Source organism: Brassica napus, chromosome C2 (assembly GCF_020379485.1).
Source record: "Brassica napus cultivar Da-Ae chromosome C2, Da-Ae, whole genome shotgun sequence".
Classification (NCBI taxonomy): Eukaryota; Viridiplantae; Streptophyta; class Magnoliopsida; order Brassicales; family Brassicaceae; genus Brassica; species Brassica napus.
Window position 1 is genome coordinate 30,468,178 of NC_063445.1, and position 71,179 is coordinate 30,539,356.

The 71,179-nt window shown below is 36.4% G+C and overlaps 5 protein-coding genes, 1 long non-coding RNA gene, 1 other non-coding gene and 1 pseudogene across 20 annotated transcripts; 7 read left to right on the plus strand and 1 right to left on the minus strand.

The window, feature by feature from the left end:
• The first annotated feature begins 3,241 nt into the window (after positions 1–3,241).
• On the plus strand, positions 3,242–5,383 carry LOC125582331. Its single transcript, XM_048748971.1, has 2 exons — positions 3,242–4,373; positions 4,800–5,383. The coding sequence occupies exons 1-2, from the start codon at positions 3,242–3,244 to the stop codon at positions 5,381–5,383; spliced, it is 1,716 nt and encodes a 571-aa protein (XP_048604928.1).
• A 2,087-nt stretch (positions 5,384–7,470) lies between these two features.
• On the plus strand, positions 7,471–10,055 carry LOC106353526. Its single transcript, XM_048748137.1, has 5 exons — positions 7,471–8,141; positions 8,534–8,663; positions 8,862–9,149; positions 9,229–9,444; positions 9,565–10,055. Exons 3-5 carry the CDS (start codon positions 9,009–9,011, stop codon positions 9,880–9,882), a joined length of 675 nt encoding a protein of 224 aa, XP_048604094.1. The 5' UTR covers positions 7,471–8,141; positions 8,534–8,663; positions 8,862–9,008; the 3' UTR covers positions 9,883–10,055.
• A 616-nt stretch (positions 10,056–10,671) lies between these two features.
• LOC125581921 lies at positions 10,672–13,622 on the plus strand. 2 transcript variants are annotated; one of them, XM_048748138.1, is made up of 5 exons: positions 10,672–11,711; positions 12,102–12,231; positions 12,430–12,717; positions 12,797–13,012; positions 13,133–13,622. In XM_048748138.1, exons 3-5 carry the CDS (start codon positions 12,577–12,579, stop codon positions 13,448–13,450), a joined length of 675 nt encoding a protein of 224 aa, XP_048604095.1. In that variant the 5' UTR covers positions 10,672–11,711; positions 12,102–12,231; positions 12,430–12,576; the 3' UTR covers positions 13,451–13,622. Both variants share the same exon structure in this region; 1 of them encodes a protein (XP_048604095.1).
• A 5,429-nt stretch (positions 13,623–19,051) lies between these two features.
• On the minus strand, positions 19,052–21,278 carry LOC111202774. Of its 3 annotated transcripts, none has more exons than XR_007319703.1 (6): positions 20,625–21,104; positions 20,288–20,359; positions 20,164–20,215; positions 19,886–20,073; positions 19,647–19,799; positions 19,052–19,553 (listed from the first exon to the last, which is right to left on the minus strand). It is a non-coding gene; the product is annotated as an uncharacterized LOC111202774 (long non-coding RNA). The 3 variants fall into 3 exon arrangements; XR_007319701.1 differs by having other exon boundaries at positions 19,052–19,529; positions 20,625–21,090; XR_007319702.1 differs by lacking the exon at positions 19,052–19,553 and having other exon boundaries at positions 19,560–19,799; positions 20,625–20,742; positions 20,819–21,278.
• Positions 21,279–22,021: 743 nt separating this feature from the next.
• LOC106347485 lies at positions 22,022–24,423 on the plus strand. Of its 11 annotated transcripts, none has more exons than XR_007319692.1 (6): positions 22,022–22,945; positions 23,040–23,065; positions 23,136–23,220; positions 23,587–23,845; positions 23,913–24,014; positions 24,077–24,423. XR_007319692.1 is itself a non-coding variant. In XM_048748139.1 (6 exons), the coding sequence occupies exons 2-6, from the start codon at positions 22,907–22,909 to the stop codon at positions 24,209–24,211; spliced, it is 516 nt and encodes a 171-aa protein (XP_048604096.1). In that variant the 5' UTR covers positions 22,045–22,659; positions 22,753–22,906; the 3' UTR covers positions 24,212–24,423. The 11 variants fall into 11 exon arrangements, 1 of the variants encoding a protein (XP_048604096.1); XM_048748139.1 differs by lacking the exon at positions 23,913–24,014 and having other exon boundaries at positions 22,045–22,659; positions 22,753–22,945; positions 24,105–24,423; XR_007319691.1 differs by having other exon boundaries at positions 22,047–22,945; positions 24,105–24,423.
• A 2,619-nt stretch (positions 24,424–27,042) lies between these two features.
• Positions 27,043–30,763, plus strand: LOC106350150 (annotated as a pseudogene).
• Positions 30,764–38,959: 8,196 nt separating this feature from the next.
• LOC125582752 lies at positions 38,960–39,066 on the plus strand. Its single transcript, XR_007320206.1, has one exon. It is a non-coding gene; the product is annotated as a small nucleolar RNA R71 (small nucleolar RNA).
• Positions 39,067–49,665: 10,599 nt separating this feature from the next.
• On the plus strand, positions 49,666–51,757 carry LOC106347486 (F-box protein At4g00755). Its single transcript, XM_013787025.3, has 5 exons — positions 49,666–49,860; positions 50,084–50,217; positions 50,328–50,905; positions 50,997–51,115; positions 51,208–51,757. The coding sequence occupies exons 2-5, from the start codon at positions 50,103–50,105 to the stop codon at positions 51,479–51,481; spliced, it is 1,086 nt and encodes a 361-aa protein (XP_013642479.2). The 5' UTR covers positions 49,666–49,860; positions 50,084–50,102; the 3' UTR covers positions 51,482–51,757.
• The last annotated feature ends 19,422 nt before the right edge of the window (positions 51,758–71,179 follow it).

Consider the following 71,179-nt stretch of genomic DNA (forward strand, 5'->3'; position numbering starts at 1 on the left):
AACTCCAAAATAGAATAATAGTTAGGGTTACTCTATTTACGGAGTAATACTCCCGTTACTTCATTTTGGAGTTGGACTTTTTTATCTATGAAAAGATCCTTTTGATCTTGTGATAAGTGGCGTTTTTACCGGATGTTAGGTATAGATTATAGTCTTTTTGGTGCTCGAGTCTTGCATTTAGGTGAAGATTTGTCTATTTTGAATTCACAGGGACTAGAGTTCAAGATCATAAGTTCTGGGGCAAAAGTGGATAGAAATATTTTACCACAAAAAAAAAAAGTGGAGAGAAATATGCACAAAATAAGTCTTTGGGTTGAAGTCAAAGAGAAACAAACTACAGGGACCAATTGTGAAAAATCGCATAAGTTGGTTCATCAGTAGGAATGTTAAAATGGGTTTGAAACTCACGTGCCTAAATGGGTTTTGAAAAAAACAAATGCCCATTTAGACCCAATTAGCCATTCGGATTTTAAATGGGTAACACTTTTAAGATCCATTTATTAAATGAGTTCTACTAAAAATTAATTGTGACCCTTTTAACCCATTTAACTTAATATAATTAATTAATTATTTTTTGTGAAAAAATGTGATTGTGTGTTTTTGACGAAAAACTCGATTTTACGGTTTATACGGAAACACACATTTTACGGATTTGGCGGGAAAACTAGATTTTCGGTTTTGGCGGGAAAATTCATTTTATGGTTTTGGCGGGAAAACTCGTTTTCACGTTTTTGGCGGGAAGATTTGGTTTTACGGTTTTGGCTGGAAAACTCGATTTTACGATTTTGGCGGAAAAACTCGATTTTGTGATTTTGGCAGAAAGACTCGGTTTTATGGTTTTGGCGGAAAAACTCGATTTTCGGTTTTGGCGGGAAAATTCGATTTTACGGTTTTGGCGGGAAAACTTGATTTTGTGATTTTGGCGGAAAGACTCGATTTTACGGTTTTGGCTGGAAAAGTCGGTTTTCGGTTTTGGCGGAAAAATTCAATTTTACGGTTTTGGCGGGAAAACTCGATTTTACGGCTTTGGCGGGAAAACTCGATTTTGTGATTTTGGCAGGAAAAACTCAATTTTCGATTTTGGCGGGAAGACTCGGTTTTACGGTTTTGGCGGAAAACTTGATTTTCTGTTTTACAGTTTTGGAGGGAAAACTCGGTTTTACGGTTGGCGGAAAAACTTGGTTTTACGGTTGGCGGGAAAAGTTGATTTTACCAGGATAATTTGATTTACGTTTATATAATAAAAATTAGTTAATTTTTTCATTTGTTTCATATAATTTCTGCTAAGATAACATAAAGTTAAAAAAATTATAATTAAATCAACAATAGTTTAAAGGGTAAATCTCCAAAATAGCACATTTCTAAGTTTATATCACAAAAATAGCACTCATAAACTAAAATGACCAAAATAGCACCTTTCTAAGTTTATGCTTTGAAAATTTTAATTTTTTTATTTTTCAAAATTTGAAATCTTATCCCCAAAACCTCATTTCTCAACTATAAACTCTAAACCCTAAACCCTAAACCCTAAACCCTAAACTCTAAACCTTAAACCCTAAACCCTAAACCCTAAATTCTAAACTCTAAACCCTAAACTCTAAACCCTAAACCCTAAACCCTAAATCCTAAACCCCACCCTTTAACTCTAAACCCTAAGTTTGTGACTTTTGATAAAACATTAAGTGCTATTTTGTGACTTTTGACCTTGAGTGCTAGTTTGGGAACAAAAACTTGATTTAGTGCTATTTTTATCTTTTTCTCTAGTTTAAATGGGTCTAAATGAATTTAAATGGGTACATGTAAATTTCGCGGGTTTTAAATAGATATCCTAATAGACTTATTTTTAAATGGGTCAAAATGAATATGGGTTCTAAATGAAGTGGGCTTAAATGGGGTGGGTTTAAATGGGTTGGGTTTTACAGTCTTCACATCTCTATTCATGAGCGACGAAAGAGTACGTGACGAGCGATGGAGAAGAACTGGTTTGCTCGATTCAACATTCTCGGTCCCAAGCTTCAACCTTCCACTCAAAGCTTGACAAAACGACCGATGGTCTCGAGTAAGGCTGCTCAATTCAGTGTTCTCGGTCTGAACCTCGCTCCCGATGAAGACGAAGCGCTCGATGGATGAAGATTGATGCGTTCGATGTGAAGCTCTCGGTCCAGCCTGCAAATTCTCGAGCTCTGGTGAACACTGCGAGGGGAGTCGCGTCTGAAGAAGATGAGACGAATTCGAAGTTGCAGTAAAGCCGCCATTGATGGAGCTCGAGCTCGGATGGAGAAGAAGATGAGCCAAACGCTATTTCCCAAACCCAGGTTTCAAAACGCAGTCGCGGAAAATATCGTTTGGCGTTTAGCTTTTGACCTAATTTTTAAAGCACTATATATATGTTGTTAAGGAAAAAAAACCCAAGGGGATCTATCTTATCTTTTGTCTAACCTCTTACTTTTGGATCTCAGAAACTTTCGAGAGGAGATTTTATAATCTATCATGATCAGAGCCGGTCCTACATATTTAAAGGCTGCAAGCAAAAAATCTTTTTTTGGCCGATTTGCATATATTTTTATAGTAAAAAGTTTTAAAAATGCACATTTGACACTCGAACCCATGTTACGTAAAAAAGAGGAGAAGGTAATTTGCCACTACAACAAAGGAATTATTCGTAATTATGTGGCCGAATAAATACTATAAAATTTGCGGCTGGAAGCCATTGCTTGGTTGGCGTGGCCTCAAGGCCGGCACTGATCATGATGCATTCTTTATCTTCTTCTTCTGTTTTCATGTCTACAAGAAAACAGGGATTTCCCTACTGAATTTAGTGACTACAGCTGCAGTCGCTAAATATACTAACTGAATACCTACTATTTAGCTACTGATTTGCGACCAATACAAATCCGTTACTAGTTGGTCGCTAATTTACGACTACTAAATTTAGTCCTTATTCATTCGTTACTTTACGACTATTTAGCTACTTATACTAGGTCGCTATATTTTTGTCGGCCATCAGTCGCAAAATACCGTTACAAAACACGTGGAAATCGTTACTGAGTTTAGTATACCGGTTTTTGACGACTGATTGTAGTTGTCGCCAAATCAGTAGCAAAAGAGTGGCAAAATAGTAGCAAAACAGTCGGTAAATATTCTATATATAGATGAAAACTGACACATTTCTTATCTCATCACCCGTGTAATAAGAATCATATCCTTAAAAAAATTCGAGAAAAAAAAATCGTGAACAACAATGACGAGCAATTATAACAAGTATATAAATTTTCGTGCTTGGATGTACAAGAGGATTGATGAAGAAACGGGGAATTTCTCGAGAGAGTTTGTCGCGGGGGTAGAAGAATTCATGACGTTTGCAAATAGTCAGGAATTAACGCAGAGCAATGGTGGTAAGTTCTTTTGCCCTTGTAGTATTTGCAGAAACGAAAAATTTCTCTCGGGGCAAAAAATCTTGAAACATATATATAGTAGAGGATTTATGGAAGATTATTATGTTTGGTACAACCATGGAGAAGAAATCGACATGGGATTAGGAACGAGTTATGTTGATCCGACGCATTTAAGTGGTAGTGAAGAAGTTGGTAATTTAGTAGAAGATAGATATGTGGAAATGGTGAATGATGCATTTCGTGATAATTTGAATTATGATAATTATCAACAGGATGATAGTTATCAAAATGTTGTAGATCCGGTTTCGAACCATTCAAAAAAATTCTACGATTTGTTAGAAGGAGCAAAAAATCCTTTGTATGATGGTTGTCACGAAGGTCACTCGCAGTTATCCTTAGCTGCTCGAGTTTTGCAAAATAAAACAGATTATAATATGAGTGAAAAATGTGTGGATTCGGTATGCCAAATGTTATCAGACTATTTACCACCTGGAAACCAATCAACCGCTTCACATTACGAGACAGAAAGGTTGATGCGCAATTTGGGCCTCCCCTACCACACAATTGAGGTCTCTGTTAACAATTGTATGATCTTCTGGAAAGAAGATGAAAGATGGGATAAATGTCGATTTTGTGATGCACCAAGATGGAAGCCTAGAAATGAACGGCGTAGGACAAAAGTACCATATAGTCGTATGTGGTATCTACCTATTGATGACAGATTGAAGAGAATGTACCAGAGCAAGAAGACTGCATCAGCAATGAGATGGCATGCAGAGCACCAAGCAAAGGAGGGTGAAATGTGTCATCCGTTAGATGCGGCGGATTGGAAATACTTTCAAGATCAACATCCCCGTTTTGCAGAAGAACCTCGTAATGTTTATCTTGGCTTATGTACGGATGGCTTCAATCCATTTGGAATGTCTAATAATCATTCGTTGTGGCCAGTGATCATGACTCCATATAATCTACCCCCTGGTATGTGCATGAAGAAATAGTACTTGTTTCTCACAATTTTGAATTCTGGACCGAATCACCCGCGAGCTAGTCTAGATATTTTCCTCAAACCTTTGATTGAGGAGTTAAAAGAGTTATGGTCTACTGGAGTTGAAGCATATGATGTCTCCTTGAATCAAAATTTCAATCTTAGAGCAGTGCTTCTGTGGACGATAAGCGACTTTCCGGCATATGGCATGCTATCAGGATGGACGACCCATGGGAAGTTGTCTTGTCCAATTTGCATGGAAGATTGTAAGGCTTTTTATCTTACTAATGGAAGGAAGACCTGTTGGTTTGATTGTCATCGAAGATTTCTTCCTGATAACCATCCACTGAGGAAGAATAAAAAGGACTTCTTGAAAGGAAAACAAGCTTTGAATGATTTTCCACCTGAATCTTTGACAGGTGAACAAGTTTATTCGGAGCAGTTAAATGGTGTCAATCCACCAAAAACATCTAAGTGCGGTGGAAATGGTCATGACAAGAAGAAACCTGGATATGGGAAACACCATAATTGGCACAAGGAAAGCATATTCTGGGAGCTGCCGTACTGGAGGGACCTCAATCTTCGACATAATCTTGATGTGATGCATATTGAGAAGAATTTTTTTGACAACATCATGAATACTCTTATGAATGTGAAGGGTAAGTCGAAAGACACAATCAAGTCAAGATTGGATATATCACTTTTCTGTGATAGAGAACATTTACATGTTGATAGCAATGGGCAAGCTCCTTTCCCTCCCTACACATTGGATAAGAACGCAAGAACAAGTTTATTGGAATGTGTGAAACATTCGGTTAAATTCCCAGATGGTTATGCTTCAGACCTAGCTAGGTGTGTTGATCTTGAGAATGGCAAGTTTTCAGGCATGAAGAGTCATGACTGCCATGTTTTTATGGAGAGGCTACTTCCATTTATATTTGCAGAACTCCTAGACCAAAACGTCCATCTTGCGTTATCAGGTAGTAATTTTTTTGTTTTTTGAAATTTGATATATATATATATATATATATATATATATATATATATATGTTGATAATTAGTGTTGTACTCACAATGTGAAATTTGAATATATATTGTAGGTGTTGGTATATTTTTCCGTGACCTTTGCTCGAGGACTTTACAAAAAAGCCGGGTCAAAAAACTTAAACAAAACATAGTTTCGATAATCTGCAATTTGGAAAAGATCTTTCCACCATCATTTTTTTATGTGATGCAGCACTTGCCTATACATCTCCCATACGAAGCTGAACTAGGAGGCCCCGTGCAATATAGGTGGATGTATCTTTTTGAAAGAAATTTCAAAAAGTTGAAAGCAAATGCAAAGAACAAAAGATATGCGGCAGGATCGATAGTTGAAGCATATATCAACCAGGAGATAGCTTTTTTCTCGGAGCACTACTTTGCTGACAATATACAAACGAAATCAAGGTAAATACATAGATATGATTCATATGTTCACTTTTTCAGATATAAAATGTTATAATTTCATCATTTGGGCAGGTTCACGAGATTTGATGAAGGTGAAGTCCCCGTATATCATGTCGGAGGAGTACCTGATATATTTACTCACGTAGGTCGTCCAAGTGGAGAAATGCAAGAAATATGGCTATCCGAAAAAGATTATCAATGCGCACATTCATATGTTTTGCGAAATTGTGAATATTTTCAGCCATTTGAGAGGTATATAATTTGACAATTGTTAACCTTATGTTTTTTTTTATATATCCTACTTTGATTTCTCATATTTGTGTTGGTCTAATATAGGATGTTCGAAGATTATATCAGTGCAAAATATCCAGACATTTCCAAAGAAGAACTCTCCACGAAGAGAGCAGATGAATATCATATATGAGTGAAAGATTATGTATGTCTTAGTAATTATACATGTATTAAGTGTTTTTCGTTCTTTATATTGATATATATATATATATATATATATATATATATATATATATATGAAATTTATTGATACAGGTTAGCTACTGGAGCAACACACATCCTTTTCCTCTTTGGGTTAAAGATATGGCGAATGGACCCATGAATAAAGCTAAAGCATGGCCTATCTATTTCACAAGAGGTTTTTTGTTTCATACGCAGAAGCATGGTGACGGACGAAAGACTTGTAACTATGGAGTATGTGTTAAAGGAGAGAGTTATACAAATATAACTGATGAAGCACATTACTACGGGATCTTAACTGATATCATAGAAATAAAGTATGAGGGGGCAGTCGATTTGAGAATCACACTTTTTAAATGTTTAAGTGGTATGACCCTGTTCTTGGTAGAGGCACTCGGCGGAGCAATGGTGGTATCGTTGATGTTCTTTCATCGAGGAAATACTACAAATATGACCCATTTATTCTAGGTACATACATATATATATATATATATATATATATATATATATATATATATTTTTTTTTTTTTGACATCAGGTACGTATAATATGCGTAGATATATTGATATTTGATATTACACAGCTTCACAAGCAGAACAAGTTTGTTATATCCCGTATCCGTATGTAAAGAAACCAAAGCAGTTGTGGCTCAATGTTCTTAAAGTGAGTCTGAGGAGATTAATCGTTGCTGGAGAATATGAAGACGTAGCCTCGATTACGTTACAACAAGAAAACGATGATGCTGTTCTGATGACTACAGTTGAAGACCTACAATTTGAGCATTTGGTACATGCTCGAAAAGAATCAATAAATCTCGATTTCGAGGTGGCAGATGGAGAACCAAATGACGAATTCCGATGTAATTTATCGTCTTCTGATGATGATGTTTAAGTTATTTGAGGCAATATGTAATGATATATATTATTGAAACATTTATTTTATGGTGTGTTTTTTTATAAAAAAAAATTGTATTTAGCTAACTAATCCCACCTAAACCATAAGTAACCCGCCTATAAAGCCTGAATTTACTAAACCCAAAAATTTGATAATTAGAATCCCTCCTAAACCCAAAAATTTAACTAATCCCGCCTATAAACCCAAAATTCAGTAAACCCGCCACAAACCAATTATTTTTGGCCCATTTAATTAGATTTATTTACTAATCATCAGCAACCCTAGCTAATCAATCTCTAAATCTCTCGATCCCACACTCCTCTCTAACTTGCGATTTCACTCTCGATCTCGACCTCTCACTCCGGCGATTTCACCGAAGCTACTGCCGATCTATCTCCGGCGATGGGTGGAAAGAGGAAGCGCAATCTCGTGGCACCGGGTTCGTCGATTAATAAAACACCAAGACCATTACCGACTCAGTATGACTTCGTCTCTAATGCGAAGACGTCGAATCTTCCACCGGTGGTTCTCCCTAACAACAATCCGACGCCGTCGGTAAGGGATTATCCACCTCCGAGGCAACTCTTTCCGTGCTCCACGTTCCAACCTTCTGGATCTGCTCCGGTTCCTCAAACTCAGCCTCCAACTCGAGTACCTCAGTCTTCTGGCGGTGAAGGTAATTCATATCCTCAACCTGGGCAGAGACAATCTCAATCTCCTCCACTTGAAGAATCTCCATCGTCTCCACTTCATGCAGCTCCATCGCCTCACAGTTCTCAAGCACAAAACTCTCATGGAGACCCAGAAGATTTTGCTGAGTTCGAAGCTCCAGTTGAGCCTGATCTCTCGGAGGACGTGATGGATGTATTAAACCGCATGCTAGCCCAACCAGGCCGAGAGGAGTTCACAACGGTCCTGTCTCCCAAACTCGAGCCTGGTACAACATGGTATGGGTGCTCTACTTTGTGTCTGTTGTGTGAGGTTTCAGTTTGTCTCCATGAGAGTTTTAGTGTGTTTAAGTTTGAGTTCGAGTTTTAGCTGTTTGAGTCTAGTAAACAATTTTGAGTCACGAAGTTGAGCTAATTATATGTTTTATGTGTTTAAGTTTATGTCCGAGTTTTAGCTTTTCGTTTCAAAACCTTAGTTTTTTTTTTTTTTTTGGTGGTTCTGTTGTGAAGATTTTAATTATGTTTCGCTTTTGTTTGAGTTTCTCTTCTTTCTGTCTGTTGTGTGAGTATTATACTAGTGAGAGTCTCTGCCTGTTTAGTGTCTTCTCACTGCTTGTTTGAGTTTGAGTTTGCTGATTGAGAGTCTCTGTTTTTTTCCTCTTGTCTTGTAGGTTTGGTTATGACAAGTCCAGCTTGACCCGTAAGATAACCAAGATTATGAAAAAGAAGTTTAATAAGCCTTTCTATAGTTGGACCTGTGTGCCTAGAGACAGACAAGAAGGATACTTCGTTGAATTTGCGGTAACCTTCTTTATCTTTTACATTCAGTTTATAGTTCTTTCTGTTGTGAAAAGAAATATCGGCAAGTAAAGTATGCAATGAAACTAGGTGGAACAAAGAACACTGAAACATATATAATTATTTATTTGTATGTGAGAGATATGTAAAGTAGCTAGCAACCATGCACAATAAGCTTATATGTTATCTGTTGTTTTGTAGAAAAAACACACATGGAATCCCATGTTAACCGGTCTTGTTCAAGAACACTTTGAATCCATTTGTCAGCTTCGAATGAAAGGTATGGTCAGTGATGTAAGGACCTCTCGCGAGCAACCGAATTGGATAGGAGATACACTCTGGAAATAAATGACTGCTTATTGGGACACTGAGGCAGCAGTGGGAAAGAGCCGCAAGGCATCAGCAGCTCGTTTGTATGAACGTAATGGTCTTGGTATTCACAAGCATAACTCAGGACAGAAGTCCTATATGCAAATCGAACAGGAGCTGGTGAGTATCATTTTCTTTGTCTCGTTTTCTTTAACACTTGTCTCATTTTCATGTGTGACTTTCTTCCATTTCATTTCAGACAGTGGAGTTGGGAAGACCTGTGAGTTTTGGTGAAGTATTCATCAAGGCTCATACAAGAAAAGATGGAACCTATGTTGATTTCAAAGCAGAAAAAGTTGCTGAGGCTTACAAAAAGAAAAAGGAAGAGAAGTTGGCTAACCTTGAGAAGGATAACACTGAAATCTCAGAGGGGCTTTTGCTAGCAATAGAAGAGGACAACGAGCTGTTTATTCAGGTCTACTATTTTTTTTAAAAAATATTTTACAGTCATAAGTTTTTGCATTAAGAGTTTGGAGTTGTTTTCCAGCTTGGAAATTGATTGATAATGACTTACTCATTGTTTTCTTTGTTGTAGTCAACTTTCTGCAATGACAGAGGAGACCTTTTTGGTATTGGAAGCCTGAAGAAGAAGCTTAAGAGAAAACCAAATGACCCGATCAGCTCCTATTCTTTCATGCACATGCAACAAAAGCTTGAAGAAGCTGAACTCAAGATAAAAGAACAAGAAGCCCGTATTGCCAAGGCTGAGGCAGACCGTGCACTGGAACAAGCTACTAACCAGGCTAAGATGGCTGAGTTCTCCCTTATGCACAAGTACATGCGTTCAACTGACCAAAAATACCTTGATTTCATTGCCTCTGAAGCATCATCTCCAGCTCCTCCTGATCAGTAAAAGCTGTGTACTTAGGTTATCATATTTAACTATCTTTTGGTGTTTGGTATTTTGTACATATAACAACTCTGATAACTTTTTGGTATGTATCTGTATTTTGGTGTTTGATTTGGGATGTATCTTTTTGGTAATTAGGATTCTAAAAACTTTAATCTACCTCCAGTTTCTTCATTTAGCATGTGTCAAATGATTAATCCCACAAATAAAAATCAAAAGTGAACCAAAATAAATAAATACCAAATCCCAAATCAATGTTTGTATCGGTCAAAAAACAGTAGCTCCGTAGTCACTTATCAGTCGCTAAATACGTTGATAATCAGTCGTTAATCGTGGCAACCTCGGTCACTAATTAGTCACTATATATACCGACCGTTTAGCGACTGGTATATTAGTCATTAAATACGTCACTAAAGTAGTCGTAAAATCAGTCGTAATTTAGCGACTACTTTACGACTGTTAAACGACTGATATAATGGTTGGTAGTCAGTGGCTAAATACCGACCGATTAACGACCGATTTATTTAGCGACGCACACTATAACGACAGGCTTAATTAGTCGTAAATCAGTCGCTAATCTTGATTTAGCTACCGATTAGCTACTATTCTTCCAGTAGGTAAAAACCTGTTTTCTTGTGGCTCAATGTTCTTAAAGTGAGCCTGAGGAGATTAATCGTTGCTGGAGAATATGAAGACGTAGCCTCGATTACGTTACAACAAGAAAACGATGATGCTGTTCTGATGACTACAGTTGAAGACCTACAATTTGAGCATTTGGTACATGCTCGAAAAGAATCAATAAATCTCGATTTCGAGGTGGCAGATGGAGAACCAAATGACGAATTCCGATGTAATTTATCGTCTTCTGATGATGATGTTTAAGTTATTTGAGGCAATATGTAATGATATATATTATTGAAACATTTATTTTATGGTGTGTTTTTTTATAAAAAAAAATTGTATTTAGCTAACTAATCCCACCTAAACCATAAGTAACCCGCCTATAAAGCCTGAATTTACTAAACCCAAAAATTTGATAATTAGAATCCCTCCTAAACCCAAAAATTTAACTAATCCCGCCTATAAACCCAAAATTCAGTAAACCCGCCACAAACCAATTATTTTTGGCCCATTTAATTAGATTTATTTACTAATCATCAGCAACCCTAGCTAATCAATCTCTAAATCTCTCGATCCCACACTCCTCTCTAACTTGCGATTTCACTCTCGATCTCGACCTCTCACTCCGGCGATTTCACCGAAGCTACTGCCGATCTATCTCCGGCGATGGGTGGAAAGAGGAAGCGCAATCTCGTGGCACCGGGTTCGTCGATTAATAAAACACCAAGACCATTACCGACTCAGTATGACTTCGTCTCTAATGCGAAGACGTCGAATCTTCCACCGGTGGTTCTCCCTAACAACAATCCGACGCCGTCGGTAAGGGATTATCCACCTCCGAGGCAACTCTTTCCGTGCTCCACGTTCCAACCTTCTGGATCTGCTCCGGTTCCTCAAACTCAGCCTCCAACTCGAGTACCTCAGTCTTCTGGCGGTGAAGGTAATTCATATCCTCAACCTGGGCAGAGACAATCTCAATCTCCTCCACTTGAAGAATCTCCATCGTCTCCACTTCATGCAGCTCCATCGCCTCACAGTTCTCAAGCACAAAACTCTCATGGAGACCCAGAAGATTTTGCTGAGTTCGAAGCTCCAGTTGAGCCTGATCTCTCGGAGGACGTGATGGATGTATTAAACCGCATGCTAGCCCAACCAGGCCGAGAGGAGTTCACAACGGTCCTGTCTCCCAAACTCGAGCCTGGTACAACATGGTATGGGTGCTCTACTTTGTGTCTGTTGTGTGAGGTTTCAGTTTGTCTCCATGAGAGTTTTAGTGTGTTTAAGTTTGAGTTCGAGTTTTAGCTGTTTGAGTCTAGTAAACAATTTTGAGTCACGAAGTTGAGCTAATTATATGTTTTATGTGTTTAAGTTTATGTCCGAGTTTTAGCTTTTCGTTTCAAAACCTTAGTTTTTTTTTTTTTTTTTGGTTCTGTTGTGAAGATTTTAATTATGTTTCGCTTTTGTTTGAGTTTCTCTTCTTTCTGTCTGTTGTGTGAGTATTATACTAGTGAGAGTCTCTGCCTGTTTAGTGTCTTCTCACTGCTTGTTTGAGTTTGAGTTTGCTGATTGAGAGTCTCTGTTTTTTTCCTCTTGTCTTGTAGGTTTGGTTATGACAAGTCCAGCTTGACCCGTAAGATAACCAAGATTATGAAAAAGAAGTTTAATAAGCCTTTCTATAGTTGGACCTGTGTGCCTAGAGACAGACAAGAAGGATACTTCGTTGAATTTGCGGTAACCTTCTTTATCTTTTACATTCAGTTTATAGTTCTTTCTGTTGTGAAAAGAAATATCGGCAAGTAAAGTATGCAATGAAACTAGGTGGAACAAAGAACACTGAAACATATATAATTATTTATTTGTATGTGAGAGATATGTAAAGTAGCTAGCAACCATGCACAATAAGCTTATATGTTATCTGTTGTTTTGTAGAAAAAACACACATGGAATCCCATGTTAACCGGTCTTGTTCAAGAACACTTTGAATCCATTTGTCAGCTTCGAATGAAAGGTATGGTCAGTGATGTAAGGACCTCTCGCGAGCAACCGAATTGGATAGGAGATACACTCTGGAAATAAATGACTGCTTATTGGGACACTGAGGCAGCAGTGGGAAAGAGCCGCAAGGCATCAGCAGCTCGTTTGTATGAACGTAATGGTCTTGGTATTCACAAGCATAACTCAGGACAGAAGTCCTATATGCAAATCGAACAGGAGCTGGTGAGTATCATTTTCTTTGTCTCGTTTTCTTTAACACTTGTCTCATTTTCATGTGTGACTTTCTTCCATTTCATTTCAGACAGTGGAGTTGGGAAGACCTGTGAGTTTTGGTGAAGTATTCATCAAGGCTCATACAAGAAAAGATGGAACCTATGTTGATTTCAAAGCAGAAAAAGTTGCTGAGGCTTACAAAAAGAAAAAGGAAGAGAAGTTGGCTAACCTTGAGAAAGATAACACTGAAATTTCAGAGGGGCTTTTGCTAGCAATAGAAGAGGACAACGAGCTGTTTATTCAGGTCTACTATTTTTTTAAAAAAATATTTTACAGTCATAAGTTTTTGCATTAAGAGTTTGGAGTTGTTTTCCAGCTTGGAAATTGATTGATAATGACTTACTCATTGTTTTCTTTGTTGTAGTCAACTTTCTGCAATGACAGAGGAGACCTTTTTGGTATTGGAAGCCTGAAGAAGAAGCTTAAGAGAAAACCAAATGACCCGATCAGCTCCTATTCTTTCATGCACATGCAACAAAAGCTTGAAGAAGCTGAACTCAAGATAAAAGAACAAGAAGCCCGTATTGCCAAGGCTGAGGCAGACCGTGCACTGGAACAAGCTACTAACCAGGCTAAGATGGCTGAGTTCTCCCTTATGCACAAGTACATGCGTTCAACTGACCAAAAATACCTTGATTTCATTGCCTCTGAAGCATCATCTCCAGCTCCTCCTGATCAGTAAAAGCTGTGTACTTAGGTTATCATATTTAACTATCTTTTGGTGTTTGGTATTTTGTACATATAACAACTCTGATAACTTTTTGGTATGTATCTGTATTTTGGTGTTTGATTTGGGATGTATCTTTTTGGTAATTAGGATTCTAAAAACTTTAATCTACCTCCAGTTTCTTCATTTAGCATGTGTCAAATGATTAATCCCACAAATAAAAATCAAAAGTGAACCAAAATAAATAAATACCAAATCCCAAATCAATGTTTGTATCGGTCAAAAAACAGTAGCTCCGTAGTCACTTATCAGTCGCTAAATACGTTGATAATCAGTCGTTAATCGTGGCAACCTCGGTCACTAATTAGTCACTATATATACCGACCGTTTAGCGACTGGTATATTAGTCATTAAATACGTCACTAAAGTAGTCGCAAAATCAGTCGTAATTTAGCGACTACTTTACGACTGTTAAACGACTGATATAATGGTTGGTAGTCAGTGGCTAAATACCGACCGATTAACGACCGATTTATTTAGCGACGCACACTATAACGATAGGCTTAATTAGTCGTAAATCAGTCGCTAATCTTGATTTAGCTACCGATTAGCTACTATTCTTCCAGTAGGTAAAAACCTGTTTTCTTGTAGTGTGTGTGAGTAGTTTCATAGTTGGATTTTAGGGTTTCCAAAGAAAATCAAGAGGATGAATGCTTAGAATTGTTTAATCTAGAAATCTCATTAGAATTCTTCATCTATAGTTGTTCTTACTGCTTGAACTTGATTAGCTACCTAATGCATGATAGGTTTTTTCACGTCGGAGAGATGTTTCGATGAAAGGCCTGAAAGAACTTAGATGACCAAAATAACTTAACCAGGGAAAATTGATGTTAGGGAGCTTTGTGAACATATTAGAACTTATTCATTAATGCGTATTTAGCATCTTGAGTTCAACAAGAGTTAGTTCAATGGGTTGTTAAACATAGTAATCGGAGCCGCGAGAGTGGAAAGATTATAAAACCGTGTTTTGAATTCTAGAACGGATCTTAACTGATTTCCTGATAAGTAGTTTGTATTCATGATCTGATTTCCTTCGATTCCCTTGTTGCCCAACGCTTTTATTAATAGTTTCATATCATCCATTTTCTGTCATGTCTTTAATTAAGTTGCAATCAGAAAACCATAACTGTCTCATTGTCATCTAGCTTTATCTGAATTTGAATATTGAAGTGTGTATCTGGTCTCTGTGGATTCGATCCCTAAAGACTACCGCGCACCACCGTGCATTTGCGGTTTAAATTTAGTTGTTAAAACCTGATCACATCATCTTGAAAGATTTTATTTTATACTTAAATAATATTTAAAATGATACACTAACATGAAAATAAATACATATTCCAAAAAAAAGATATTCCACAAGATTATTTAATAATTTCACATAAAAGATGCATAAACTAATAACAATCAAATCTAAACATGAATAAATTAAAATAACTATGATATAAAATAAGTGATTTAATAATCCGGTAAATTGCTTTCAGAATTACCAAGATCGCTGAAATATTGTTCAAACATAATAGAAGAGTTTATTTATCTTGTGGGTCAACATTTCGATTTGATAACAATTGTACTTGTTGAGATTAATATATACACAAACATTTGAATCCTGTATAAAATTTAAATTAAAAAACAAAACTTTGTTTTCTTCTTTATTCTTTATGTTCCTTTAGTGCATAATTTTGTTTCTGAATTAGAAAAATTGTATATTATGAAAATTGCACCAATTGAAGTTGGAAGAGAAGCTCTACCCATGGATAAAAATTGTAGAAGATGAAAATGTCCTATTTCAGAAATTTCTTGTTCGATTTTGGAAAATCAAAGATAAAAATCTCATTTTTTTGTTATGAAATATATTACTTGATCATTTGTGGGAAAATATACTAATGCTCATTACTAAAACAAAATATGATATCTTGTATACTTATGATTTATTGTATTATTTAATAATAAATTTTTAATTTAAGTAAAATATATTTTTATGGAAGTTTTGTAAGAATAAAATAGTTGAAGTTAATTGTTAAATTTTTATAAATTGAAAGTATTAATAACAATTGTTAACTTAAAAACAAAGGGAATTATTTTGGAATATTCTTTTTTGGAGTAAAAAATGGAGTAATACATTGGAGTAAAACCCAACTCCATTTTGGAGTTACACTATTTTGGAGTAAAAAATAGAGTAATACATTGGAGATGCTCTAATGTTGAAGCTTAAAGCCGGCAATTGGGTTTATAAGCTAATCAAATAATAATAATAAAGACGAGGTTAGAAATATTTTTTTTATTAAAGTGTATTGAATCATGAAAGATAAAAACAAGTTTAAATGATTGGGAATAAAAACCCATAGTTTTTTTTTTGAAAAACTTGTAGTTAATACGTAGTAGTTTAAAAGCTCTTAGGCTTCAAATTGATAACGCAAATCAAAAACTACAGATCAAACAGAAATGTAGATCAAACACAATAAATATAGATCATGCACATTAAGCAGAACAAATGCAGATCAAACTAATATTGAATATTATTGACCATAAGCTTTAACTTATTTGTAACATAAGTTTTTCATAATTTATTAAATTAACTAATTCAAAACATATTTTGATTTTTTCATTTGAATGGATGTAGTAAAAAATTAGTGCATGTGTTATAATACATTATATTCAACAATTACAAATATAATTTATATTTAACTATTTTTATGAATGTTATATAAAAACAGTAATCAAATAGTAAAAGATAAAACTGCATACATGTGTCATAATATATTTATAGAGAATTAAGTAATTTTTACTAAGTATTATATATTGAATATAAATTTTAACTTATTTTAAGCATAGTAGAATTTTAACAATTAATTGAAAACTAATTAAACGTGTACCTTTTGAATAATTTTTAATAGATGTAGATATATGAATCAATTAAAATATTAAAAAACTAATTAAACATAAGATAAAATACCGCTTTTATCAAAATATAAAATTAACTAAATAAAACATGAAAGTGCATGTATGTTATAATATATTTTATAAGAATAAGTGAATATTTACTAAGTATTAATGAATATAAAAATCTAACTTATTTTTAATCAAAAGAAATAAAATATTATATCATTTATAGATGATATATTAAAAAAAAGAAAGAAAAAAAGAAAGAAAAGTGTAGGACATGAAAAGATTGGTTCAGTTCAAAAAAAAAAAAAAAAGAAAGAAAAAAAATACAAATGCCCATTGGTCACCTGGCCATCACGAGCTCCATCTTCCTTTTTTTTTTATCTGCAGTCCAAAAAATCAACATAATAGTAATATGCATGCAGAACATTATTAATTTATTCATTACTAGTGGTTTGTCCGCGCTTCGCATGGGGTGTTAAGTTTTGTTAAATATAATAGTTGAAATTTGTATTCATATCAGTGTGATTTGCAATAAATTTATGGTTAAACATTTGGTTTCACGATTCCTTTTTAGTTATTTCATTCCCACAGTGATGTATTCATATTGTTAATACAAAATAATTACAATTGTCTACTACGGTTAAAATTTATCCACTAAGAAGTTAAATTAGAAGTAATGTATGTTTAGTTTAATTATTATTATAATTATTTAGTTTGATCACTTCTTTTCCATAGTAGAAAGATTGGTTTATGGAACTCAAAGGAGAATATCAGTAACATCAATTGAATGACGATATGAGGCGTTATGAAACCAGATTTACAAAATCATTGTAATTTAGGTTTAGCGTAAGGACTTCAACAATGTTAGATCGTTGAAAGCGAGTTGGAGTAAGGCAATGTGCCGTCAGACCAATTCATTGACAGGATGTCAAATTAGTAGGCCGATAATAAAGTCTCGAGCATGAAAACATGAACCAATATGTGAAATGGAAGGTTTTGAGAGTACACATGATTTTTGTGAATTTTAGACCTTTCTATTTTTTTTTTGCGCAACCAACCTTTCTATTTATGTTCAGTCATGTTATTTCCCATCCTTTTTTTTTTTAATTTGTGTGTCGCTCAATTCAAATATATTTAGATTTTATGTGTTTATTTCATGATTAGTGGTAAGTTCACTTTCACATTATAAGTTATGTTTTACTATGATATATGTTTTCATATTTTGGTTTCTTAGATTCCTAAAAAATTTTCCTAGAATTATAATGTTGTTAGAGGTATTTCACAGTTTTTACCAAAAATTTGTTTGTCATTGACTTATATTTTTACGAATAATTAAACAATGTAAATTATTGTTATTATATGTTATATTATGTCTTACTCTATATGTAAATTTTTGTTCTGCATTATTCTTTTGTTGTTTAGAATTTTCATTTTTCGTTTTAGAGCATCTCTAATCACACTCTATTTTTTACTCTAAAATAGAGTTTTGAATAAAAAAAATTCAACTCTATTCTACTTTTCACTCTTTAATAGAGTAGAAAATAAGTTTACTTGATAAATAGAATAACTCATTTTATCGCTCTATTTTTCATTCTAAAACATAGTACCATTGGAGTAGAATCTAATCTATTATAGAATTACTATATTTTGAAGAAATAAAAATAAGTAAACGATCGGCAGGAGCCAACTGTACCAATTTGATGATGATTAGTTGTGTAAGGCCCGGCTCATAAATTTGATAGACCTTGTACAAAATATATATACTATAGTTGACTAATATATACATGTGTAAATGTTTTAAAGGCGCTTTCCCAAAAAAAGGCCCTAACTTATAAGAAATTTTCACAAAATAAGATAGACCTGGTTCTTTTGCTCCTCCAGCATACGTCAAGAGCCGGCTAAAGGAGCGCGTAAGTCTTCTGCAAAAAGTTTCAATATAGAAGGTGTGAGAGAGTGATAGAGAAGAAAACCGAAAAGGGTTTTAGAAGAAAAATATATTTTGTGAAGTAAAAGAATATTTTTAAAAAGATCTGCATGAAACTAAGATTTTTAAAGTAATGTCCTTTAACGATCACATGTTATATTTCAACGTTTAACTGGTCAATCGTTTTCTGAATTGCCAGGCTTACTTGGATAGTTTTACAGAACAATAAACAAATCCTTTTTTAGTATGTGTTACTTCATGAGACTTGATTGCTTCTTCGACTATTCATGTGTGACGTACAAATTTACATAGATGCTCACATTTTGTTTGCCGATGGAACACACAATTTTGACGAAAACAATAACAAAATTTTGATGGATATCAAAATTAGAATTTCTTATCTTTCTTGCTGGCATTATCTTCCTGTCGCTGGCCAAAGTTCAGTATTTAGAAATGCTCAACTTTATCAATCTTAAAAACATGACCAGACCTTTCCCACATTTTATTTCGCCCCTGTCAAATCTGAAGTGCTTTAGCCTCGATGGTCTCCGTCTCTCTGGTCCTCGTCCGGCCAATACATGCACACTAACTAACATACAAACAATCTCAGTTAAAGGAAACCAATTCACTGGTTCATTACCAGATTCAGTATCCATCTTGCCCCATTTAAATTACCTCGAACATGGCAATAATTTTTAACTGGAACTATACCATAGAAATCGCAAATCTCAAGCTAATGACGTATCTGACATCGTAAAGCCTAATATATTTGCTTGTAATTAAAACTAACACGACTCATAAATATACTGATTCAGAAGATAATAATTTCTTTTGTTCCAACTAATAAACAATACAAATCCTAACTAAACAAAAAAAAAAGAATAATAAGAAAAGTGAAGTTCTTGTAAAATCCTCAAACCACCTCCACGAAGAAAATAAGTTGACATGTATACTCTCTGTAGAGTGTGACACAATAATAACCTTCTTCTCTTGGCTTCTGTAAAATCAATCCTCTTTGGATATCAGTTAACATCAGAGAGGGGAGATCTTGAGTCCGACACAGCTGCCTCCTAAACAGAAGAAGCACGTATAAGGTGTTGTTGCTGCTTTGCATCACCATTAGCCTGCTTCAACAGTTTCCCATCTTGACGCGCTCTCAGCAAGTCTCAGATGCTGGGATTCTAAGTTCCTCAATGGACTCAATGCTTGGTATGTCATTTGGTCCTGTTTTCACCAAAGACAATATTCCTACCGTCACCAGAATTTAAAAACCAGCTGTAATATCTGATACGTTGCGTTTTCCTGGGTTAGTTTTATGCAGATTGTAATCTTGAAACTTACTAAGTTTCCATCAAGAAGATATTTCCATGCGTTGTTTGTGATCTCTATGATCTTGTGACTGTGATCACTCTTGGGATCTATCAAAGTCTTCACAGCATGGGATGATCATGGAGTTGATCTTAGCATATGCACCATTATCGAGTTTCAATGAATCTGCCAAAAGAAAGGGTAAATTTTCAGCAAAGCAAAGAACAACATGTGATCCAAATCTGTAAATTCAAAGGAATTAGTTGACTCACGATCAATGGAAGTAAGAAGGCTGGCGTCAACAACATCAAAAACATCAAGAGAGGATGATACAGCGGACGAGAACTGAGAGCTGAAGTTCTCATTGGCATCCATTCCTCCTCTGTTTAAGATATTGAAGTGGCTGGACAGTGATTCTTCAGCTTTCCTCCATTCATGTGCTTGTCCAAGCTAAAATTATCTGTTTCGAAAAGTTAGTAAAATTGATGGAAAACCCGGTTTTTGGTTTTTGGGACGATATAAGTTATGAACTTTTGAGATTTGTTTATACCAGTTCAAGAAAACTTCTTGCATCGCCTTCTTCCCACTCTCAACCTCTAAACCTGTAATTGTGATAGTTTGATTCTGTTTTCACCATGTGAAGGTTCCACTCAGCTTTAATGAAGGAAGAGTACCTGCAGTAGAGCAGGAACGGTAACAACAGAGTGCCACAACAGCGAAGCCAAATCATCAAAGATCTCTCTCTTCTGAAAAATGAAAGCAAAGCAAAAATACACGACAGATGTTATATTATTATGGAACATCAAAACCATTAAACTTTTTAATTGTCTAGAGTCTCAACGATTATCCTACAAATCTGAAAGCATATCCTAGATTAACCGAGCAAAACAAACCAAGACCTTGTAGGAAAAAAATCGATTTAAGAATACAAAAACCGAGATGATCAGAATTCATTCATAAGCAACACTAAGTAAGGTAAGTTTAATTGCATAGAGAAAGATAATGAACGACCTTACAAAACTCGTGAAGCAGAATTCTCCCTGAGTTCTTGGTTGTAGATGTCAAACTGCTCCGCCGCAGAGAGCTTGCGATCGTTGCTTTTTAGTTCAAGTTAGAGTGACCACTTTTTCTTACAAATACGAAAAGTCCCAAAATGGATAATTGAATTATGAAACGTTGGATTTTAAAAGCGTTAATCAGAATACCTTGGAATCAAGCACCAACATATCAACCCCCATCAAAGCATCAACTGGCCTCTTTTTTGACATTTACCTACACCGGCCTGTCTAAGCTTTCAAATTAAAACGAATCTAAAGGAAGTTTAGAGGCATTTGAAAGGCCAATGAGAATATATATTTATACTCTGGAAAAAGCTCAGGAACGAGGAATTAAACATACAATGAAGAGGTGAAAGTGGGATTAGTGGGTTGTGTTGATTATATGCCAGACGGGAGGTCGAAAAAGAATCGTTAGGTTCAGAAAAGATCCATGGAGAAAGAAATGCATCACTTGGTGGGTCTTATTTCACCACAAAACATAAAAGCCCAGAAAAAAGTTTGAATACAGAGTTTTAATAAAGCCCAGCATTAGTGAAAAACGTAGAGAAATAAATTTTCAGAATCCGATCAAAACTTAACTCACTTTGGGATGGTGACAGGTGTCACGTTTTTGAAGCCCCTTTGCTGGCGCGCTGAGAAGTGATAGAAGCCAACTTTATTGTAATAGATTTTTAGTTATGCGTTTAATTGATGAATGAGTAGTAAATGCAGTCTTTTCAGCATCATTATTTATTCTGCTTGGCTGCTTCACATTCATATACTTAATCATTCTCTCTAACTTTTTCACTCTTTATTCTCCATTCAATGCATATTTATTACTCCCTCTTTTCCTAAAAAAAAAGATTTTTTTGAGTTATTTTTTTGTTCCAAAATAATAGACTTTCTAGAATTTTAGAGTACTTTTAGTAGTTAATGTTGATAAATTATACTCCCTCTGGATTTAAATATAAGATGTTTAAGGTTTTACACACATATTAAGAAACAATAAATACAATATTTTAGTTGTTACTTTTTGATTATATCAATAAAGTTTCACCACTCATAATTTTACTTTTTAATTTATATTTAAATTTTAAAAATAAATGCATTAATTATATCTCAAAACATCATACATTTGTATACAAGATAAAAATATAGAACATCTTACATTCGTATCCGGAGGGAGTATGTTTTTAAGAAAAACTAATTGAAAATATTTGAATTGATTAAATACTATTGGCTGATGGTTATTGGAAAATGTATAGTGAAATAAACAATAAATTTAATTATAAACATTTATTATATTCTTAATATGCGTGAATACTCTATAATATATTTCTCTAAGGAAAAGAGAGAGTAAGTTTTATTGACTATTTTGATACTCATCATAGTCATTCTCTCTAACTCTTTCACTCTCTACTGTTTCAAGTTGATGAAACCACATAGGTAAGACGAATCTGATAGTGGGAGAGTCATAAGATAAGACTACTCTCTATCTCCATTCAATGCATATTTATTCTCAATTAAGTTTCACACTCTATTTGCAACAGGCTAGACCAGTTCATGATCGTTATATTTATTTTTGGTATAAATTTCATTGTTTACATAAAGGAAAAAATATCTCGAAATTCCAATACATAGTAAAATACAATGGATTTCGTTTCTTAATCATATATATAATGGGACTTTTTTTTTCTCTTCTAAGAGCATACACGTATGCGTTTTAATGATTGTGGGGTCCACTTACTGTCCGGGTTAGTTTGTTTGAATAAGTTTGGGGTTTGGTCTGATTTGGGTTCTCAGCGTTTTGTTTGATAATTAAATGAAATTATGTGTTTTTTTCTTCAGAAAATTAGGCTTCATGTTATCGTTTTTTTCACATTCAACGTTGCCGTCTCCGCTTATCTTCATCTGCAAACCTAATGATTTCTCATCTCATCTCTTTGCCTCCCTTTTCGTTTAGTGTATTTCTTTTAATTCAGCAATAATTGTTATTCACATTAAATCAAGTAAGGATGTCGACCTCTCTATTTCCTTTTTGTCAAATCTATAAATAGGAGAGGGATGAGAGTAGGATCGATGTTCCGTCATGATTTGTGTAGGCGAAGATTGGTGTTAATGGACGCCCTTCGAACGCACCGTCGGTGATACGATTGTGTTATTTTCAGCTCTGTTTCCGCATTTTGATCGGTTGTGTAGTGATTTTTTTTTGGGAGTGGTGTGTTGTTTGGTGTAGGGGATTTGAAGAGAACAGTGATGGGATTCAAATCAACACCGATCTTTCATAGTCGTAAGGTGTTAGATATTTTCAGATTGTGTTGGCATTTGTTTTAGTTTAGTTTGGCTCTGTTTCGTGTTGTAATTTTCTGCATTTCGTTGCAGATTCAAGATCTTAAGAAGTGTCCATTCTCCTAGGTGAGCAATGGTTTGGATTACATTACATATCACACTTTTATTTGACGCAGGTGGTTGTTTTTTTTTAAAGATGTGATGGTATTTCTCAGATACTCGGGAGCAGTTTCGGATCAATGGTCATTGATGCCTCAAATTCTGACCAGACCAAGCTTCAGGTCGGAGATAAATAACTTAGTTTAACAACTCAGAGAAGAAAGAAAGACTTTTATTTTTTCCCTCACTGTGGAGATTTTGGTTTCTTGATGTACCTAAGAGAGAAAACTTGGTTTGCTAATCCTCTAAACTCAAGGCTGATGTACATCTGTCATGCGCCTAGTACTCCTTACAACAGTAAGCAACCAAATCAAGAAGTTAAGTTAGATCCCTCAAGTGGTCCATGTGCTGATTACTCTCTGCTGCTTTAGAGGCAGAAAAAGTTTTTTTTTTTTTTAATTCTTTCATCTGTATGCAAAAACTAGCAGATTGTTTCATTAGTGGTCTCTTTTGATGACATGTTGAACTTCTTTTTTTGAATTATACAGGGGTATCCTGACCTCACAAAAGTGATCCAGACTAGTCACATGTTATCACGTGTCGGTCCACTATCTCTGGCGATGCTAAAATGTTTATTCCCCAGTGGCCGAGACTCAAACCCTGGTGACTTCACCGTATTGGGCTTTTGCCCTCAAATTAATCACCATGAGGCCACAAGTCATGGTTATTTGAATCTGAAAAGTAATCAGAGGCTTTTGTTTTCATCCATGATTAGTGGAACAGAGAGAAGTGCTGGACTTCTGAAAGGTTAAACCATGATTATGTTTTAAAATGCTTGAGATGATAACTAAAGTATTTCTTATTTGTGTGGTAGATTACATAGACAATAAATATTTCTGCTTTTAACGTTGCTTTTGGCCATATTCTTTTTCATTCTGATGATCTTCATACCTACATGTCCAACTCCAACGACCAGGTCAGTATAGCTCTATCATATGAAAACTCTATCTTCATACCTCATACAATGCTTTGAATCAGGTCTCATACCCGTTGGGCAATGTCGCAGGTGGGTTGTCTGAACCGAGAAGCAGCAAATTCAAGGCCTTGACTTTAGTTATGGATTGCCTCCGGTTCAGATGGAGACGCAGGATGATAATGAGTTCTTCGATCTGAGTTTCTTGGATCTGCAAAACTGAGACAATGGGATGCAGTTGGATGCATGTGGATTTTTTTATTTGCCTTAATCCCATTGTGACTCTTTATACTTTTTAATGATGTAGAGAATCTCACAAGACTGTCAAAAGGGAACTGTATATAGAGAGATGATGTTATATATAACAATTTAACAGATCCATAAAACTTAGTACACTGTTTGTCTTTCGTTCTTTCTGTTATAGTCTTTCTTTTGAGCCAAACAGAAAGCTCAAAAATTATCTGTTTATACTAGAGCTTTAGTGTGTGTGGAACTTGATGTGCGTTAATGTATGTCAATGGATAATAATGGTCCTATATCTATGATTACGAACTATGTGATGAGAATTGGTGTTACAGAATATCGTTAACATAAAAGCATTTGTGCTAAAGCTACAAAGATGAAGAGTTACTAATGCTTGCCTAGTCATAACTCAAACCTTCCACAAAGAGAACACACTTCATGTTTTTACCCAAAAAAAAAAACACGCTTCATGTATTCACTAAGAAAAACCTTAGACCATAATTATCGCGGTTTCTAAAACCCGATTATGTGTGATTTTAATGTTTGGGCTCCACGTATTTTTTAAAAAACGGTCACGAAAGTCGCGAGTGAAGGATCGGTCTTGGGCTGTTTTTTTTACTGTTTGTGGACCCCACCGGCACGTGGCGGCCCGCGATTGGTTCAATTTTTTTTTTTTTAAGGACAAAAAAAATCAAAAAAAAAAAAAAAACTAAGGACCCATATCGGGTATCAAGCGATAATCATGCTCTTAGACCATGATTAACCCGGGGTTCTTAGAGTGGGGTTCTTAGCGGAAGTTAAGAAACAGAACTTCCGCTAAGAACCCCATCCTAAGAACCCGGGGTTAATCATGCTCTTAAAGCATAGTTAATAGGAGGTTCTTAAGGTGGGTGTTTCTTAACTTCCGCTAAGAACCCCATCCTAAGAACCCGAGGTTAATCATGCTCTAAGCATAGTTAATAGGAGGTGCTTAGGGTGGAGTTCTTAGCGGAATATAAGAAACTGTCTCTTTAACTTTTAACTAAAAAAACTAAGAACCGGCTCTTAAATAAGATATTTAAGAATCGGTTCATAGTTTTTTTTAATTTAAAGTTAAGAAACGGTTTCTTATATTCCGCTAAGAACCCCACCCTAAAAACCTTTCATTAATCATGCTCTTAGAATACAAAATGCGGAATATAACACAAAGCTTCATTTAAATTTTATTTAAGTATTATACCCTATCTAATTGTCAACAACTCCGCGGAGCTCCGCCTCCAGTTCGTAAAAAGAGGTTCTCTGCATAGAAGATAACTAGTCAAATATATATATATATATATTAGGAGAAGCGTTAATTTTTTGTTTCTTAATTTTTTTTTTTGTTTTAGAAGTTTGAATTCCTCTGTTGTTTTACGCTTGACATTTTTATCCGTTAAATTTGATATGTTATTTATTTCGATTTAATCTGGAAAAATTCGAATTAATGTAATTATTAAACAAAACAAATATTAAAATCGGATCAAATCATAAATATTAAAATTTTCAGAGGTTGATATCCAATCTGCTTTGGCTTTAATACATATAAATGTATATCTACAATTAACTATAAATTTTTAATTATATAATTTGGTATGATTATTATTTTAACATATAATTTTATTTACAAAATTATTTATAAAATATTTAAACTAAGAAAGGAATATAAAATATTTATAAAAAACTAAATTTTCTTAAATTTTGTGTTTTATAAAAAGTAATTAATTTTAAAAGTAAACCTATTGTTTCACTAACTTTTATTTTTATTTGTGTTATTTAAAATGTTTTTATGAAAACAAACTTGTATAGTTATTTTAAGATTTACTTGTATTGAATAAAATTGATATATAAGATATCTATAAATATCCATAAATTTAAAATGTTTTTATGAAAACAAACTTGTATAGTAATTCAAAATATCCATAAATTTTGAATATATGAAAAATTGGTATTCGTATTTTTTTGAAACAAAATAAATAAAAACATCAGAATTTTAAAAATACAAAGTAAATCACGCATACTAAAAATTATAGTATTATTTGCTCTGTGTTCACACCTAATAAATTCCATCGAAAGCATTCACGTGTTAGGCGATATGGCTGAATCGACAATATAGTAAAATTCAACTGAATAAAATTGTGTAGATTTCAGTTTTAAATGCGTATTTCTTTAAATGGTAAGAAGAATAATAATCCATTAGTAGCCAAACGCGTGATTAAGCGCTGTGTTAGCTGTATATCTATGCATCTAAGTCATTAAATTTAAACCTGTCCTATACATTTATTTATATATATATTTGTAACTTAATCCCATACATTGATATTGAACACAAGAAATTAAATAGTTGAGACTATCTTTTTCTTCAGTTGCCTAATTGTCATTTACCCCAAAGTATTCATGATTTAACTTTAAAACCGGTAAAAATTAGAAAAAAACGAAAACCGTTGTCCAAGGATTTATTTAATCCTATGATACTGATATAACCTTTTTTTTTTTTTCACAAGATACTGATATAACCTTGATAGTGTAAACCATAGGGGAAATATCAAAACATAAATGATATATGAAATTTATATTTTTAAATTACCTATATTTTTATTTGAATATAAATTTATAAATAGTATACTGTATACAGATTGAATTCCAAAGCCTACTTCTTGTATTTCTTAACAAAAGGTTAAATTTCAAATCTTGACCACCAAACTAATCAGTAACCTTAAAAATGTAAGTAAATTGATTTAATTATTTTGATTTTTATTACAAAAAATCCAATTAATTGAACAGATGTATGGGAATGCTCACCCGTATCGTCGCCTCGTATATATTATTCCCACTACAGAAACAATACACCATTCATCTAAGATTTTTACACTTTTCCTACAATTACAACATTTTTTTTTTAATCTATTTTTCCGGCCAGTCATGGCGAACTATCGGTGGCCGTCGAAGCTATCGAAGTTATCACCCCGAGCAAAACAAACAAACCTCTACGGTGTGATCATCGTCACGATTCTCTGTGCAGCCTCTTACTCCGTCGGGATATGGAAGAACTCTCGCGGAGGAATCTCACGTGCTTCCCTCACTTCATTGCCATGCACGTTTCCTAACATAACCTCACCGATCCTCCCCTTCACTCCCCGTCACACATCCCCATCGGAGACAACAACGGCGCGTGTGGTTCAAATCCCGTCTTGCGGCGTCGAGTTCTCTGAGTATACGCCGTGCGAGTCAGTGAGCCGATCTTTAAGTTTCCCAAGAGATAGGTTGATTTACAGAGAGAGACACTGTCCTTCAAAAGACGAGATTCTCCGGTGCCGGATTCCAGCGCCGTACGGTTACTCGGTACCATTCCGATGGCCGGAGAGCCGTGACGTCGCGTGGTTCGCTAACGTGCCGCACACGGAGCTAACGGTGGAGAAGAAGAATCAAAACTGGGTGAGGTACGAGAAGGATAGGTTCTTGTTCCCTGGTGGAGGTACGATGTTTCCACGTGGAGCTGATGCTTACATCGGCGAGATCGGACGGTTGATAAATCTCAAGGATGGATCGGTTCGGACAGCCATTGATACGGGATGTGGGGTAAGTTGAAATATCTCTCTGTTTTTTTGTTCTTAATTTCATTCGTTTTGTACTATTCTTGTGACGTCTCTGTTCTTTTGGCTCTTGTCCATGTTTACATGTTCATCCCATCCCTGTGAATCTGTGATGGTCATAAATTGTTATTATTTTTTTTGTTTTTTGTTTTCCATCAGCAATCGTATATTTCACGTTATTTCAAAAAAAAAAAAATCGTATGCTTTATGTTTAGAACATCTTCAGAATATCTCAATAAGTTTTTTTTCTTTACCAAAACATAAAAATAAAAGATGAATAAAGAGATGAAAACCCATTTTAAAAAAAGTAAAAGATGAATAAAAGAGAATGAGATGATTTGCTTCCAAAAACTCTAAAAACAATTAAAAAAATTTCGGAATATTTTAGTTTGTATCAATAGTTCATATGTTTATAATTTAAATTTTAACTATATAATTAAACAGTACTAAATATATTATTATTATATTAGTAAAATATGCACATAAAGTTATCATCGGTGTTAATGCTCTTTAGTTTGAGATTTTACATAATAAAGTTATGTGTAACGTGTAGATGCAGTGTCAAATTGATCGATGATTGTGCAAATTACATTGAAATTCTATATATTGATTTTCCCTTGGTTCAAGATGTATTGCATGTACTATACATATATGCGCACTAGTTAGTTGGTTTAGGTGAATTCAGAGTAGCTTTTGTCAAACTAATTGATGATTGTGCAAATTACATTTGAAGTTATGTCTTAAAAATTAAAAAAAAAAACAGAATTTTGGTCATAGGATGAGATATCATTTATGATAGTAAAAATATTCTGGCAACAGCAGAGTGAGAAGGATGGATAGGACTCTCTTGATTTGGAACTAATAACATTGCCGGCAAAATTAGATAAAAATATTTGCCAACTTTCACTAATTTTATTCTCCTTAAATGGCAATGGATATGAACAATATTTCTACATTCCATTTCAGTATATATGATTTTATTAATACTTGATTACGTTTTAATCCCAAATAAAGTGCAGCACAGCTAGTTAAATGCTGTCAACATTAACATAGATAGTTAATGTGATTTTCTTGTCATTGATTGCTTCACTTTTAAAAATGCTTTGTCTAATAGATGTGCATATGTAGTTTAATTAGTTAGATTAAATGTAAACTCATCGACGGCTCCTGCCCCCTCCCCCCCAAAAAAACAAACTGTACTTGAGAGTTTCCCTTCATACGGCTCGAATATAAACTAATGATGATGATAATAGGTAGCGAGCTTTGGTGCGTTTCTAATGTCGAGGAACATAGTAACCATGTCGTTTGCGCCAAGAGACACACACGAAGCTCAGGTTCAATTCGCACTTGAGAGAGGAGTCCCTGCTATCCTCGGAGTCTTAGCTTCCATTAGACTCCCATTTCCAGCCAGAGCTTTCGACATAGCTCATTGCTCTCGATGTCTTATCCCCTGGGGCCAATACAGTAATTATATACTCACCCTATTGGCCACATTCTCTCTTTTTTTGTAGTCGCTTACGTGTGTTGAACTGTTTGTGGATGAGCAGATGGGACGTATCTGATAGAGGTGGATAGGGTACTGAGACCGGGAGGGTACTGGATTCTCTCCGGACCGCCGATCAACTGGCAGAGACAATGGAGGGGTTGGGAGAGAACAAAAGACGATCTCAACTCGGAGCAGTCTCAGATCGAGAGGGTCGCTAGAAGCTTGTGTTGGAAGAAACTGGCGCAGAGAGAAGATCTTGCGGTATGGCAGAAACCCACCAATCATATTCACTGTAAGCGGAATCTTATTGCTCTAAGACGCCCTCCCTTCTGCCACCGGACACAACCCGATCATGCCTGGTAATTATCTGTAGACAAGAGATGCCTACATGAAATGAAAATTTGTATTTCACTAGACCATGGTTTTGCTCTGTTCTGGACTTTTAGGTACACTAAGCTGGAGCAGTGTTTGACGCCTTTGCCGGAAGTAACAGGAACTGAGATCAAAGAAGTAGCGGGTGGGAAGTTGGCGAGATGGCCTGAGAGATTGAATGCAGTTCCTCCGAGGATCAAGAGTGGGAGCTTGCAAGGGATCACTGTGGATGACTTTGTCAGCAACACAGAGACATGGCAGACAAGAGTGTCTTACTACAAGATCTTCGACCAGCAGCTAGCGGAGACAGGGAGATATAGAAACTTACTTGACATGAACGCTTACCTTGGGGGTTTCGCTTCAGCCTTGGTCGATGATCCTGTCTGGGTCATGAACGTTGTCCCCGTGGAGGCCAGTGTCAACACCCTTGGAGTTATCTATGAGCGAGGGTTGATCGGAACGTATCAAAACTGGTAAAGAGTTCATAATAACCGATTCTTTAGCTTATTCTTTTATTCTGGGGAAGCTTTGATTGATTCTTATGAACTCTATTAAAAACAGGTGTGAAGCGATGTCAACTTACCCAAGGACGTACGATTTCATACATGCCGACTCGGTGTTTAGTCTGTACAAACACAGATGTGACATGGAAGACATCTTGTTAGAAATGGACAGGATACTAAGACCAAAGGGAAGCGTGATCATAAGAGACGACATAGATGTGTTAACAAAAGTGAAGAAGGTAACAGATGGGATGCAATGGGAAGGGAGAATAGGAGATCATGAGAAGGGACCGCTTGAAAGGGAGAAGATTTTGTTTCTTGTCAAGGAGTACTGGACGGCGCCTGCACCTGATCAGTGATCAGAAAGCTATAGAGATAAATGTTTAGACCTTTGTAGTAGCTAGCTCCCTTCTATTTTTTTGCTTTTAACATATTTTTTACGCACCAAAAGACGTTTCTGGGGGGGGGGGGGGGGGGGTGGGGCATGAAGAAATAAACACCTGAATTAATTGTTTCAAATAAACGGGAGAGTTTACTAGAGAGTATGCGACCATTCGTTGGATATGAAAGCACTTACGGCTACAATATTATACATTTGTCTAGTAGAGCTCTCATCATTTCTTGCTTCAGCATCGCTGCTATAACTGCTATAAATGGGTGATCCAGCATCTCTGACACTCCACATAGCTGAAATGGTCGGCGACATTCGTCTCCAGCCACAAGGACCGAAACAATATATGTCTTTCAACTAGGATCTCATAATTCATTGAGAAAAATCCACCAATATAAAATGAACTTGTAAGGAGAAAGGAAAGGAGGAGGGGTGAGCATTTCGACAAAACCTCGGGAAGGAAAGCTCTAGGAACCCGAAATCATCACCTAACATTCACGAGACAATATAACAAAAGTTCTACCTAGAACATCAAGTAAAATAAGAGCAATCAATAAGTAACAAGGATAAACTCCGACGATGCCAACATGAGACCACACCACCTCGTTCGGTCCTCGCGTTCCTTATGTTGTCGCGTAAGAGCTCACCACCTAAATCGGTACACGTGAGTTCAACTCCTTCACGCTATCAAGTTGCCGACACCGGCTCACGCTTGCTCCGCCACCATGTTCACACGATCACGCCACTTCGTTCGGTCCCCGCGTGATATGGGCTCGCTGTCTACCCGCTCCCGGCGATGAGTCATGCCACCTCATTCGGTCCCCACGCGACCCAACAAAAAATGATGCAGCGCCCGAGAACTCTCAATCACGTTGCACCGTCACACATAGGCTGTAAGATCTCTCCTATCTCATATACAGTACACACACATGCTTAATCCCCATGCAATGTAAACACCCGCATACAAATTTCAATCATCATACAACCATATTCGTTTTAGCAATCTATGAGTAGATCTAGGTGTTCAGACATTCGTGACAAAAAGGTGTTCACACATTATAATACAATATATATGTGTATATATATGATATATTTCACTTATCAAACAAATACATATATACTTATAGATAATATGTATGTATAAATGATTTAGATAGATACTTCTACTATGAAGCGATAATGAAAGAAGGAAGAAGAGATCACACCAGTCCTCACCTTAGCCTTAGATCTGCAAACATAAGGGATGGGATAATCGGATATACAAAATAAGGATTTCATCGAACCCGATCTACAAGAGAAAGGATTGTTGCTACCACCAAAATACATGGGATGAGATATCTAAGATAAGAGAGAAGAAAGAGAAAGAAAACTAAGGTTCATTACCTCATCGGTGACAAGATCTAGAAAGAAGAGAAGAATAGATCTATACACGAACTTGGATCGGTTTGTTTGGGATATCCGATAGCTTGGTTCCGGCGTGCAACAAACGATGAACAGCGAGGAAAGAGAGGTTGGCCGAGAGAGAACGATAGAGAAGAGAAAAGGAGAAAATTTGATGGCTAGGATTTTCAGATCTCTATGGAACTCTGCAAGGCTTCGGTCTGGTTTTTAAATGGAAGAGAAGAAAAGGGGAAGACTCAGTTTTATAGGAAAATCATGCAGTTCAAATTAACCCTAGAGCCAACTCTCTCAAATAAGAGATCAGTTTGTATTACTTAGGGATCAAATCCATAGAGAGCGGGGCACACAATAGATCAGATTAAACGTAAGACTAAGTTAGGTAAAAAGATATTAAAGCAGTAAATAATTTATAAAACAGTAAGTAAGATAGATGTGGTTGATAAATAGATAAGAAGGAAGCTAGACTTTCAGGTTTATGTAATCTAAATTATGATTTTGATGCTAAGAACATGTGATAATTAATCCTAGAACTCGAATGCAATCGTAAGATCTCCAGCTCTCACTGTGAGTCTACATGTTTAAATCTGTATCCATACTTTCATATCCGAAATGGAATGAGTGTCGATCGATACACCTATAGTGTGTCGATCGATACGCTTTCAAACAAGCTTAATGTTCAGATCGATAAGTTAATCAAGTCGATTAAACTAGCTAGATATAGCTCGTGCCTAACAACTTAGCTCAACAGAATTATGTTCAGGTATGAATCTACTCTCGCAATTGTTAGTCTTAAGATCATGATTCTAGTTAGCTACTTTAGAATGCAAACAATAAGATCTAACTCTGTGAAGGATTTTAGATAATCAACTTAGCAATTCTATAATCAATTCATCATAACCATATTAAACTCTAAGTCTAACAAATTATTCTACTCAGACATAATCAAGCAAGACATAAAGATAAACATGATGAATTGCATAATGAGATTAGAGATAAAAAAACCGGAGTTCCAATACAATACTCTGAAGGAGTTCTTGGATCTTCTCTCCAAACTTTAAAAAGATTCTAAGAAGGGTTGACTGCCTAAAACCACCCGTAGACATATACACCCTACTTATTCCCCCCAAACTATCAAGCTCTTGACGAATCCCCCCAAACTTATAATTCCTCTTTAGATCTCCCTCACAATGTTTTTATTCCCCCCTCTCTAATCCAATTTCGAAATCGCGATTATAGATTAATTAATTGCGTTTTGTATCCAGCGATTGCCCCAAAAAAGGATCTGACCTGACATTAAAAACAGAACCGACCCGACACAGATTTTAAAACATAACTCAAGTCAGTTTGGGATTATTATGAGGGTTTCTTCTATTTCTTAATTCAACGACACAGAGGACTCCGAAAGAAAGACTGGAAACAGAGAGACGACGACGAGAGAGAGAGAGAGATGAAGAGAGAGCCAAAGACGAAGAGAGACTGCAAGAGAAGAGAAACGAAAGAGAGACTGCAGGAACAAGACATGATGTTGTAGTCCAACTCCATCTTCATCTCTCTCTCTCTCTCTCTCTCTCTCTCTCTCTCTCTCTCTCTCTCTCTCTCTCTCTCTCTCTCTCTCTCTCTCTCTCTCATCATCTCTCTGTCTCTCTGTTTCCAATCTTTCTTTCCGAGTCCTCTCTGTCAAAAACGAATGTGGAAAATAAACGATTTACCCTCCTAAAAATTCCAAATTGATTTGAGTTTTTAATATCTGGGTCGGGTTGGTTATGTTGTAAATGTCGGGCCGGGTCCTTTTTTTGGGCAATCGCTGGATACAAAACGCAATTAATTAATCTATAATCGCGATTTCGAAATTGGATTAGAGAGGGGGAATAAAAACATTGTGGGGAGATCTAAAGATGAATCATAAGTTTTGGGGGATTTGTCAAGAGCTTGATAGTTAAGGGGGGAATAAGTAGGGTGTATATGTCTACGGGTGGTTTTAGGCAGTCAACCCTGCTAAGAATAATAAAATCAAATTTGTGTCTCTCTGCCTAAACACTGGCATAAACATATATATTTTAGGTCAAAACTCGTCAGGAGCATTCTTGTAATTTTGTGGAAACTTCTGTGCCTAATTCTTGATCTTGATCCGACAAGGCCTTTCTCGCTAGGGTGTAGATCGACATCAAGGATGAGTGTCTACCGTCACTTCCTCTGCACAACGACTCTGTCTAATCTTTGCTCAGCTACGGGTTCTGCTCCCTTTTAGCTCCATAAACTCCACAATGCTCCAGAACATACATTGATATTACGTGTATACGCACACCAATTAACCTAATGTGCACACTACCACAATCAAATGGTATGTCGATGTAGCACTTTAGGATCGAATCCACAGAGACCAACGATTACACTTTATTTCTATAGGATCAATATCAAGCTAAAACAATATGGGGGTTTTGAGATAAGGGTATCGTAACAGAAAATAACAAACTATTTTAAGGGGTTTCAGATGATTAAAAGAGCTAGGTTCAGGGTGATTCATCGGGATACTTAGGATCATGAGCTACACAACTATTCAGGAAGGCAATAAGAGCCAATCTAGAACTTGAACAACAAGAATAGATAAACCCACAGTCGTGGTGTCTACCAATTTATCAAGCAATCCTAATGCCTAAACTGTCGTTTGGATCAGAGAATGATGACAAGCATTAAGTTCAGATTCAATTGGTTTACGATTTGACTTAACATTAGCTTTCGTTGGCTAAGGACAAATCGCCTATCTATGATTTTTCTAGCAATCTAAAACACTTTTGATGATTAGATTAAACCTATGATCAGATGATAAATGGCCAGTTTAACACAAGCATTAAGATTAGCAATATACAGAGATATCAAGGAATAACAATCCTATTTGTGTCTAGCTCATTGATCCATGATCCCTAACACCCTAAACCTAACAACGACTACTCAGCCATGAACAGGGAAATCACAGAGACAATATATGAAGAAAACATGATGAATCAATAAATAAATAAGATAGGGTTTAGGAATCTTCTCAAGGTGAGAGAGATGAAGCCTTCTCCCTTTCAAGGTAGCAAATCTTTAAGTACAAAAGTCTCCAATGGTTTCTTGTGTCAAAAACATCGTAGAATGATAATAAAAGATATATATGCAGGTCTCTGGCGGGTGCAGAAGAGAAAATTGGGATCATTAGGGCAAATCCCGAAATATTAGAAGTTTCCTTAAAAATATATGCCGCTGGAACATGCACTCGGATTTCTCCTCTCGACCAGGAACAGTCGTCAGACTGTTCTGCGTGAAAATCACCAAATTGCATTGTTTCTCTCCTCTTTTCCTCCAACTGGTCTATCTCCCATCCAATGCAACTCCGGACCTGTAATGACTCGAAAAGGACTAGGAAGATTCGATAAAGACTTGAAAACCAATTAGAAAACATATATACAAGATGCCAAAAACACAATATATCAATTCCCCCAGACTTAGATCCTTGTTTGTCCTCAAACAATGTCAAGTATCAAGAACATGGAGAAAGGTTTGAAAGTATGGGAACTCTCATATTCTCAGCAACCATACTTTAACCACGAATCTCCGAATCATACAAGCAGTAAAACTAGGACAACACACCCTTACCAAAACCCCACTGACTGCTGTTCAAGATCGGCTCCATACTCTATATCTCAAACCTGAAAATGCAACACTATCGAGACAGAACTCCCTACATTCATTTAAGAGTAGCGTGAGCTTCTCATCACATGCACTATTCAGGGTAGACGGTCTAGGTGTGGAACAAGCTATTTAATGGTGGAGTTAAGAGTGTTTAGGGGCTACCATTTCATTGTAGAGGATGCAGGATATCACACAAAATGGCAAGAGATGATAGATCCATTGATGTCCACAGCCTCTACTCGTTTTTGCTATATCTGGTGCGACTGTTCTGATGACGGAACAGGCGACTGATTGTTCTGCTTTCCACTTTCCTCTACATACTCTTCAATACTTGGTACCAACTTTTGCTCGACCTTCCCAGTGGCTCTATGTTTCTTTTCTTTCTTCCCCTTCTCCATCACATTATTCTCGTTTTTTCGTTTTTTTTTTTGAAGACTGATATGGTGATGTGACGAAGAAGGAGGTAATACATTATCATTCTGAGTGCCACTAGTGGTTCTGATTTCGCGACCATTCTGGTTCTCCACCCCTGCTCTTGCGCAGTTCATTGGTTATGGAGCGGTTGCTCCCTTAATCTACTTGTTCTCCTTTCTGACTGAATTTCTGCAGCAGTAACGAGTAAGAGGTTGTGTTGATCCTTTCCTCTCCGACCCTTTTGCACATATCTGCACATATATCACTGAAAAACAAATGCATGAAGATGGAATAAAGGCCAAGGTGCAGGGTGGGAACTAGCTAAAGATGAGCTAGCCACTCAGGATCAGCAAGATGGATAAAAAGGATAAGAAGTCCTGAGTGTGTTCTCGTTTCCCTGATCTAATGCCCATAACAAGAAGAATTTCAGTCAAGATTAAGTTCAAGTTAGGTGGAGTTAAGTCTACCCAGTGTAACCTGATCGACTGAGAACTTCTCGAGAATCAAGTGAGATATGTCAGGGTGTTCCAGGTCCACATGTGTGTCTTTCGCCACTGCTGAGGTCACTGAATAAGATAGCTAAAGCATGAGGTGGTTAGTGATCAACACGGAATAAGGTCCTAATTTCCACAAAGTTTTGACTGACTCAATCCTAAAAACTGACTCAAACTGACTCAAAAGAAAAACAAAAAAAAAAGAAATGAGTTAGTAAACGACAAAAACCCTCCTCCAGACTTACTTCACACTGTCCTTGGTGTGAAAATAAATCAGAGAGAAGGTGAAAACAAGAATGAACACATTTTTTTTTTGGTTGAGATACTTACCTGAGTGGAGCGGGCGCTCCATGAAAATTTTGGGTGTTCTATCGTCAGATGGTCGCCTGGAACAACTGCTCTTTTCAGGGGCAAGTTGTTCCGTTGCTTCAACCTAGAATTTTTGAAGTATCTCGATTTTTTTTGCTTTTTGACCTGAGACTCAATAAACTAAAACAAAAAATAAGTAAACAAAAGCAAATCCAACTTATATTTACACTTACCAGTGGGTTGCCTCCCACCAAGCGCTTGGTTTAAGTCACTAGCTTGACTTGGTGACTGGGATTAGTCGGGTTGATCATGATGGCTTGTTCCAAAACAAGCTCCACAATCAGACATGTTCAGATTTAGAACTCTGCTCAGCAACCTCTTCACAGCAGCTTCTCCTTTCTCTTTCAGCTCATGTGTGAGAATTTCTCTGACTTTAGAGAAAGGTTTAGAGGTACCCTTACACTTTACCTCATACTCAATGGATTTCTCATCACACTTCTGCGGTATCAAAGTCATTGTAGGATCGGCCTTGACCCTTTTCTTTTGGACTTTTTCTTTCACCCTTGCATTCCCACTGAGTTTCTTGGTATTAGTGTGAGGATCTCCATCCAGGACTTCTTTGATCTCACCCTTTTTACCAAGCTCCTTCTTAGGAACAATTTCCAGCTGTTCTCCACTAACCACTAAGATGCAAGAGGCATAGCGGATTTGTGATCTGGTTGGGACAGCCTTGTAGAAAACCTTCTTGTTGATGTTGGAGAAGGAGACTCTCTTATTAGGCATGTCGACGATTGCTCCAACTGTAGCCATAAATGACCTTCCAAAGATCAAAGGCATGTCATGATCCTTCCTCATCTCAACAACTTGAAATTCAGTATGGAGCACACAGTCCCCAACCTGGACAGGAAGATTGCGAATGGTTCCATAAGGGACTGCCATGGAAGAGTTTGCAAAACCCAGCTTCACCTGAGAAGGCTCAACATAAAAAATGCCCAGCTCGTCTAAAATCGCTTTTGAGACAAGGTTCACACTAGACCCAGAATCACAAAGAGCTTCCTTGAATTCCACTCCAGCAATGGAACAAGGAAAAACAAACTTTCCAGGGCCATCCACCTTAGGCAATACCTTCAGTGATGGTGTCAATGCTTCAGTAAAGAGAGCCTTAATTTCCTCACGAGTTTCTCTGCAATTTTTGAAGAACATATAAGCTTGTTCAAATGAGATTTTTTTGAGAAAGCCTTCTTACCATCTTCCTAAACCCAGCCAGCTGCTCTGCACTAATAGGATCCATCAGATGTTTAAGTGGAATTGGATAGGGAACCTTAGGAACATAGACTCGCACTGGTGGAGTCTCAGCAGGTTCGCTAGGAGCAGTCACTTTAGAGCTAGCATACTGCTATGTGTTCTCTTCTGCGCCTAGAACAGTCTCAGCGAATGGCTGCCCTATTGCATTACAGTACTCAGTCCTAGGATTTTTATCAGTTTTTCCAGGGAGCGTCCCGTGTTGCCTCTTGACACTCTCAGCTGTTTGAGCAAGCTAACATCGATCTTTATTATGTGGCTCGCAACAGCGTCATACTTGGCATTCAGCTCAGTGAACATGTTCCCCATCCTGGTGTCGATTTCCGTGGTTACCTGATTCAACGCCTTGGCCTGAACCTGCAACAGCTGTTGCATCATCATACCCAGACCCTTCAGCTCATCTGGTTGACTGTTCCCGGTAGCTGGAACAGCTTGCCGATTGCTCTGCGGTTGTCGCTGGTTCTGGTTCTGAATCTGACCAGCCGTAGCTTGCTCCATGCTGAAGACGTGCCCTTGGTTGTTTTTCAGTAGTTGATCAACCTTGGCAGTCAGCTCATCTATCTTCTGGGTGTCAGAATTTTTCCCTTTCTTGGAGCCATGTTCTTATTGGCTGAGGTAGCAGCCATGTTCTCAATCAGCTCAAACGCTCCATCAGTGGTCTGAGTCATGAAATCTCCATTGCTGGCAGAGTTCATAGCACTCTGAAATTCGCAGTCAACTCCATCATAGAAAATTTCCAAGAGGTAGTCATCATCAAATCCATGGTGAGGACATTCTCTGCGATAGTCATTGAAGCCCTCCCATGCGTCGCAGAAAGGCTCATCAGTGAGCTGTCTGAAAGAGGTGATCTTGTTCCTCAATGCTGTTGTTCTCGCTTTAGAGTATAAATGGCTGAGGAACACTGATCGGACCTGTTCCCATGAAGTGAGAGAGCAGGTAGGGAGAGTCTTCAACCACCGTGCAACTTTTCCATCAAGAGAGAATGGGAAAAGCATGCACCTGATGTAGTCTGGTGGCACACCATTCGCGCGAGTGAAACTACAGACTTTTTTGAAACTCTCAATATGCTTTATTGGAATTTCTGTAGAGAGACCAGAGAACATTTTTCTCTGTACTAGACCGATCAAAGCATGCTTGATATCGAAGTCCTGCCTGGTGCAGGGTGGGGGAACAATGGCAGAGCGCGTAGTAGGGATGTTATGAGGAAGGTTTCTCTGTCCGATTGGAGCAGTCTGCGCATGTTGTTCCTGCCGCACGAGAACGGCCTGTTCAGCAGCATCCTGCTAAGCTTGGATGGTCTGCTGCATTTGAAGCATTTGTTATTGCATCTGTTGCAACTGAGCAATGAGTTGCTCTTGATTGCCGTAGTTGCCCATTATGGCGTTGTTCGGCCCTGATTGTTGACGGTTTGTTCTTTCTAACCTTGCTAGCTCCTGGTTACTAAATGTAACTAACTCTCTTGTGCGTTTCTCCGAGTATGTTTACTGGTCATGCACCTGAAAAATTAGCTGCAACAAAAAGGATATAGCAAGTTAGAGGTCTTAGACTAAATAAATAACCGAAAAATAAAGGTAAAAAGATGGTCCCCGGAAACGGCGCCAAATTGATATTACGTGTATACGCACACCAATTAACCTAATGTGCACACTACCACAATCAAATGGTATGTCGATGTAGCATTAGGATCGAATCCACAGAGACCAATGATTACACTTTATTTCTATAGGATCAATATCAAGCTAAAACAATATGGGGGTTTTGAGATAAGGGTATCGTAACAGAAAATAACAGACTAGTTTAAGGGTTTTCAGATGATTAAAAGAGCTAGGTTCAGGGTGATTCATCGGGATACTTAGGATCATGAGCGACACAACTATTCAGGAAGGCAATAAGAGTCAATCTAGAACTTGAACAACAAGAATAGATAAACCCACTGTCGTGGTGTCTACCAATTTATCAAGCAATCCTAATGCCTAAACTGTCGTTTGGATCAGAGAATGATGACAAGCATTAAGTTCAGATTCAATTGGTTCACGATTTGCCTTAACATCAGCTTTCGTTGGCTAAGGACAAATCGCCTATCTATGATTTTTCTAGCAATCTAAAACACTTTTGATGATCAGATTAAACCTATGATCAGATGATAAATGGTCAGTTTAACACAAGCATTAAGATTAACAATAGACAGATATATCAAGGAATAACAATCCTATTTGTCTAGCTCATTGATCCATGATCCCTAACACCCTAAACCTAACAAGCGACTACTCAGCCATGAACAGAGAAATCACAGAGACAATATATGAAGAAAACATGCTGAATCAATAAATAAATAAGATAGGGTTTAGGAATCTTCTCAAGGTGAGAGAGATGAAGCCTTCTCCCTTTCAAGGTATAAAATCTTCAAGTACAAAAGTCTCCAATGGTTTCTTGTGTCAAAAACAACGTAGAATGATAATACAAATAAGAAAAGATATATATGCAGGTCTCTGGCGGCTGCAGGAGAGAAAATTGGGATGATTAGGGCAAATCCCGAAATATTAGAAGTTTCCTTAAAAATCTCTGCCGCTGGAACAGGCACTCGGGTTGCTCCTCTCGACTAGGAACAGTCGCCAGACCGTTTTGCGTGAAAATCACCAAATTGCACTGTTTCTCTTCTCTTTTCCTCCAACTGGTCTATCTCCCATCCAGTGCAACTCCAGACCTGTAATGACTCAAAAAGGACTAGGAAGATTCAATAAAGACTTGAAAACCAATTAGAAAACATATATACAAGATGCCAAAAACACCATATATCATACATAAACCTGTAAAGATTCTAAAATAGACTCTAAACATAACATAAAGACTCTAAATAGAACATATATTATGGCATAAATAGTGGTAAACACCATAGTATATCAGAAAAGAAGAGGAAGCCCTAAGTTTACTACTCCGGCCAAAATTACAACAAAGAATTGAAGGAGATAGGCTTCGGTCCAAAGTAATAAAAAACAAAGAAGTCCACATACCGGCGGGCCGGGATGTGACAGCATCACTATGTGTTGCTTAGCATAGTCGTCTTCTCCAAGTCCAGGAGAACGAATCTGATCATTACCCCATGTAGCATGTATGTTTCTCGACTTTTGCATGACCATTTCCATGAACATCCTATGATTCGTGTGTGTGGGATATACAAAGATACACTGCTCTACAGTTCTTGTTCAAACGATTTGTTTGATGATAAAAAATCTACAAACCATAACCATCCAAATTCTATTTACCCATTTGATCGCATAATCATCAACCACAGCTTCTCTAGTGCCATTCATATATTATCAGAGAGAGACAAACAAAAAGATTTTAGATGGAGAAAACGAGGAACCTCAAGTCTTTCAATCGAGAGTGACTCGGAAGCGCTGGTTATGTAAGACTCAATGGCTTCTCTCACCATATCCGCCGGAGAAGAAAAACAAAGCGGTGTTCCTAATATTGGTTCAACTGATTCGAAGCCACGCACGTGAGTCTACACATACATGACGTAATGAATATTTTTTTTTGTCATCAACATATATATTCATTTAAGACTCTTCGAACCATCTTGGTAACTTTGCGTCCATGTTAACGACGAAGGATGATTGTTTCCCAAAACTGAGTGGCAGGTTGTCGACACTTTTATTCTGCGTTCTGAGTACATGTATGATCTCTGAGTGATTAAAACTCTCTCTCAGGATCCAGATATCTTCCAAATAGATTGTGTATGCTGTCCATTCTATCGGTTCGGAAACCATCTTCACCAATTGGGAACAGTCTGTTGCAAACATCACATGAAATTACCGTAAATTCCTCATGCTTTCCAATGCCCGGATGAAAGCTTCTATTTCGGCATGGAGGGGTGATAGGCTAGCCATCGTGTTTCTAGCCCCCATCAATCTGTCAAAACCTTCTAGAGTGCTATACCATCCTTGTCCTGAAAAATATCTTGTATTCCAGGATCCATCTGTGAAACACTATCGTCCATGAATCAGAGGCAGTGAGATAATAAGTTGATTCGAGATTTCGGCATCAACCTCTTGGCCTAAAAAAAAAATCTTTCTCGATAAATTCGGTTGATTAGGATAAAATTTGATTCCTTAGGAGTCGTATACATGCACGTTAAGTAGTCATGCATTTTGATAGGAACTCCCAATTCTCTGGCAAAGACAGCTCTTTTGATCATTTCTTCGCATGTACTTGCAGTAGCATTCAAATAATGTCCTTTGATTTCACATGTATATACTTGGTTATATTTCATCTCGCCAACAAGTTTCGCAAGGATCATAACGGGCCTATTGTTCCGATGGAGAGAAGAACCTATGATTAACTTTTCAGGAAATTTCCAGAGAATGGTATACAAAGTCAACATATTGTAATGAATACAAATGAAATCGCGAAAGTATGTACATACATTTCATATTCTATTTCATTTAGATTTAATGTAACAGGAGAAAGGTTTTCCATTGCATACCACAGTATCTACAACTCCTTTACGGGCCTATACATAATGAATTGGTGTGGTATATTGATATAATAACATATGAACAGTAAGAACTAGCATTTTTATTCCCTTTTATCCCACTTCACACCCGGGAAGGCACTTGTGGCATTTTCTCTACCCCTTCTTACTCTGAAAAAAAAAACAGGGACACCTTGCGGTCATGGTTTCTCTTGGATATATGGTTCATCTAGGGTAGGGTTGGGACTTCGGGTATTTGGATCAGTTCCGGGTAAGACCTGTTCGGTTCCGGGTAAATCGGTTATTTAGAAACTGTATCCAATGAGTACTTGGTCGACTTATGGTTCGGTTTCGGATCGGTTCTGATCGGTTCCAGGTCTGTTAGGATATACAAGTTTATACCCGAAATATTATACTTTTATTTATATTTTTCTTTTATATATATATTTTTTTTTTCTTAAGAAAATAAATCAAAATCGCCTATATGTTAATAAGATGTAGTTAAGTTCAACAAAGTCAAGGTGGTCTAGTGGCATTGCACAGGTAACTTGGCCTTATCAACATGGGTTCACGCCCAGAGAATACAATTATGTGTTTATACAACATATAATTCAGTTAAATCAGGTACCCGATCGGTTACGGGTAAAAACCGAAACCGAACCGATACCCATGGGTAAACAATATCATTATCCATCGGTTAAATAGACTATGACCGAAACCGGACCGAACCGGTCAATCTTGGGTCGGATCCGTTTCGGGTATTCGGTTCCGGTTAAATGTCCCAGCCCTAATCCGGGGGACCCAATCTTTTTTATCTAATATATTTCTAAAAAGTGAAAAACTAAGTAGTATTTATCAAATTTGTTCCTATCTAAGGGAACGCCATTGAACCAAACGACAAAGACATTGTTGAAAAAATATGGCTTTTTCTTGAACAAAAATGGTGATATTGTTCTTCCGGAACTGCTTTCCTATGCTGTGCAAGTCGTCGAGAATTTGATGTTTGTGCCTCAAACCATAGGGCTGCTTCTTCAGTTTCTCTAATCGGATGTAATCAATAATTACTTTAACAATATTTATACTCTTTAAACCCTTTAACTTTTGTTCAATCTTAGTTTCTCCCTATTCTTATTTATTTCTTTTTTTCTACTATCAATATTAGTACAACTTCAAATTTATTATTACTTTTAAAAGTACATTTTTTGTTAACACTAATATTAAAAGTCAAGTGATGATTGAGTTTGACTTTCCGATTAGGCATTTGGTCCGGCCGAATCTGACCACATGAGACCACCATTGACCATGGTTGCTTAAGTGGTGCTTAGCAATTTTTTAATTAAAAAAAAAAGAAAGAGAAGAAGAAGAAGAAGCAGCGTTTCTGCTGCTTGTTTAAGCATCGCTGTTTGTTCTGTTTGCGGGCCCCACCGATACGTGGTGGCCCGCGATTGATCTTTTTTTTTAATTTTTTTAATTTTTTTTTAATCAGGAAAAAAAATTAAAAAAAGAAAGAAAATTAAGCACTTCTAATTGTTTGTTAGGGTTAATGATGCTCTGAGAATCTTTACAAGTACTTTGATTTACAGTGTAGACAATTAGATTCATCACCAAAAATATTTTAATAAATTTATTAATTAATGATAAATATATTTGGAGATTTTGTCAAAAATAATCAATCAAAAATACATATAAATAAAAAAAATAACATAGTTACACCAGGCTTTGTTATTCTTTATCTTTTTTTTTTATAATAACTATTTTGATAAAAATGAAAAGTGGTAGCATGAAAGTGGTGAACATGTAATTTCTCCAACAAAAAAAACAGAACTTATTTTTACTAATATAGCCCCATTAAGTCTTTTGAGTCTTCTGTTAAGTCTTCTTGACGACGTCCACGGAAGTCGTCTGGTATAGTTGATCTTAAAAATAATTTATAAATTTTGTAAAAAATATTTTGATAAGCGAAAAATTAAAATCATGTAATTATAAACAGTTTTAAGTGATATAAATTAAGATATAATAAAATTGAATTGTTTTCAACATAGATGAGTGAAAGTAGTGAATCATGATATTCTTTGGTTTAGGGTTTGACAACATATGTTGTAGCATTGTATGTATTCTTAGGGTTAGATTTTGGAAAGCTTAAATGTTTTTTTGAAAATTTAAATTTTTATCTACATGTGATTATTTATGTGTATAGTAAACACTTTTTAAGTTTAATTTGATTTTATGAAGTGTTTAGTTAGTTAATTTAGTTTAGGGGTTATGTTTAGGGTCTAGACGACTAACATGTAAGTCATCTAACTCCCGCTAAAAATATTTTAGTTTCCCGCTAAAAATATTTTAGTTTTCCGCTAAAAATATTTTAGTTTCCCGCTAAAAATATTGAAGTCTTCTGGGTAAGTCGTCTAGTAAGTCTTCTGGGTAAGTCGTCTAGTAAGTCTTCTGATCGAAAATATTTAACCTTATTGGAATTTTTGTCTCCATATATAAAGAAAAATTTACACATTCTCTCTCCTCCTCTCAAATGGTTGCAACAAAAATGGTATGTTCCTCATTCTAAAACTCTCCAACCTCTCTCTAATTTCTTTCAACTTATAAACACCAAACTTTATATCAATTTATTGTTTTTATCTCATGTCTTTCTTACTAGTTTATCTTGTTTTTGCAGGTTTTTCATCACATGGTTCTCATCTTCCACTCATTTAAAGGTAGATTTATTAATTTTAGATATGTATTTTTGTGTGTTCTATAAATGTAGATCTATCTAATATTCCACTTATTTTCTCTGTTTTTAAACCATTTGAACGTTTTTGGAGATGCAGATTTTTCAGATCTGAAAGACTTCTGGGCTAGAAGACTTCTAGACGACTTCCAGGAAGTCTTCTGGCGGAGTTTTCTCCCATGTCTCCCTTTCATAATAGATCTGAGCGTTTTGGTAAGTTCTTATGTCTGATTTTTCTTCATTTGGTAACCTCCTGTTACATAAAATTCATACATTTTTCCCAAACTAAAACTCTCCAAACCCACTCTAATCTCTTTGACTTGAAAACACTAAACTTTATATAAATTTTTCATTTTTGTCTCATGTCTTTCTCACTAATCTATCTTTTTGTTGCAGGTTTTAATCAGATGCTTCTCATCTTCCACTTGGATATGTACTTTGTGTGTTCTATAAAAGTATGTCTATCTAATTTTCCACTCATTTTCTTTATTTTTAAGCCATTTGAACGTTTTTTAATATGATATGCAGATTTTTCAGATTTGGGTTTGATATACATGTTTTTCAGATCTGGATCAGACTTTAGAAGACCTATGGGAAGTCTTCGCGGAAGTCTTCTAAAATATAATGCGCTAGAAGAAGTCTTCCAGACGACTTCAAAGAAGTCTTCAAAGAAGTCTTCCAGACGACTTCAAAGAAGTCTTCCAGACGACTTCAAAGAAGTCTTCCAGACGACTTCCAGGAAGTCTTATGACGGGGTTTTCTTCCATATCAAGTGGAGTCTAAGCTTGTCTTTGTAGAGGGATGATCTATAATAGTTTTGTTTGTGGTCTGTTTTGTGATTTGCATGTGTACCCCTTTAGTTGTGACTTTTTTTGTAAATTTGAAGAGATATTAATGAAAAACTTTGGTAAATATGTTCATTTTCCACAACATTATCTTGCCAAAATTACTTGACATAATTGAAGTTATTGATACAACTTCAATAGCAAAACACAATAACACAAAAAATTAATCAAATTTATTTCAATTAAGGGAGAAGAATTCTCAAGAAAACTTAGTCAAATTCACAAAAGATAAAACATTGCATAAGTTGAAAGGTAGAACACTTTCATTAGATACATAAATAAAAAGTATATCTTATGATCTGAGAAGACACATTAAACCTTGTTAATTGATATTCTTGAAGTTACTTAACACTTTTGAAAATTGAATAAACATATCTTAAAGTTATATAACAAATTTACAAAAACTAACGTACAATTAACTAGAAACTTCACTAAGCATGAATGTTGGTAACCTCATAAATATCAACAATTAAGTTATAAATTTCATTCAGTAGCCCGAATATTGACTAATATACATGAATTAACAAAAAAAAATTAAAAAGTCTTTATAGTTTTAGAGAAAATGAAAGTTTATTAAACATTGACGTAGACGACTTCCACGGAGGTCGTCTAGTAGACTTCTAGGAAGTCGTCCATTTAGGTTAGTTTTGCAATTGATTTTTAACCTAGACGACTTACATGGAAGTCGTCCATCTTTGTTTGTTAAAAAAAAATTCGAGACGAGTTCCATGTAAGTCGTCTAGGAAAAACGGGTTAGTTTTGCATTTGACCGGATTATGTCAGAAATTTGACTTTTCCAGGACGACTTACATGTAAGTCGTCCAGTAGAAAATTTAAAAATTAATACTTTGTTATACCTAGACGACTTCCATGTAAGTCGTCTCAGGTTAGTTTTGCAATTGAAAAATAAAACAAAAAAAATTATTTTTTTCTAGACGACTTATATGGAAGTCGTCTGTCCGACGACTTACATGGAAGTCGTCCAAGATAAGCAAGGTTTGACCAGAATCTCAGAATAAAATCATGGACAACTTTCGTGTAAGTCGTCTGATGGACGACTTCCGTGTAAGTCGTCTAGACATAAATAATTTTATTTGTTTTACTTTTTAATTGTAAAACTAACCTGAGACGAATTACATGGAAGTCGTCTAAGTATAACAAAATATTGATTTTTTAATTTTCTACTGTTAGGGTTTCATGTAAGTCGTCCAGGAAAAGTCAAATTTCTGACACAATCCGGTCAAATGCAAAACTAACCTGTTTTCCCTAGACGACTTACATGGAAGTCGTGTCGAATTTTTTTTTTAACAAACAAAGATGGACGACTTCCATGTAAGTCGTTTAGAAAAACACATTTAAAAGTCAATTGCAAAATTAACCTCTGCATTGACCAGAAGACTTCCAGAAGACGACTTACTTGGAAGTCGTCTGGACGAACATATCTGGAAAAAAAACTAATTTCATAGTTTCAACCAGTGAGATAACTTGTTTAGCACACAAAAGTCTTCTCCAAACACCCAGAATCTCAAACAAAAGTGACCCACCAAAAATAGTAAGCTTCAAAGGCTCTATGAACCATAAAATTTTTAGAATCAAAATCTTGAGGTTTTTTTTTGATGAATATGAAGAGAAAGTAAAGAGATGTTATTTTTAGTTCATAAGAATTGAGAAAAAAAGAGTGTAAATCGATTTTTAGGTGCATTAAGAGCGTCAAATTGTTGTTCATGGTGGTTGGTGTATTGATGGCAATGACAAAATTGTGAATACCTGAGGAAGATGAGGGTGATAGAATAAAATATGCATTTTCAAAAAAAAAAAAATGATGGCATTTTCGTGAATAATCTGAACTTTGGGGGTGAAAGAGGCAAATCAAAGTTCCAAAAAAACATGGTTAGTTTTGTGTTTGACTTTAAATTTTGAGTCATATTTGCAAAAAACCCTTAAAAATAACCAAGCATGTTATATATTTCTAGAACCAAAGAAATTGAAACCAAACAGAGAACAAAATGATACCTGAATTTATAAAATATTAATTATATACGAACAAATATTAATTATATTTTAATTTTTAAATAACCAAATATCCTAAAATACTATTTACAAACCGAATTACTCAATTTTTTTAATTTAAAATATTAAAAATTATCCTCATTATCAGATTTTTGTTATCTGAATAAGCCGAATTACTTGATATTTAAACTAAAAATCTCAAATTATATGACTTTTTTTAATCTATAAATATGTAATAATCCAAAAAATCAGAATCAAACTGAACTGAATTGGACCCAATTTTTTTTTTTTTTTTGCATATTGATCGGTTCCTAACTTTGCTATTGAACCGAGCCAAAAACTGAAATAACCCAACTGAAACGAAACAAAAATTTGCGGTTCCTAAATGAACCAAAACACCAAAAACCAAAATACCCAAACCAAATGTAGAAAACTAATAGTTCATCTACATTTAAATGGTGCAAAGAAAGCATTTTATTTTTAAAAATTATTTAACTCTTTTTAGTGGGTTACATATATGGTTCATAGACGAATTAAAATATAATCAATTTTTTATATTTGATCCAAATCTGTTGTCGAACCAGTAAACCTGGTGAAACATATATAATTTGGACTGGTTTATGTTATTCATGTAACATTCTATCAGACGTTCTACCAACTGATATGTTTCCATAATATTCAAATTTAGAGAAAACCTATTAACTAAAAACCTGATAAAATCCAAAAAACCGCCATTAACCAATGAACCGACACCGGCTAACATTCTATTGGACATTCTCAGAATTATTTTATAATATTTTTTTTAAATTGATTAAACATCTCATATACTTTATAAAATAGTACAGAAAACTGAATAAACTATTTTATTTGTCATATAAAGTAAACGCATTGTATTTATGTTATGAATTTTAATTTATATATTTTGTAATGATCAATACTATTATAATTTCAATGTATATAATTTATTTATTTTGTTTAGAGGCGTCATAACTGGTATATTTTATGTATACTTTTATTTGTTTCAAAAATTTTGAGGACCTTCATCTTGCTAATCCAGCCATTTCCGAATACAACGAGCTTAGAGTTATAATTAAATTAAATTTATATTTGTTAAAAGGTCATAGATGTAATGAATTAAATTAATGTGTAACTATAGTTCTAAGCCCAAAAACTAAAAGACAAAATACCTATTAATGAAAATTAAATTTTCTTTGTAAATTTGGAGGTATTTTTGGAAAAGCTGACATTTTTAGGCTTTGAATTGTTCTGTTTTGATAATATAGATAACTATCAATTACATTACATATTTAATTTAATTCACTATCACATATGATGCGGCGAATTAATTTTGGATTAAGAAAAGAAAAAGAAAAACAGAAAGTCATTAAATATTATTATTCTTAAAAAAGTAAAAAATAAGCGGTCTAAAAGACAGGACTAACCTTGCCGTGCGTCGACGATGTCGGCATATTGGTTGATAGAGACCCGAATGATTCCGCCAGGAATCGTCTGTTTTCGAACTTGTCCTTGTCTCTATTAAAACTAATCCCAATTCAATCGATAGGGTCACCGTCGCTCTTATCCGATTCTCGATTTAGAAACACAGGTATCAAATTTGTTCCATTCCATGCTTTCTTTCTATCTTTTTCATTTTTTTTTGTTGTGTCCGTTTTCATCGTCGATTCGCTGTATTATCGACACCCACCCTTTTTCCAGTCTGAATCGGTCATCGGAATTACAAGCGGTCGGGTCGTTTGATCGTATCGCTGTTTTTAGATGTTAAACCAAAACAATACAATGTAAAAGTTTCAATCTTTTTTTTTTCTAAGGAATTTGATCGAACCAAGGATGGATTTCGTTGAAAATCTTGATACCGACATGTCTCTAGCCATTCTTTACTGTCTTGATGACCCATCAGATCTTGTCCGTGCCAGTGCTGTCTCACGCTCCTGGCGAGACTTTGGTAAGAAACATCTTTTATTGTCCTTGAATTGAATCTTTAGTATTTTTACATCTTGTTCCCGTAAACCAGAACCCCAAGAATGTGTTTTTTTTTCTTCTTTTAACTTGCAGTGATTAAATACAGTCTCTCGAAGAACCTGTGCTTGAAGTTGTTCCATCAGCTAACTAGTGTGGATCGTATAATAGACGCAAGCAATGATATGAAGGAATCGTTTGAAGCCGGGTCAAGCAGCAGTCTCATGGATGATACAAGGGTACTAGAAAGAGAGCACAGGGTTTATGCCTTATTGGCTAAAGGATGCACATCTTCTCCTATCAGAAGCTGTATTGCCGATGCCATCATAGCCTCCAGTACCGATAATTTCCCAGCAGAGAGCATCTTGAACACACTGGACGAAAGAGATAGAATTGGTGGCACCCCTTCGTATTGGTCTAGTACAGGGCACCACAAGACTTCCGTGCCCGAAACACTTCTTTACCAGCTGAAGGGTGATTTGTGTGTCATTACTGAACTCAGCGTCCAGCCTTTCCAAGCTTATTTCCAGCCGGGTACACCGATATACTCGTCACATTATGTTCGTTTCCGGTTGGGTCACCTCGATAACAATGAAGCTGAGACAGCGGGAAAGATTCCTGTTGAAAACAAATATGTATGGACTTACACTTCACAAGAGTTTCCCATGGCTCAGGTAGGTGTGTCTGTGTTATCAATCATTAGCGAACATTTATACTCATTCTTCTTCAACTGTTCATTAACCCCAATGTTTGTAAACTGAGTAGGAGAATCGGTTGCAGAACTTTAAGCTTCCAGAACCGGTTATTTGCATTGGTGGGTATATGCTAGTCGAGTTTCTTGGTCGGGTTCAGACTCAAGAAATGGATGGCTTATACTACATATGGTACATCTTCTTCTCTCTCTCTCTCTCTCTCTCCCCCCCTATTTGTCTTTGAGAGTTTTTATAATTTTTTGATGATTGATGGGTTATTGCAGCGTGTCGCATGTGAAAGTGATGGGAAGATCACTAGCAAAATCGTTTCAGGTGGTGGATCCGGATGAGTCAGGGAAGTTTGGGTTGAAGGTGTTGAGTTACAGTGATCCACAAGAAATGGATGAGAACGAAGAAGAGGGGATAAGTCCGTTTAGGCCGATGAGAAATCTTGAACAGCTCTTGAATTTCCTGCACAGGCATCCTCTTGACGTCGAGTATGTTTGGCCTGAATCTGACGACGAGGAGGAGGAAGCTGAATCAGACGGTGAGGTTTAGTGTTTGAATCACTGTGGGGATGGGATGCATGCTGAATTGTGTCTCTTTTTCTTTCTTTCTTTCTTTTGATTTTTAGTTTGTATTTGCTTCTATTGTTGAAGAATCTTATAGGTGTTTTCCCATCTTTTGTGAGCGGTTTTTAAATGCTTCTTTCTTCTCCAGCCTCTTACAATGTGTTGTGTGGAGAGTTTTCTGAAATAATAACGTTACTACTTTTTTATGTATTCTGTTTCGTTCAAGTTTCACGTCCTTGGCAATGCAAGCTTGTTTTTATGATTCAAAAGTCTATCTTTGCTTTGGAACAAAAGAGAATTGAAAAAAACTATGTTGGATTGGCAACTATGGAAGTTTGAAAGTTTCCGAGAATAGATCAGTATTTTGTTCAGTCTGTCATTATCTTGAGATCTCCATCAAGAAGCTCTGCTTCTCTCTTTCCACACAACCATTACATCTTAACACTCCTAAACATATCACTTTCAAGATCTTTTCTTTTTCTTTTATTAGACATTTTCTTATCGACATTTTTACACCGGAGGCAAACAGAGCGTTTAAGGATGGAACTAAAGGCCAAGAATGTTCAAAGACTGCCTCTTGGAAGATTCAAATTCATGTTCCTTTCAAATGGGTTCAAATCGATTCCCAGAAGGCCTTCAATGATGTCAAAGAAGAAACAATCCAATGCATTGCAGGCTGTGTTTAGTGCCGTTAAGAACCTCCGTTCTAAATCCACCCCATCAGGTATTTTACCATAGAGCACTTCAACCAAGAACAAAGCAAGCATCACCATCGTACGCTGGAGCTCCTCCAAGGACCTGCTGCATGAAGACATATCACATTTCGAACCTCATCAGTACACAGCTAAGACAACCACGGGATCCTCCACCACCACCGGCACATCCTGCATCGTTAACAACATCAAAGTGTTTTTTTCCTTTTTCGACAATTAATTTTCTGATTATTTTTTTCATTTTTTTCATAAACATAATATAACTTAACAAATTTTTATTAGTTATCATTTTAGTGGTAAACTTACAAGTTCATAAGAAAAAACTCATTAAAATTTATCGGTTCAGATTCGGGTTTGCTTCGGATCATGTCGGATTTAATTGTCTAGAAATTGTTAATACCCGTTATTTCCTGGTTCCTAATTGTTTCGGATCGGTTCAGTATTTAGGATTCGAAAAAGACTGGAAAACCAAAAAAAATATGCTTAACTCGGAAACATATGCGAAAACAAAAAAATTGTAAAATTTTCAAATACCTGGAATTTTATCTAACATAGGACCCAAAGTCACAAAAAATAACCAAAATTTTATCTGATTATCCACCTTAAATTTATGAAAATCTAAAATATTACCCGAAATCTGAAATTACACACGAAAACTATAACCCAAAACTTAAAATAATATAGGTAATACCAAAAATATACTGAAACACACAACTCCAGGATCAATACCTATAGAGTTTTTCTTAAGTTTAACCCCTACGGTAAACCTCTACGTTTACCACTGCCATAATAACCAATACAATTTTGCCAAATCATATTTTGATTTTGAAATAAAAAGATAAAAAAAATAAAAATAGTAGTAATTACCAAGAAAAAACAATTCTTTTAACGCTGTTAACGTCATCAGCATAACATACTCTAAATATTAAACATTAAACCCTAAACGTCGTCAGCAAAACCTTAAACTCTAAATCTAGGTTTAGGGTTTACCCAAAGGTTTAGAGTTTTTTTTTTGTTTAATCAGGATGGGTTCGGGCCTTCGGCCTTAATCCCCCTAGGCCTGGAGCCAGCCTTTGTCTAGAGTTAGAGTTTACCCTAAATGTTTAGAGTTTATCCTAAAATTTAGGGTTTATCCAATAGTTTAGGGTTTATCCGAAGGTTTAAGGTTTAGTATTTAGGATTTAGGGTTTAAGATTTTTGTGACAGCGTTAACAACGTAAAAAACTAGTTTTTCTTTCACAATTACTATTATCTTTTTATTTTTTTCATTTTTTATTTCTTAAACATAATATAATATGACTCGGAAATTTTTATTATTATTACTAGAGCCTTTCCCGGACTACGTCCGGGTTTTTACTAATTTTAGTTAAATTTATAACTTTAAATTTATATTTCTAAATGTACTTTATAATCTATCATAAAATACCAAGTAGCAGAAAAATCTAAAGTTATTTTATTTATTCGTTGTTCTTTTCAATGCATTTAGAATGGTTAAAATTCATAATTGTTGTGTCTTTTTCACTAGAAATTGTATATAATATGGTCAAAACAATGGACTGAAAGTTATTAAACTTTAGTAATGTTCAAAATTTTATTTTATTTTGATTATTTTTAATGTAAAATAATTAAATTTACAAATTATTTAAAAATTTTTATTTTAGAATTTTGAGTTCACGTTTATAGGTCTTCTGTCTTCAATAGGAAGTACAAACCTACATATTAATCGGCTTCTTACTTGGTTTATCTGAATTGATAAATTAAGTCCGTAGGTCTAACTAAGTTTACAGCTACACAATCTTGGTTTAACATACATTTTGAAAATGTTTTATAAGTGACCGAAGAAATAAAAAAATCTCTAGAAAGATTGTTAAATGGCGTTGATGAAATCTCGGCAGAAATAAGGTAAATGAAATTGATTAACATTGTTTTTTTTTGATAAATTATTTAATTATTTTATTTTTTATACTAAACCGAACCATTTTATGATAGAGAATAAGTTGAGTCGAAATATCACCAAAACTACAAAAGAGAATTGTCCTCCAAACCGGGGCATAGTTCATGAGAACACAATACAAATGAAAAATAGGACAGAAACAAAACCAAACCAAATAACGGCCATGACTGCAAATTAAGAAACACGACCTTCTCTCAAAAACCTGGCTCTCTTTTTTTTTCTTCGGAGATAAGTTAAGCTCCTTTGCTGGAAAATAAGATCCCTCACTCTTGCTTACTAAGTGAGGAACCTTTTTTTTTGATCAACCAAGCGAGGAAAAACATCTAACGACTGTCAGTAAAAATAACATCTAACGGTTTACGCTTTTCCTAGAGTTTTGAAACATTACCTTTGGCATTGATTGTTGATATAAAATTATAAAACTATAGTAATTATGTGAATGCCACTTCATAATCAATGTTCAGGAATTATTGCAGTCTTTCATCATTCATCATTCATTTTAGTCAGACCAATCCAATATATGATTTCGAGGAACTTGAAAAACAACATTCATACCTCAGTCACACAGTGCTATGTTCGTGTACGTTAATATCTTTGATTCTAGTCCTGTACGTTCATCCAAATTTATGTACCTAATTCTGTTTATTAGAACAGAGAGACCCCAATGCAGTGGTTGGTATGGTAATTATCTTTCCATGCAAAATTCACTTTACTCCTTTAGTGGTTAAAACCGTTCTATGAGATCGATCACAACCCGTTTCTTGACTTTCGAGCTGCATAATTCTAAGAAAAGGAAAAGCAATTTATTAGTTTAATTTTAGTGCATTTCGTCTCTTAAAGAGCAAATGACAGAGGCATAAACTATGATACTTTCGCTTTTCTTTCCCCTTCTTTCTTTGGGGTGTCTTTGCTTTATTTTCCTTAACATATTGATATTGTCCTCATTATTATCATTGTACTTCATCCATCTCAAGGTCGTTTGCGGCAACAGCCTCACCTATGAACCATGAGACATCATGCAAGATGATTTTTTATTGAATGTTGATATACGTGATAAACAGTACACATACTCAGATCCTGAAACTAAAGTAACATGTAAAGAGAACTAAAGATAACATACAAAAGTACAAACCCGATATCATAGTCGTGCTCCATTTGCCCTTGGTAAAACTGCTCTTGGGGAAAGCCATACCATGTCTACATCAAGATCCTACTCGTCATCAGGAACTTGAGGTGGACTGAAATATTTGAAGAAACTCCCCCCTCTCCTCAGTCTTAGAGATGGGATTTGTGAGTTTGTTACTTTGGATCCCTTCTTTGGCTTAATTTTAGGACCTTCTGATCCAAACATTCTATAGGAAACCACTCAGTCTCCGTCCTATAGAATAGTTAACGATCAGTAAATCATTATTCTTACAGAAAAAATGGCAAATACATGATAAAAGCAAGATCACCCAATGGCCTTCTCGAGGATTGACTCATCTTCAATCATGTGATTTGTCTTATTCACCACAGTTTTCTTCAAGTAAGGGTTCTGAGTAAAGAAAAAGTGAAGCTTGAACTCTTTTGATACTGCGACACTATTAGGGTCACACTATTCAACTTGATATCGTTGAGATATTTAAGAGCTCCTTCATCCTGCTCAGTTATGTAGAGTCATGGGGGAAAACATCAAGAAAGAGAATGCCACTCACGTATGTAATACATCGATCAAAGGTCATTAAAAATACAATCGAGACTAATAAACAGCTTCAGGCACACCAATGAATAACATGAACATGAAGATCAATTGACGTTTCTCAAGTGGTTGGGCATTCGGAAAAGCTTTCTTTATTGTTATTTCAAGAGAAGTCCATCTAAAATGGCTTGTGAAGACGAATAAAGAGCTTCGAGTACAACATTGTGTAGAGTAGTAGGTAATTCTTTGACAGTGTTAGCTTATTCAGACGCTTCAACATCATCTACACGGGAGACTGCAATGAAGCCCTACATTCTTTTCAACGTAATTTTCTCTATACATACCACTGGAAATTATCACTTTGCATGTTTTCCTAAAAAGATAACTACATTTTAAAAAGGGTCCTCCACTACGCTACAAACACACCAGCAATCTAGGTAATTCTGGAATGGAGAGCAGAGTCACATCTTGCAAAATGCTTGGAAGAGGAACTGAGAAAGAGCAGTAAAATTTAGATAACTCTGACCAATCTCGAAAATAGCTAAGAAAAAGAGGTTAAAGTGCAATTAAAATGTTACCGAGTAACGGAAAGGCCAATGAACATAATTCCAAAGACGTAGTATAACAACACACAACTCTGATTTCCTTAGTTCCCTACAAACAATGATGGTCATAACTAAAAATAAAGACGGGAGAAATAAATATGGATCATAGACAGAAATATTGGAGAAAGATAGTTGTGCACCTTGTTATCAAAAATGAACATGCCCTGCGACTTATTTTGTCCATTCATCGTCTAGCAGACAATTTAAATATTGTCTAGTATTTCACTTCCCATGAATGTAGTGAGCTCTAAAAAGGGAACCGGTTCCAGGCTGAGACTAATAATAGTTGATTCTAAGCTTAGCTGAATTATCTAGTCAAACCCCTACACAAAATTATTCTCATAACTAAATAAATATAGATGAAATAATTATAGTTCACAGATAGGAAATAAAATATTGAATGAAGACAGTTCTGCACCTTCTAATAAAAGGTGAATACCTTCTAATAAAAGGTGAATACTTCTTGCGAAGTAAGTCCCTTCGTCAACTAGCAGAGAAAATGAAACAAATGGCCTGTTTGTTTCTCCATCTAGATGGACCATCTGGATGGAGATGAGAGTTTTGTTTGTTTAGACACTAAAAATGCAATTCATTCAGATGGATCATCCGGATGACTTTTGGAAATTTAGGCTTAATTTTAAAGTCCATTCAGCTGAACCAATTTGGATCATTTGAATGGAGATGGTTCATTCAAAATAGTATAATGTCTATTATACCCCTAATGTAATTCACAAATTACAAACCTAAAGATAATATCATTTTTGTCACAAACGAAAACTGACAAAACTACAAAAACACTTTTTCTCGTGCTAAAAATTACTTTTTCACTCCAAAACCCCAAAACGCATTTTCCCGCTAAAATTGCAAAAAAATGTTTTCCCGTCAAAATTGCAAAAACTGAAAACATGTTTTCATGCTAAAATCACAAAAAAATGTTTTCACGCCAACACCCTAAAATACATTTTTCCGTCAAAACACAAAAAAACACGTTTTCCCGCCAAAGTCACAAACCGTGTTTTCCCGCCAAAATTGCAAAAACGTGTTTTCCCGCCAAAACCAAAAAATATATTTTCCCGCCAAAACCGAAAAATCTCGTTTTCCCGCGAAAACCGTAAAAATGTGTTCCCGCCAAAAACGTGTTTTCCCGCCAAAACCGTAAAACGCATTTTCCCGCCAAAACCGCAAAAACGCGTTTTCACGTCAAAATCGCAAAAACGAGTTTTCCCGCCAAAACCGCAAAAACGCGTTTTCTAGCCAAAACCGCAAAAACGCGTGTTCCCGCCAAAAACGCGTGTTCCCGCCAAAAACGCGTTTTTCCGCCAAAACCGCAAAAACGCGTTTTCCTGCCAAAACCGCAAAAACGCGTTTTCCCGCCAAAACCGCAAAAGCATGTTTTCCCGCCAAAATCACAAAAATGTGTTTTGCCGCCAAAAACGTGTTTTCCCGACAAAACCGCAAAAACGCGTTTTCCCGCCAAAATCGCAAAAATGCGTTTTCCCGCCAAAATCACAAAAACGTGGTTCCCTCCAAAACCGCAAAAACGTGTTTTCTCGCCAAAAACGTGTTTTCCCGCAAAAACCGCAAAAACTTGTTTTCTCGCCAAATCCAAAAATTTGTATTTTCCCGCCAAAACCGAAAAATATCGTTTTCCCACCAGAACCGAAAAATCTTGTTTTCCGCCAAAACAAAAAAAAATGTGTTTTCTCGCTAAAACCGAAAAAACTTGTTTTCCCGCCCAAACCGCAAAAAGAAAACTCGTTAATTTTGAAATAATTCTAATGTAAATATATTAAACTAAATAATTAAATGTAATATAGTTAAAATTAATATTAAACATATGATTAAATCAACACAAAGATATTTTGGTAATTTCTTTACTAAACTCATTTGAATGGAAATGAAAATAAAGAAACAAACATAAGATCCATTTAGATGATTCATCTAGATGAGCTATGTGGATGGACAAACAAACAATCACAAAAATCTGAATGGATCATTTGAATAGATCATACAAATGAATCATTTGGATGGAGATGGCAAATGGTGAAACAAACAGCCCCAATATGGTTATAGAGCTGAAGAAACACCAATACAATACTTTCACATGTGCATGAGTCTTTATGGTAAGATGATTAGTTAATTCGATTTCACTCTCCTAGAAACTGAAATTGTAGCATCCGTCATGAGCCTTCTGGCAAGCATGTAAAAGGTGATAACTTGAAAGGTCTGGACCGAAATAAAATTCTACAGAATGCATTTCTGCAACACCCATTTCGATTCCGATTGACTGGTTCAAAAGCAACATGTGGGTGCCCCAAAGAACTATAGAAGGAGCCACAAGCTTCAGAAAACCTTCGTAGCGGCGTCAGAGCTGTGAACCCTTTAAAAGGAGGATAGTCAAATTTCAGGAACAATTATAAGCATTAGTATCTTCATCGTAAAAGGATAAAAGCTCAGAATCTATCAAGACGCAGATGTGATGATGGATGAAAAAAGAACTCACAGTGGTGTTAGCAAATCGATCACTAAAAACAGCTTTCCATCTAGAGTTTGGCTCATTGATTTCCTTCACAATCTCATCCTGAAAAAGTATATCAGCAACAACAATCAAACAATCAAGAAAGCGACAAAACAATGCATAAAATGGGTTTGGATTAGGATCAAAATCTGAAGAAATCGTGAGGTCAGCTTCTGCTTTGATGCAAGAGCTAATATTGTTTGTGTCCTACCACAAGTTGAGAGACCTATCGATGTTCCTTTCTAGCATCCTGAAAAAGATTGATGATACTCGTTTCATCAGAACAGTAAGAGTCCTATGATTTTCAATAGTAACTATAGATGAAAGCGTTTTCACTTACAACTAAAACCGTTAAGGAAGCTAATAAGATGTAAACAAATATGGACTTGTAAACGATGAATCCAAACCTGTTAGTCTATGAGAAGAAGCTAGAGACCAATTAGGAATTACCCTTTCGTTGTGTTCTTCGCTTCCCAGAAGAGGATTAGCTGAAACAGTAGCTTCGACTGTCCTAAACAGGGAACAAAGTCATCGTAAAACAGAGACGTAGGAACCTTGCCGGTTGATTTCGCGATTTTGTATCACATAGTTTGCTTTGATTTTTTCGTTTGCGTGATTTGGAGAAAGAAAGAATCAAGGAAGCATATGAATATATAAGCTGGCGAGTTGATGGGATGTGAAAAGATGTGTAGCAGTGGTAACGGCAGTGATGCTTCAGTGATTCGGAGGAAGACGAAGCAGATACGTACTTTTGGAAGATTTGGGTTTTGGGTACAATGATGGCCCAAAAGAAATTGTTAATAACAAATTATGTGGCATAATCTTATGTTTTAATCGGAGGATTTTAGTGGCTGACGTGGACACTCTGCCTGCTCTAGTTTTAGAACTTTTAGTATTGTAAGATGGTAGTGGTAAACGTAGAGTTTCAAATTAGAGGTAAAATTAAGAAAAAAAAAATTAACGTATAATATAATCAGGGCCGCCCAAATAATAATTGGGCCCTGTGCTGATTAAAGAAAATTCTAAACTCTATCAAATCTGTAAACTCATATGCGTAACTCATGCGCCCTTTGTGATTTTTGAATCTGACCTACAGGTGAGAATATTGGTAAAAATAAAACGTTGCTTTCGACTGACACATGTATTACCCTATTATATGCTTAAGCCTAACATAGCATAACTCAGGCAATACATACCTATCTACTCTACACGGACACGGGACATCACTAGGGGACTAAGGGGTAACTTCGGTCTGGTGCCTCTATCCAAGTACCTAATTAACTAATTTTTTGCATGACTTCCTCACTATCTTTTGATTCATGGCTTTCTAGCTAAATAGGCCTTTTAGTTATCATATAACTACATTTATCTTAGCAGTACGAGTTGCAAAACAAATGAAATCTATAATAACTATTTTATAATAACTATCTTAGCAGTTTCTTATCATTTACACCAAAAGAAAAGAAACTATCTTAGCAGCACGGGTTGCAAAACAGATAAAAGTAAATTTAAACTCATGCAAAACAGATAAAAAATTTAATAACTATTTATTAAAGATAAAAATTATAGTTTATTTATAATTTATGATATTGAATCATAGTAAGGTTGAAATCCATATAACTTAAATATATTAGCAGTTTTTTATTGCATACCATTACTCAGACAAGCTAAAACACTTAATATATTTGAGATTCTAAATAATCTTTAGTTTCTATTCACAAATTTAAAATAAAAGCAAAACTGTAACATCCGCCGCTCCCCATTTCTGACCGGGGTTCCTGAACGCGGGGTTAAAGACACACATGTCTATATACCCGACATCTCCGTGTGTCCCTTCCGACCGGGGTTCAGGTGCGTTCCATTCGTTACCATCGACATTTTCATTTACGGTTCTGCAAAAAAGAAGGAAAAAGAGGGGTGAGTAAAGAATACTCAGTGAAGCGATTCCAGACCAGTCTCCCCCATGAGCCTCTATACTGCTCAATGCGAAACGAGAACCGGCTAGTCACTACACTCGATCAGTTGCAACTTATTTAACTAGCTACCATCGCACCATTTCATGAAACCAAGCAATGCAATGAACTCAATCATCACTCAATACACATAATTCATTTTGAGACTCCAAGCATCCTAGAACTCTAGGACCTACACAGCTCAAGCGATCTATTCCATCCCTTTCTTGCTGCGTCCCTATGGAGTCGCCTGCCCTGGTATGCTCAACATCCGGTTCCTTGGATGCGGCCCCCCCTGCAGTGTATTACGACCCCTTCCCGCCAAGACTCGGCGTGACTCAGTCTTACCGGCATCTCTATTCTTAATCCGCCATTTTTGAATGCTATGGCCCCGCATTTCCTTTCTATCCACCCTTTCCGGGTAACTTACAATTCATTCAATCAACTTTCCTTTCTCCTTACTCTTTCCATTTCCTTTCATTTACTTTTTCCTTATCCCTTAGACTCTATCATTCTTTCCTTTTTGACGCCATCCGTTCTCGGTGTCACACTCAAGTCAGTAAACAACCATTCACGAATGTCCTAACATTCATCTATCCAATCCGGTTAACAATATTCTATGACCTTAGGTGTAATTCTTTCTATACATCCTAACTTTCACAAACACTCAAATCAAACAATCAGATCAGAAAATCATGTCAATATCACCACATCAACACAAGGCAGTTCATTTAAAGTACTTAATCAGTATGAATCTTCTTATGCAGTATGATCTAACAACCTAGCGTCAATCAGGATCTAAACAATCCTAGTTCCTCATTCAACAATATAAAAGAGCATGAACGAGATCTGGGTAGAACACCTCACCTTAGCCTAGATCTAGATCTGGATCTGAAATAGGAGATCTGAGATCAACTACACCACACGGCCACCACCACCACTTGCGGCTGCTCACGGCGAGGAGAGAGAGAGTCGGTCGGAAGAGAGAGAGAGATCGCGAGGAGAGAGAGAAGAGAGAGAGCACGGCGAGGAGAGAGAAAGAGGAGAGAGACTGCGCAAGGAGAGAGAGAGTGCTCGACGGCTAGGGCTTTCTATCTCCCGGAGTTCTCTACAGGCTTCGCTTCTAAACTTCTGATGGGAGAAAAAGGAGGAGGAGGCTTGCTTTTATAAGGAGAAACAAAGGGGAAACCTAGGGTTTCTAGTTGGGCCGTAGAGAACCCAATACCCTTCTAAAATTTTAAATGGGCCGGTTTTGGGGTGTACAATTTTCCCCATGTTAATCAGAATTTGCCCCGAATTCCAATCATCAGGCTTCAAATCTTAACATCCCAAAATCCAAGGTGAGTGTTCAGACACAATCAAGGGAAGCACACATAAGATGAGATCCACTCTGCTCGAGATCATTTCTAAAACCAACAATCAATTTCAATAAACGAAATGGAGTAGGACTACAATAGTTTAATAAAACTCAAGGTACCGTCCAAATCCACGGATAACCTTATAACCAGAAATCAAAACTAAAACCAAAACATAAATAAAGAAAATCATGTCCTACTCCTACTGGTTGACTCAGGAATCACAGCTACCCACTATGAGATGGAGGCTTGTGTTCCGCCTCCGGTTCAGGACCCACCTCGTGGCCCTTCCCAGTCGGTGACGCCGGCTCCTCTTCGCACGCTGAGTCTTCCGAAGGATCCTCTCTCTGCCTCCATTGCCTGACCGGCCATCCGGTTCACCAGAGAGAATAATTCCCATGGTTCCAACACACCAATCAGGTCGCCCTGAATTTCCTCGCGGAGCCCTGCCTTATACCACCGGCACCAATCCTCCGTTGACTTTGGCTTGCATCTTTTGGCTGTCTCCTGGAATTCCTCAGTGTACTCCCAGACTGAGTGCGGTCCTTGCTTGGCCTGCATCAATGTCCCACACTGACATATTCCCGTTATGCTCCTCAGGCGGTCCGCATCAATGCTAGGAATCTTCCTTGGACGTCCACGCTTCCTTGTTGGCACACTGTCCTCCATCCTAAATGGTCCAAGACCTTCCCCGGTCAATCCTGACTTCCTTGGGCGCCCACGTCCCCTCTTGGGCGGTGTCATTTCAACTTCAGGTGCGAACTGGAAAGTTCTGTGCCCTTGGTACAACCGCTTATACTATGCCGCCCTCTGGAAATGGGGCATCAATACTCGACGCCTCACAGTCGTCTCCCGGATGTGGGTGTTCGGCTGCTCCACGAACCCCATTTCCTCCTCATCCGGAAAGAGGGCAGGTACCATGTTACCCCACACGTCACAGTAGGGCTTACGAGCATACGCCCTCGTCCCCTTTGGTCCATAGCGCAAACGTCTTTCTCCGAACTCGTGATGCACCGGTGAAGACATTCTGCAGTGTAAAAAGATCTGATCAGAAACATAATAGCCGTCATGAATAGGTGGCAGTTTTTAATCATTTCCCAAGTCTGTAGTGCTGCTTGCACAATTGCATGAATTAATAACATGGTGTAGTCATCCTCATCTTTTTTTCCCACAAGACGATCCTTTTTACCCCAAGATGATCCTTTTTTACCCCAAGTTGATCCTTATCACCATCAACCTTTTTACCCCACGACGATCCTTAGCTTAATCACCGCAATTCGGAATCGGTTTTTTCCCCCTTGTTGCGGCCACGAAACTCCTACAACTAGTTTACCCCATATTGAGTCATCAGCTTGTCTGCTCCTTTTGCCCAGCCCCCATGGTCGCCCTCGGTTTTGCTTCTTCCTGGTTGGTGGGACCCACGCCAATCTCTTTTTTTTACAGGGAAACAAGCTTCACTGTAATATCAGAATGATGCAATGCTACTTCTTTGCAGAGATATCTCTTCCGTGGAGCTACGCACGCCTCGGCTTTGCGTCTGATCCTCGTCCCCCGGCGTCCTTGGTTCGGCGTGGGGTGGTGATGCCGGCGTGACGTAAAACCTCAAGCTAGTATGCCCAATCTTCCATTCCTCCATAGCCTGTCGTGCTAGGTAGATGATCCCTCTGTATACTTGTCTTACAACTCCTTGTTAACCCCTTCGTGCGCCTCTAGAACTCTACCACACCGCGGTTCGAGGCCTTATTTGATGTTCTGATCCCGGCCAAAGCCTCTGAGATGATCGCACTCTCTTTCAACACTGACTACGACGGGTCCATCAGAACTATAAGGGAAGTAATGAACAGCAGCGGAAACGCTGATCCCTTAAGTTAGTATTAAGGGACCTTAACCTGGCTCTGATACCAATTGTAACACCTGCCCCTCCCCATTTCCGACCGGGGTTCCTGAGCGCAGGGTTAAGGACACACATATCTACATACCTGACATCTCCGTGTGTCCCGTTACTGGTCCCATGAGGTTCAGGTGCGTTCCTTTCGTTACCATCGACATTTTCACTTACGGTTCTGCGAAAAAAGGAGGGAAAAGAGGGGTGAGTAAAGAATACTCAGTGAAGCCATGAGCCTCTATACTGCTCAATGCGAAACGAGAACCGGCTAGTCAATACACTCGATCAGTTGCAACTTATTTAACTAGCTACCATCGCACCATTTCATGAAACCAAGAAATACAATGAACTCAGTCATCACTCAATACACATAATTCATTTTGAGACTCCAAGCATCCTAGAACTCTAGGACCTACACAGCTCAAGAGATCTATTCCATCCCTTTCTTGCTGCGTCCCTATGGAGTCGCATGCCCTGGTATGCTCAACATTCGGTTCCTTGGATGCGGTCCGCCCTTGCAGTGTATTACGAACCCTTCCCGCCAAGACTCGGCGTGACTCAATCTTACCGGCGCCTCTATTCTTAATCCGCCATTTTTGAATGCTATGGCCCTGCATTTCCTTTCTATCCACCCTTTCCGGGTAACTTACAATTCATTCAATCAACTTTCCTTTCTCCTTACTCTTTCCATTTCCTTTCATTTACTTTTTCCTTATCCCTTAGACTCTATCATTCTTTCCTTTTTGACGCCACCCGTTCTCGGTGTCACACTCAAGTCAGTAAACAACCATTCACGGATGTCCTAACATTCATCTATCCAAGCCGGTTAACAGTATTCTATGACCCTAGGTCTAATTCTTTCTATACATCCTAACTTTGACAAACACTCAAATCAAACAATCAGATCAGAAAATCATGTCAATATCACCAAATCAACACAAGACAGTTCGTTTAAAGTCCTTAATCAGTATGAGTGTTCTTATGCAGTATGATCTAACAACCTAGCGTTAATCAGGATCTAAACAATCATAGTTCCTCATTCAACAATATAAAAGAGCATGAACGAGATCTGGGTAGAACACTTCACCTTAGCCTAGATCTGGACCTGAATCTGAAATAGGAGACAAGAGAGATGAGATCTGAGATCAACTACACCACACGGCCACCACCACCACTCGCGTCTGCTCACGGAGAGGAGAGAGAGAGATCGCGAGGAGAGAGAGCACGGCGAGGAGAGAGACTGCGCAAGGAGAGAGAGAGTGCTCGACAGCTAGGGCTTTCTATCTCTCGGAGTTCTCTGCGGGGCTTCGCTTCTAAACTTCTGATGAGAGAAAAAGGAGGAAGAGGCTTTTTTTATATGGAGACGCAAAAGGGAAACCTAGGGTTTTCTAGTTGGGCCGTAGAGAACCAAATACCCTTTTAAAATTTTAAATGTGCCGGTTTTTGGGTGTTACAAAAAACATTTACATTTGTAACAAAAATAGAAACTAAAACTTCAGATAAGTTATTTTCATCTAATTTTTAGATATATAAATTCAAAAATTCACGTGTAGCATTCATTAGAATTCTCATCACGGTCTAAAATTTTTGTCTACCTAAAATTAACAAATCAATTATGTAAACATATTTAAACATAAATGAAGTTTCAAATATTAAAAATGCAAAATTATGTACAAAGTTATAAATTTCATTAACAAACAAAATAATTTCGTGTTTTAAAAATGTGGATAAAAGTCCGGTAAGATGTTATATTTTGTATCTAATTAACTGTCATTTATTAGACCTAAAACGCCAAAGGGAGTAGTCGAGTAGAGAATGTATAAACTAAAGATAGCGAAACTAGTTGCAGCCCGTATTAAAAACTAAAACAATGACAAGTTTAATTAGGCCATCAAGTACTCCACGAAATCAAATTTTTTTAATCATATAATGTACGACTTTGATAAATAGAATTTCCACCTATATATATATGTGATGTTGAACATGTTCTTTTTTTTTTTTGCCAAGGATTTGAATTTCATATAAATATGAGAAGAGTTTGTAAACTTTACAAAAATAATTAGACTAGATGGGATGCACTTTGGCAAAAAAGGATAAAAACAAAGTGTAAACCATAAATAGAAGACGTCCTAATCATGCCTTAGCCAAGATAGCATAAGGTTTTTGAAACTCTTCTTGATGTGTTGTTTCCCCAAGATTGTGTCTCTGATATTACGATCAATGAGCCTGTAAATCGTTGGAGGAGCAGTCGAGATACCGTCGTGTAGACGCTTGTTCCGTTCTCCCCAGATACTATAGATAGTTGCGTGAGCAACAATTCTTTTGAGCATCAGTGGAGCAGTGGAATCCCTTAGAGATAACCACTCAATAAAAGATGTCCAAGTGATGAACCAAGAGTGGGAATATCCCAACCTTCTCAAAACCAAGACCCAAATCTGTTTACTAACTTCACATCGCAAAAGCAAATGATCTCGAGTCTCTGGTGTTGAGTCGCATAGACAGCAGTTAGATGAGATGCCAAGGCCCCAACTTGTTAGTCGTACTCGAGTTGGCATTCTATCGTTCTGTGCGATCCACATCAAGAAAGCATGACGAGGTGTTGCTGATCTGAACCAGACACTGCTTGACCAAGTGACTGCAGGAGCTCTATTTCTAATCGCCCCTCAAGTGCGAGATGCAGAGTATCGCGGTAGATTCTCACCATCAATGAACCAGTAAAACTCATCATCTGTTTGGGAGGTAGTAGGCAGCTGAATACTAGTGAGGTGAATGTGGAGATTCTCTGCCGCAGGCGAGCGAGCACCTCTCAGCCTCCAGCCATTATGGTCACAACTATCAGCAACTGAAGCGAACAGAGGAATTGAGAGTTCACGTGGACCTGTCTCACCGAATAAATCAATTAACCGACCTAGAGGGGTCCAAATATCCCACCAAAAGCTTATTCTGTCACCTTTTCCAACCTCTACTCTCAAGAAATTTGTAGCTAGATGCCTCAGGTTTAACAGTGACCTCCATGTCCCTGAGCCTGCCTTTTTAGCGTCCAGACTCCATAAACTCTCATCACCAATCTTATACTTCCTAATCCATGAAGCCCATAAAGAAGGATTGGGAACATATAACATCCAAATCAGCTTTAGGCAAAGGGTCTTGTTCCAAATTTCCAGGTTCCTAAAGCCGAGCCCTCCTTCTCTTTTAGGTAAACAGATTGTGCTCCACGCAATCTTAGCCACTCCACGATCAGTAATATTTCCGGTCCATAAGAAGCGAGAGCATAAACTTTGAATTTGCTGTAAGCATCCTTTAGGCAGAACAAATGCAGAAGTCCAGAAATTTATAGTTCCATAGATAACTGAGTTAATCAGCTGAGCACGACCTGCATAAGACAGCTTTTTATAAGACCAAGCAGTGAACTGACCCGATATTTTCACCAACAGTGGCCTGTATTCGGATATGCGCAGCTTACGGTGCAATTGTTGAACATGTTCTCCATTCATCACAAAACAATCTTCCTCACCATCATCTCTTCAAATCCGTTAAAAATTATCTTTCTCTCTACTCCATTGTAATGGCTTTCTCACTTCTGACATACTCCATTATAATCCCCACCACCGCTTCCACGGTAGTTGTCCGGCCAGTGTTACCTATTCGATCTTCCATGCCCTCTCTCCGCCTAACTTTTCCGCAAAGAACACCAACCTCGTTCATCTCATGTTGCTCCTATGTGTCTGAAAAGGCGGCAACTAGTGGTATTGACCTCAAACCCGACGTGGAACGGTGGCTAAAGTACATACCCAACAAGCTCCCCGACAAAAATTATGTGAGAGTACTCGACACAACGCTCCGTGATGGCGAACAATCTCCAGGTGGAGCCCTTACTCCACCGCAGAAGCTAGAGATTGCTCGGAAACTCACTAAACTCCGAGTAGACGTCATGGATGTTGGTTTTCCTGCATCGTCTGAGGAAGAGTTAGAAGCCGTTAAAACAATCGCCAAGACCGTCGGGAACGAGGTTACTTAATATCTCTTTATTTCCTTAACTTAAAATTATAGTGTGTAACTATTTTATGTTCTGAAGGTGTCCAACGCGAATTTTTAGGGTTTAAGGCTGCACCTAGAATGAACTTTGTGTGATAAGTTTATTTGGAATGCATTATTCTAAAGTAGATTATCATTGGCGAGTCCAGTATCTTAGACATGCACCCACTCAAATTTTGATAGTTACTATTTAAGTACCAAAGTTCTAACCATTTTTTACCGGATGATTGTGATCGAGTGGTAAGGAGACGGGACTCAGACGCCAACATGTTTCAGGTTCGATCCACCTGCTGCGCGAAACTAAGTCACAATTATCCTGGTCACCTAACACGGATATGGGCCTATGCTTTAGGGCCCATTTGAATACCCGGAGAGAGGGTCTATCCGTAGGCTGCACCTCTCCTTGGGGATTAGTCTGGGCCTCTCCATGGGCCTGGGATACCCGAGGTTAATTAAAAAAAAAAAAATTCTAACCGTTTTTAAAATATAAGATGACTTAAATCCTTATATTTTGTCCTTGTTATCATTTATTCACCCATGAAAAATTTCCTCTTGTTTATGCACCCATGAAAAAATTCCTCTACATTTTCCCCTGAATATAACTGAACAAAAATTAAAAATAATTCCACATATAGAGAATTCATGGAAGAAACAAGTCCTTGGTAAAATTCATCACTTTTTATAAACTAATGATTTATTTATTTTATTCCATTTCATTTATCATCCCATGTTTTATTTGAAACTGTTATGCCTTTTATAGATGCAGAACTGCTGAGGAGGTAATAAACTCACATGTACATGCAGCTTGACCGGATATGTGGACCGGCAACTAAAAAATATTATGAAACTATAATTAGTAAATTTTAAAAGTTATAATAAAAATAAATTAAAAAGAGTTCCAACCATCTTAGTCTTTCAAATATCAAAAGGTAAACTGTTTCCTGCAAATGGAAACTTAGACAACTGAATCTTATAAAACAATTACCCCCAAAATACTCATTTTATAAAGGTTGGAAGCACCGCACCTATTTCTACTTTTCCTATCCATGGTCGGTCTATCTAAAATTATTGAAATTTTAAAATATAATACTCTCAACTTGTAGAATTTTGTAAATTATATATAATAATAATTAGTTATTAATACTGTTTCATAATTTAAATACTACTGAAATTTTTATTTTTAACTAAAATAAAATCATATTTATTGATAATATTTTAAATAAAATTATATATTTAATTAATTATTTAAACATAAGAACTAAAATATATAAGTCTGCTATAGGCGTATATAAAAATGAAAAATAATAATTTAATGATTGAATAATCTTATGTGTAATAGTGCATTATATTAAAATGGTATAATTGTAAATAAATATAAAATATTTTTAATGAAAACTCTAGTCATAGTTAAAAAAAATCAGTAACATTTTTCGTTATAAACCATGTAAATGCAAAGTTATTTGTATATGATGATTCTGTTTTAACAATATAGATTTAGCATTTATATATTTATTTGTATTTTGTTGCGTTCAACCTTTTATCAGTTAAGTTAAATAGTAGAACAATATTTTAGTGTAGGCGGGAGTAGGTAGGCAGGAGGGTTATTTTTTAATTTATGGCACATGGCCTACCTGCTAACTTGAGTCACTCTGTACACAGTTAACCTTTATATTTTGTGACTTATCATAAATATAAATGCAGCATTAGAGCATCTTTGACCGAGAAACCCCTTTTGGGGTGCTTGTTTTTTTTATTTTTTTTGTATTTTTTTTGTCTGATTTAAAAAAAAAATTAAAAAAACGAATTAATTGTGGACCGCCACGTATTAGTGGGGCTCTCGAACAGTGCAAACAACACAATGACATCGGTGCATATATAAGCTGCATAGATACCGGTTTTTTTAATTTAGTCGGATCCATTCTACTATTTTATTAATTTTTTTGTAAACTTCCCCCTAAACACCTTGTGATAAAGATGCTCTTAATTGTCCAAAGACTGAAATTAGTACTACATATAAACAATTATATTATTGTTTTGCTTAGGTGGACGAGGAAACAGGTTACGTCCCGGTAATATGCGTCATCTCACGATGCAAACATAAAGACATCGAGGCCGCTTGGGAGGCGTTGAAGTACACGAAGAAGCCGAGGATATACATATTCATATGTACTAGTGAGATTCACATGAAATATAAATTGAAAAAGACTAAAGAAGAAGTAATCGAGATGGCCAAGAGTAGTATTAGTTTCGCTAAAAAAATAGGCTTTACTGACATCCGATTTGGTTGCGAAGATGGCGGCAGGTAGCCCTGGGACGGATCCGGATATCCGGGAAATTTATGGTATCTAGATCCGGATCCGGATCCGTCGGATCCGTGGATTTAATATCCGGATCCGGATTCGTGGTTTCTGGATATCCGGGTTTCGGATATCCGTCTCGATACTCTATTATCCGCGGATATCCGGATCCGGATCCGTCAAAATAATTAAAAATAATTTTTTTAACAAAAAATACTAATTTTTTAATATAATACATAAATTAAATATTTATAAATATATTTATATATGTTTATAATATTGTAAAAACTAAAATATAATATTATAAGATTAATTCATGTATAAATATTAATATATCAAATATAAATATTAATAAAATTAAAAAATTTAACGTATTTTAAAAATACAGATCCGGATCCGGATCCGGTTATCCGGACCTAAAAATTAAGATATCCGGATCCGGATTCGGTTTGCACGGATCCAAGATTTTACTATCCGGATTCGGATCCGGACACCCCGGATATCCTATTTTCGGAGCGGATCCGGAACGGATCTCGTATCGAATTCGGATCTCGGATAATAAGTCTCAGGCCTAGCGGCAGGTCCATATCTAAAAATCTTTTTTGTCAGATATCTCATTTATTTGTTTGGTTTTAATAACGGTACGAAATCTTTGCTAGTAAATCTTATATGTTTACATTTGCATTTATATT

Excerpts from the sequence above, each read along its gene's own strand:
- LOC125582331 (XM_048748971.1), top strand. The coding sequence starts at position 3,242 with ATGACGAGCAATTATAACAAGTATATAAATTTTCGTGCTTGGATGTAC. Across the intron at positions 4,374-4,799 it reads TCCATATAATCTACCCCCTG|GTGAACAAGTTTATTCGGAG; the intron begins GTATGTGCATGA and ends AATCTTTGACAG.
- LOC106353526 (XM_048748137.1), top strand. The coding sequence starts at position 9,009 with ATGACTGCTTATTGGGACACTGAGGCAGCAGTGGGAAAGAGCCGCAAG. Across the intron at positions 9,150-9,228 it reads TGCAAATCGAACAGGAGCTG|ACAGTGGAGTTGGGAAGACC; the intron begins GTGAGTATCATT and ends ATTTCATTTCAG. Across the intron at positions 9,445-9,564 it reads ACAACGAGCTGTTTATTCAG|TCAACTTTCTGCAATGACAG; the intron begins GTCTACTATTTT and ends TCTTTGTTGTAG.
- LOC125581921 (XM_048748138.1), top strand. The coding sequence starts at position 12,577 with ATGACTGCTTATTGGGACACTGAGGCAGCAGTGGGAAAGAGCCGCAAG. Across the intron at positions 12,718-12,796 it reads TGCAAATCGAACAGGAGCTG|ACAGTGGAGTTGGGAAGACC; the intron begins GTGAGTATCATT and ends ATTTCATTTCAG. Across the intron at positions 13,013-13,132 it reads ACAACGAGCTGTTTATTCAG|TCAACTTTCTGCAATGACAG; the intron begins GTCTACTATTTT and ends TCTTTGTTGTAG.
- LOC106347485 (XM_048748139.1), top strand. The coding sequence starts at position 22,907 with ATGGGATTCAAATCAACACCGATCTTTCATAGTCGTAAG. Across the intron at positions 22,946-23,039 it reads CGATCTTTCATAGTCGTAAG|ATCTTAAGAAGTGTCCATTC; the intron begins GTGTTAGATATT and ends TGCAGATTCAAG. Across the intron at positions 23,066-23,135 it reads AGAAGTGTCCATTCTCCTAG|ATGTGATGGTATTTCTCAGA; the intron begins GTGAGCAATGGT and ends TTTTTTTTAAAG.
- LOC106347486 (XM_013787025.3), top strand. The coding sequence starts at position 50,103 with ATGGATTTCGTTGAAAATCTTGATACCGACATGTCTCTAGCCATTCTT. Across the intron at positions 50,218-50,327 it reads ACGCTCCTGGCGAGACTTTG|TGATTAAATACAGTCTCTCG; the intron begins GTAAGAAACATC and ends TTTAACTTGCAG. Across the intron at positions 51,116-51,207 it reads GATGGCTTATACTACATATG|CGTGTCGCATGTGAAAGTGA; the intron begins GTACATCTTCTT and ends GGGTTATTGCAG.